Source organism: Diuraphis noxia, unplaced genomic scaffold (genome assembly GCF_037042655.1).
Source record: "Diuraphis noxia isolate RWA-SAM2 unplaced genomic scaffold, SU_Dnox_SAM2 contig0004, whole genome shotgun sequence".
Taxonomy (NCBI): Eukaryota; Metazoa; Arthropoda; class Insecta; order Hemiptera; family Aphididae; genus Diuraphis; species Diuraphis noxia.
In genome coordinates, this window is record NW_028301714.1 from 4,511,313 (window position 1) to 4,583,401 (window position 72,089).

Genomic DNA, 72,089 nt, shown 5'->3' on the forward strand with positions numbered 1-72,089 from the left:
ACAACTAATAATAATTATAATAATAATAATAATAATAATAATAATAATGCATGTTATAATTGTGAAAGAATGGTCATTTGGCAAGAGATTGTAGATTACCAAATACCAAGGCAAAACAACGATAGACAGTTCGGTACCAATAATAGGCAACAAAATGCAAATAATAATACGCGTAGGTACAATTAATAATAATAATGGACAACTACATTGTAGCTATTACAATAAAGTGGGACATGAAATTGTAAACTGTTATACTAAATTACGTAACGAAAGGAATAATTCTAATGTTTCAAAAAACTCGATGGTGCCAACTCAGGGCGTCAGGTTGGTGCAGGAGATAATAGACGCAGAATCGCCATTAAACAATGTTTACATGTAACAACCGTAATATATAATAATCACGTAACAATAGAATCACCTAATTTTAGTACAAAAACAATTAAGTTATTATTAGACACAGGTAGCGATTTAAATATTGTTAAAATAAATAAATTAAAAGGCAAAACGGTAATAGACGAAAATCAGAAAATATATTTAAAAGGGATAGATTTTCACAACAAAAAATAATTCAAGAACAAATAGAACAAATGGAACGGGATGATATTATAGAAAAATCTATGAGTCCTTTTAATGCACCACTATTATTAGTAAAGAAAAAATCTGATGCTCCAGGAAAAGAAAAATTTAGAATAGTTATAGATTTTAGAGCACTCAATGATGTAACTATAAATTAATTTCACCCTTTACCAAATATTACGGAAATATTAGATCAATGAGGACAGTGCCAACTCTTTTCCATAGTAGATTTAAAGAGTGGGTACCACCAAATTTCGTTATCTAAAGATTCTAGGGAACTTACAGCTTTTTCGACAAGTCAAGGACCTATTAACCTAACCTAACCTAACCTAACCTATAAACGTATGAGTATGGGACTTGCGTCCGCACCAAGTACATTGGCTAAGGCTATGGATAATGTGATGGCAGGTTCAATAGGTATAAAATGTCTCGATATTTAGATGATATAATTATATATGGAAAAAATTTGAATGATCACAATAAAAAATTAATCGATGTATTCGAACGATTACGTATTCATAATTTAAAAATAGAACCAGATAAATGCGAATTTCTTAAAAATGAATGTTTATTTTTAGGTCGTATAATTTCAGAACATGGAATTAAACCAGATCCAAATAAAATTACTTCAGTTATGAATTTTCCGACACCGAAAAATGTTAAACAAATTAAAAGTTTTTTAGGACTTAGCGGTTACTACCGAAAATTTATAAATAATTATAGTTCTATAGCTAATCCAATGACAAATCTTTTATAGAAGGACGTAAAATTTAATTGGGATGATAAATGCCAACAAGCTTTTGATAAATTAAAAACAATACTTTGTTCAGAACCAATTTTGCAATACCCAGATTTTACAATAGAATTCATACTTACAACCGATGCTAGTGGTAAAGCACTAGGGGCAATTTTATCACAAGGCAAAATAGGGAGTGACTTACCAATTTCTTATGCATCACGAACATTAAACAAATCGGAATTAAATTATTCAACGACAGAGCTAGAATGGTTAGCAATAATATTCGGAGTAAAACAATTTAGACCTTATCTATATGGCAGAAAATTTATAATATTTACTGATCATAGACCATTATCATGGTTATTTAATTTAAAAGATCCATTGTCCAAATTAGGGATATGGCGTATTGAACTTGAACAATATAATTATGAAATTAGATATAAACCGGGAGTACAAAATTCGAACGTAGACGCATTAAGCAGAATGTATAATATTAACGAAATTAAAGAAGAAAGTTACGCAACATTTTTAGAAAAATTCGAAACAATAATTATAACAAATAAAAACGTAAAAGAAGTACACGGTGAATTATTAGAATCACCAAGCGAGTATCATATAGTATCAGAGATAGAAAAATATTATAATTTTATATCAGGAATTATTTACGAACTAAAGAAAAAATTTGGGAAGGATAAAATATTAAAAGCAAATAAAGACTTAGGCGATGTCGTAAAGTTTAAATATGAAGATAGGTATATAATATTTTTAATAACAAAAACTAAAGAAAAACAATTAACAACATATGAGAATATGCATTTAGCATTGTTAAATTTAAAATATTTTTGTGAGAAACATAATTTAAGTAAACTAGCTATGAACCAACTAGGACGGAAAGATGGATTAGAATGGGCTAAAATGAGATCGATGATTCGATATGAATTTCATAATACAAATATAGAAATAATAATTTGTTCTAAATTAGAATATACTAGAGAAGAAAAATTAATAATTTTTAAACAATTTCATGATTCTAAATTAGGGGGGCACGGTGGAATACACAGAACATTAAAAAGATAAAAAGACAATTTAATTGGCCAAATTTAAAGGAAGAAGTAAAAGAATATATAAAAAAATGTCCTTCGTGTCAAACGAACAAAAATACAAATAAACACCATAGGAGTCCGATGGTCATTACTACGACAAGTACTAAACCATTTGAAAAAATATTTTTAGATATTGTAGGACCTTTATTAACCACTGAAACAGGAAATACGTATATTTTAACAATGATGGACGATTTATCGAAATATTCGTTAGCAATACCTCTTGAAAATCATACAGAAAATAATGTAGCGAGAGCTTTCGTAGAAGGATTTGTTTGTGTCCACGGTCTTCCAGAGACAATTTTGACAGATCAGGGTACAGATTTTCTTAGTAAAATTTTCGCGGAAGTACCTATGCAAATTATTAAAAATAAATAAAATAAATTCGAGTCCTTACCATCCACAAACAAACGGTAGTTTAGAACGATCACATAGAACACTATCCGAATATCTAAGACATTACGTAGATAAAGATCTAAAAAACTGGGATAAATTATTACCATACGCATTGTTTGTATATAACACAACGGAACACACGGCGACAAATTATCAGCCATATGCGTTAGTATACGGGAGAGAAATCGATATACCAGTTAAATTAAAGTGTAATCCGGAACCTAGATATAATTATGACGACTATATTTACGATTTAAAATACAAAATGCAATTGTCACATCAAGTTGCTAGGGAAAGATTAATTAATAGGAAAATAAAATCGAAAAAACAATACGATAAAAAAGAGCATAACGAAAATTATAACGTAAAAGATTTAATATTGCTTAAAGATAATGCACAAAAAAATAAATTAAGTCCTTTATGGAAGGGACCGTATGAAGTTTTAGACGTGTTAGACACGGATAATATAATTATTTCACGAAACAGAAAACAAGTGACGGTACACAAAAATGATGTAAATAAATATTACGATAATAATGAGCAAATATAAATATATAAATTTAAGATAAATTGAATTAAGTAAAATTGACATAAAAAAAAAAATTATTTTTATTGTAGGAATAGGAACAAAAGATTCGAGATAGAATTGGAAAAACGAATTATACTTGGGGAACACGATACCAGTACTGTGGGAAAAAATCAAATACCTAAATGTTTATTAGAACACATAAAAAGGGCAAATTTTATGCTAAACGAAGTTTTCTCGGAAGAAGAATTAGAAATAATTATACGAAACATAACGAGATTTATGTATGACATGACACAAAATCACGGACATATAAACAGATATCGTTGCAGGGATTTGATAAGTTACATAGGTCATGTACCAAAACCAGAGGATTTGTTGTATTATTTAGATAAAGTTAACTTGTAAAAAAAAAAAAAAAACTAAAAAAAAAAGATAGAAAAACACTAATTTAGAAATAAGAATAATTATAAGATATAAATAAGTATAATAAGTTAAATTGATAATATTATAGATTAATGATCATATGGGCAGTCAAAGGACAACAAACAGCGATTGGAGACTATGTAGTGGGAACAACAATTTCGTATAGTTATGAGGACAATGTAAAGATTAAAAATGTATCGGGTGAATTTGACGACGAATTCGAATTATCTTTAGCAAAACCATGTAACATAGCTTTAGTACGAATCAAATATATAATGATAAGAGATCCACCACTATTTGACATTGAATTAGTAGAAGTACCATTAACATATTATTTACAAAAAGAATGTACAATGTACATAAAAAGTGTAGATGGAACGGAATACGAACCTATAAAAATATCAGTAACATACAATTTCCTAAAATTTAAATTAATAAACAATTATACAGATTATATAATATCTAAACAAAAACAAACATATACAACGTTAAAACCAGAAAATTATATACTAAAAAATCAAAATGTAACCATAACTACAAATAAAGAGGAAATAAATATAACAAAATTAAGTAGCAATAGTACCAACATTGATAAAATATTAACTACAAATAACATATCTAAAATAACAACTATGATGTATAATTCAAGTTTAACGATACCACAAGTAACGGAACAAACTACGTTTAAGAATGATTTAACAACAAATACGGAATTATATGAACTAGATTATACAGAATCCACCAATAATAATAACGAAAATATCACAGAACAGAAATATATAATACAATTAAAAAATTTTAAAAAAGATGTAAAAAATACAGATAATACCAGAATGGAAAATAATAAAATATTTAGTTACATAATGTAGAAAGAGAAGTATAAAGAAGAATTCTACGTTGTGTAATTAACTCAAGAGTCACCTTCCAAACATCATCCTTGAATACTGATACCTGTAGGCGACGTGATCACTACACATCTATAAATACGTAAATATTTGGGTGCCCACTATAAAAACAACTATTGAGTTTAGAATGAAAACTCTAGCAGCTGTTTGTAGTTCTATTCAAAGTAGTTGAAAATTGTGTCCATATACATTGTGGAAAACTTGCTTCTGGGAAAATGTAACTATCAAATACATAGTCCATAAACTCTTCAATTCTTTCGTCAGCTGTTGGACGAATGGCCATCAATTCATCAGTAAAGCAATCAAAAACTTCTATTGGGCTTAAAAAGGGTAGGCCAAAAAATAATTTCAAAAAATTACCGGTCTCATTTTCCGAACTAGTGTCTGTGTAAATTGCCGAGAGACCTAGATTCTGAATTTTCTGCCACCAATTTTGGGCTAGATAAAATCTGCACCCTCGTATTTGTGATACTGGACACATGCTCTCTACTGCTATATGAATCGCAATCTCAAAATCTATAAATACTTGAACAGGTGCGAGTTTCATACCGTGCTGCAAACTACAGTGATCAACCAAATATTTGCAAGCTAGCTCGTAAGTGGTCTTTTGTTTGTCGGGTAACAAAAAAAATACGAGTGGTATAATATATGTATACCTTATCTTTAAATCCATGAATGGTAAAAAATTGATTAAAGTAATTAGGGCAGACATTAAAAGTCCCATCCATATAAATGTCTGTAACGTCACATAAAACATTCAAATTACGTTCAGTAGAAAAACCTATAATAGAACTTTCGCTATTATTAACAAATATAAACTATTCATTGTAATTGGTTTTATAGTTCATAGATTCTAAAATTGCGTGTTTCCATGGCGCTTTTTGACAGTGAAGGGTGAATAGTAGAACGAGCTCGATGTATATTATGTCATATTAGAGATTAGTAATTATTTGTTAAAATACCTATACTCTGTGTTTCAACTCTCTGCAAAATTAATTTTGAAGGCTTCGCAAAAACATCTTCAACAGCTTTCCTTTTTAAGGAATAAATTGCTCAGCGCTTGCCACTTACTAATATTTTCCTCAATTTTGTCATGGCTATGATTTGTGTTGCTTACTATAATCTTATTATTAAAATCGATTTTTAAATAACACTGTAATGATATTCATAATATTACGAATATCATCATTTCAATTATGTTAATCATAAAAAACCTATTATTAATATCTAAACGCTGTATTTAATACAATATCCAAAAATATTCATAACATCAAAATATATAACTTACCATAACACATCTTTGTACCCCATTATAATAATCAAAATTATACTTATTAACAGTAGTAACATTTATACTTACTTTTAATCAAATGTCATTACTATATCTAATACACTAATATTACGACTTTTATAACAACATATCTGTACCCATGAACTTCAATATTATATAAAATTACTATCTATTTATACCTATACATATTACATATACATACCATAAGCCATATTACAAAATATGCGTTAGTAAAAACACGCATCTTTTACCTATGTACCTTGATAATAAACGAAAATGACATAACAAATCTGTCAACAAGTACTAAGGGTCAATACTATAAGTAGAGCTCTCTTTATATGATACAGAGAGTCTGCTAACATCATTCTAGCCTGTCATATACCTTTTACACCTACTTATTGAGTTAATCACTATACTCTCCATTCACGGATCATTGCTGCTTGGTTGACGGAAATTGTTACTGTTATAATTTCTTACAAATTAAAAACATTAAGTGTTATAAATTAATTTTATTCAATACCTCTTGATTTCAAAAAATATTTGTAACCTACCATCAATCAACCAACTTCGATACAGTTAAGGTAAGAAATTATATTAATACATCTGATATATAATAAAATATCAGGTTGTTATAAATAAATATATTCATGACATGCAGACTCAGGCATCCTAGTTAATTTAAATAATCTTTATAAATCTATACACTCACGATCCCAATCTATCATAATAATTATATGCTTTAATTTGGTAATAAAAGATAGGATAAAAGAAGTCGCTATTCCAAATCCCTTTAATTATTATTCATTTTAAATAGCTAACTATACCAACTTGGTTAATATATTATTATAAGGTAAGGTCTCATCAATAGCAACGCGCAAGCTAATTTTTGATTCATTACAACACTTACAGCTACTCTTGCTACAAGTCCAGCGTTGGGTATCGTTTGCTAGCATTTTATGGAAAGAAAACTTATACCCCCATCCATTGGTATTAATGGTTTAGACTTTTTGCTCAATAGAAATTCCATATTCATTCACAAATGTACACAATAAAAATACACAACGACACAATTTATGTTGAACTAATAATGGTTGCAACAATACTGAAACACGCCTAATACTAAGAGATTATGTTCAACTATAAAAACTGCTATCTAACCATCTAAAATCAATTATCATGACCAATAAAATATACGTTATAATATATAAACGTAGATAATAATAATGACGATAATCTTTAATATTGTGTTTGACCAACACACACGTGCGCATGCATGCGCGTGGTCTCGGTGGACAAGAGCAAGTTGTATGTGACGGTCGAACTCTTTTCGATTATTAACTCTTAACTTGTGCAATCTATTGATAATTAATATACAACAATAGGAAATCAACTTGTACATCCTTCTTAATGACCCGGGAATCAACTAATACATAAAATAGGTCTCGGGAATCAAATCACATACACCAGATATTAAACTCTGTTCGAGTATAGGTACTATATGAATGACTGCCTAAAACTCCAGATTGATCTAAATACATTCGTTGAATGATTTGGAAAATTAGGCTTGTCATCTCCACAAATGTAAAGTCATGAGATTTGCTAGAATTCGTTCTCAAATCATATTCTCATACCGAATAGGTGATACCGATCTTATGCGTGTAACTGATGACTACGCCATGGATCTTGGATTCAAGTTTAATAGTTAACTAGACCCTGGTCTATATGCGGGATATTAATTATATTTGCTGTAAAGCTCTAAAAACTCTCGGGTTTATTATTAGGGTGTCAAAAGATGTTCATCTGGGATTATCCATTAAGTCACTTAATTGTGATTTAGTTTGACCAATAGTTGAATATGGTACGACTGTTTGGGTCCACATATATGCCGGTTATTACAGTCAAATCTAAAGGGTACAGCGCAGGTTCCTGCGATTCGCCAGTCATTTGTTAAGTGTTCCGTGCATGCCTTATGATTATACTCCTGTTTCCAATTTACTTAACTTGTCATCCCTGGCTGATCGTAGGCATTCTGCGGACTAGGATTTCCTGAAGGGGCTTCTGTACAATAAAAGTGATGCTTCAGTCATTTTCTCCTTGATTAGCTTCAAGGTTCCTCAACGGATAACTAGGAAAACTGCCACTTTTTATTTTCCTAAGTCTATAACCAACTATATGGATAACGCCACGATTAGAAGCTTATTGTCTAGAACTCTAGTGCAAACACAGGTTTCTCAATTTTAATGTCGGTTTTTGAAAATGTATAGTAATAATACTATAATTTATGTGATCTTGCTTATGTTTTAAAATGTATCTATTAATTTATTAATTTATTAATTTATTTATTCTGTTTTCTTCACTGTTATTACATATTAAGGTTCCTAGTCATATTTAACAGTGTCTGTACAAATTCTATATTTACTGTAAAAGAGATCCTGCCCATATATTCAATAAAAATAAAATACAATGATTAGTTATTTTAAAAGAAGATGGTGTGTCTGCTTATATAACTAAGTATTTCATAAGTATAGATAATTAATACTTATTAATTTTTCTAAGGTTATTAATTAGTATTGCAATTTCAAGTTGTCTATTGTAAATAAAAAATTAATAGATATTACGTACCAAAGGTTCCTGTAAAAGATAATGGTTAATTAGTTTATAATTATGTACATAACATTTTTCATATTAAGACTATAATATATATAGTCTTTATTTGTATATAAATTTGTATCATTGTTAAAGTAAGAGGTCTAGGTGTTGTGAAAAATTTATGATGTACCTACCCATGTAATATTATTAATATTCCTACCATACAATCTTATATACAGGGTAATAAAAATATATTAACGTTTTCAAACCATCAAATTAAATAGCTTTAAATGATGTCGATCAAAATATTAATAAATTTAAAAATGTTGAATTTTAGAGTTGTGAGGTGCAGCCCAATTCCCTATATCATTTACGATTTTCGGGCTAGGATTATTAGAGGGATGAATGAATTGCAAACGGACAATTAACATAAACAAAATGTACCATTCCTTTATCAATCATGCCGATAGACCTGATTGTTATCTTAATATTTCTATGTGACACTGAGGAATGTAGCAGTATACTGACTTATTGGTGGGATAGTGGTGTGTTGTACGGGGACATCCGAGTTGTCGTTTCCCTGTGCGAGTAATTAGTGTTGTCGTTACGTTGCATTTATTTTATTAATGAAATTAAAAGGAATTAAAGTGTTAAGTCCGCGTTATTCAATTATTCGTTTAGCAACATCAGAAATGGGTTAATTCGAAAATATTCATTTATCATTTGTGCTTTACGGTCGCGCAATTAGTGATGTGATTTCGCACCCGCACGTGCTCAACGTCGTCGTGACTTCCGAAGATCGTCGACCACGCGAAATGAGTTGTGCCGTGTGTTAGCGTTACGTGTGCGTAGTACGTTGTCTCTGTCGTTACTTTTTAATTATTACGTGTTTGCGTTCAGTCTAGTTGGTGTCCGGAAGTTGAGATTAGTTAAAGCCGTGTTATCTACAACATCCTTGACATTCTAGTAACGCGTTATCAACGTGGTCCTTGACAAATGTGATGTGCTGCTGCCTATATGGTTAAAGATTGATAACGTTATTAAACACGACACGCTGATAAGTGATAACATCGTTTACGATAAGATGTCCAATAAAAATCAGGAAGCCGCGATTCAAGTGCCTGTTGCGCATACCTATAACGAGCTGTACGCGCTGGTACAGCAGTTGAACGAGCAGGTGAGTGCCCTGTCCGAATGTCAACGGGCGGTTGATGCATCGCTTCGTACGAGTAGCGTTGGAGAGTTCCGGATCGTCCCGGATCTCAACAAAGCAGTCAATGAATTCAGCGGACGTGAATCCGCGTACGAAGATTGGTACGACTTTGTAGAGACGTTGGTGCGACTGAAAAATTTTCCCTTCGGTTACAGACTGCAGTTCGTACGATCGTGCTTAGTAGGAGCAGTTCAGAATTGTTTCTTGAGCCGGGAATTCGCCAATTGGAGTGACTTCTCATCAAAATTCAAGTCCACGTTCATTAGAGGATTACGAACCCGTGGTTACGTATAGATGGAATTTGATGCAGAAACGTGTTCAACTAAAGGGCGAACAACTGGTAGACTTCTTTCATGAAAAGGTGAAACTTGTCGTGAGTTGCAATTGACATTCGATGAAATATAGGACAATGTATTACAAGGAGACTACTCGACAGACCTTGCGCTGTTTGCGCTAAGGATTGCACATGCGGGCGAGAATGAGTTGCTTAACGATCTGTTGGAGCAGGAGATACTGAATGCTTTACGTGGTGGAACCACCCGAAGGGTCAAAGCAATCGAGAAGAAAGGTGTGAAGACCAGCTACGAACCAAAAAGAAATGATAAGAATGCGACGACGTCAACAGACAAGCCAACATTGTACATTGCACCACATTGTCGGGAGCATAGAGGTGGTACGAATAGTGCGGAACTGCCGAGTGGTGAACATGCCGAATGCTGGTTCTGCCGGATGACTGGCATATTGCACGCGAATGCCTACAACGACGCGAAAAATTGACGTGTTACGGATGCAATGGAAAGGGGCATATGAAAAACGATTGTCCGACAAGTGGTGAGTCAGTGACAAATATAACAACAACAAAGACTACTGTGGATACGGCGCATCGCTACCTAAAAGATGGTGAAATACTAGAAGCGACAGTGAGCCTACTCGTAGATACTGGCTCTCGCTGCTCACTTGTTAAGCACAGTGTGGCTCAAAGAGTGGGCCTGACGATTTAGTACTGTGAACAACCATTGTACGGAAACGGAAGTGTGACTACGCCAACTACGTCGACTATTGAAGGCGTTGAGTCCGGTCCAATGACACTGTTGGTGGTACCCGATAGTGCGCAGCGCACTGAGGTTATAATACGTAGAGGCTGGTTGGACCTACCTTATGTAACGTATAACAAACATTTCGGGTTTGAAAATGTATAGTTATAAGACTATTATATTATGTGATCTCGCTTATGTCTTAAATAGTATCTATTAATATATTATTTAATTTATTCTGTATTCTTTTCTGTTATTACATATTAAGATCCCTAGTCATATTTAACAGTGCCTGTACAAATTATATATTTGCTGTAAAAAAGAACCTGCCCATAAATTCAATAAAAATAAAACACAATGATTAGTTATTTCAAACGAAGATGGTGTGTCTGCTTATATAACTAAGTAATTCATAAGTACAGGTAATTAATAATTATTAATTTTTCTAAGGTTATTAATTAGTAATGCATTTTCAAGTTGTCTATTGTAAATAAAAAAATAATAGATATTACGTACGGAAATAATCTGTAAAAGATAATTTTCTAATTAATTTGGTACATAACATTTTTCATATTAAGACTATAATATATATAGTCTTTATTTGTATATACATTTTTATCATTGTTAAAGTAAAAGGAGGTCTAGGTGTTGTGAACAATTTATGATGTACCTACCCATGTAATATTATTACTATTCCTACCGTACAATCTTATATACAGGGTAATAAAAATATATAAACGTTTTCAGACCATCCAGTTAAATAGCTTTAGTTGATGTCGATCAAAATATTAATAACTTAAAAAATGTTGAATTTTAGAGTTGGTGAGTTGCAGCCCAATTCCCTAAATCATTTACTGGGACATCCGAGGTGTCGTTGCCCTGTGTGAGTAATTAGTGTTGTCGTTACGTTGTATTTGTTTTATTAATGAAATTAAAAGGAATTAAAGTGTTAAGTCCGCGTTATTCAATTATTCGTTTAACATGATGATATGATAAAATTTCCAAAATAGTTATATGAATTCAATGACTAACTTGAGATTGATCAGGCATTTACCATAGTTGTGGTCTGTGTTACTCTCAACTATTATAATATTTGAAAAAGATCATTTTATAGAGTACTAAACATTTTTTAACACAGTAATGATCACCACATCATGTTTGATAGTTTTATGAAAACAGAATTTGTATAGCCTTCGTATACAATAGGTGTGTTCGATTTTTGTTTTTAACAAGCTCCGTGATGAACTATTATAAACCTGTATATTTTACTTTATACGCTAATGGAATACTAAAAAACGATTTTTTTTCAAATAAACCTGTTCGTGAAATGACAGTGTAGGTAAATTTAGAATAAAAAAAAAGTGCAAAAAATAATGTAATTAAAAATGGATTCTAACAAATCTTTCAGATCAATAATAAGGTAATACCTTTTTACGATACAAAAAAACTATTATCATTGAATTGATTATCACTCAGACTGCAACTCACCCAGAGCTAAAGGGTAATCGTGCTGAAATGCACAGGGTTGGTAAATTGAGCCCCAAATGACCCTAACTCGGTATATTGAGTCCGGGTGAAAAATTGGTAGTAGGTAAGTTGAGTCCCAGGGAAAAATGATCTATAAGAACCTTAAAATTTAAAAATATGCACTATAAAATTTTTATTTGTGATTTGTGGATATTCGTTGACTGCATGTATATGATTTTGAAAATAGCAACATGCATTTTTATTAATTATGTAATTATTTTTTATGCAATAGATAAATAAAAATGCATGTTGCTATTTTCAAAATCATATACATGCAGTCGATGAATGTCCACAAATTACAAATAAAAAATTTATAGTGCACATTTTCAAATTTTAAATGCATATAAATCGTTTTTCCCTGGGCTCAAATTACCTACTACCTTATTTTTTCCGAGACTCAACTTACCTACTACTTATTTTTCCCCGGGCCTCAATTTACCGCTCTCAAAATGTACCAAACTTATCTCGGACTCAATTTACCTAGCCCCGAAATGCATTGGTCTCCAATGCCGTAAACAACACGTAAACCTCAAATCACACACAGTAATTCGGTTGTGACCCAGAGTCTTATAGAAGCTATGTAAACTTATAACGTACTGACATCCTCATATCCTAGAATAAAGAAAAATATAAGGTAGTTAATTTTTGTTTTTTATAGAATTGGCAATTTAAAAATATTAATTATAAAACTATGTATTATATTGTTCAGAGTTCAGCTATAACATTATGTATTTATCTAAAAATTATAATGGCTTAAGGCCAAAATTATAAGACTAAATTATTAAAGGCTCACAGTTTTTTTTTTTTTTTTTATATGTACCATTACATTTATTGAAAATCGTAGTTACTTCAAAAAATGCACAGTAACTATCCAAAATATGTTTGATATAATATAAATTATAAACAACAAAATTGGAGTATTAAACACATATAAGATTCAAGTTGACTAACATTTGAAATGAAATTGTTTTTAATCGTATTAAAAAATAAATTTCATGATCTTATTGCAATCTGTATTGCAAAAGTAAATATGCTTATGCAGATATACTATAATATGTTGGCTACCCTTGGTAACCTTAGTGTTATAAAAAACTGTTTACAAAGAAGCCCGTGTTCTTTTTACTCTAATGTTGAAATGATGTGTTGGCCAATGTTGAGTGATCGGTCAAGTTGTATGTTGTTTTGTTAGTAGCGTTTAAAAGAACCATTTTAGTATGAGTGTATTCCGTTTTAATAAAATATATCAAAGTGAATTTTAATAAAAAAAAATAACTGATCACCTTTTGGTTCCAAGCACACACATTTTATTGAGAATAATTTGAGAATACAAATAAAATTATGAAACTACTAATTCAGTCAAACTACAAAGTTATTATTTACCCAAGTTCACTAAAAAAATATACATTTTAATGTTATTTTTATTATTATAAGTTGCAAAAATATGGTAAGTTATGGTTCATTATGCATTTTTTATAAATTATTGAAATTTAAAAATTTATTTTAATTTGTAGATTATTTTTATACCCAATTTAACAACTTTATTGTATTTTATTAAACTACATAATTCGATTCTTATTTAGATAAATTTACAGTAACTGGAATCAACAAGATATAATTGCATGTATTCGTGATTTACGAGAGCTACAGTTTTCAGTTGTCAGTAAAGGATAAAAATAAACCGATTAATCGCACTACTGTATAGTTACATCTTGTAGATTTCGAGTATAAAACGTCATTGAAAATTGTGATTTATGAGTACATTTTGATACAATGATTAGTAATTTTAAACGAAGATGGCGTGTCAGCTTATACAACTAAGTATTTTATAAGTACAGGTAATTAATAATTATTGATTTTTCTAAGGTTATTAATTAGTAATGCATTTTCAAGTTATCTGTTATACACAAAAAATAAATAAAAATTACGTACTCATTTCATCTGTGAACGATAATGGTTAATTAATTTATAATTATGTCAGTTGCGTAACCCGGGCCGTGGGCTGAGGGGGCTGTAGCCCCCCCCTCCCTGGAAATGTTAAGAGAATTTAAAAATCAGTTTTAATGGTCTATGATATTCACTCAAAAAGTCTTAAATTGTATTTTACTAATTTTAAATTGTCATCTTTATTTTGTTAGTTTTCTATAGTTTCGATCGTGCTAGTAGGTATTTAATGCATATGTTACGCCGAATTTATGAAATTGCCGATTTCATGAAATCTGCACAGCTGTTGCCGACAACGAGAAATCGGCAACTTTAAATGCATAATACTGCCAATTGCGTGAAATCGACAAGACCATTCTTAAAATAATGATAACACATAATTCAATATAAATTAATGTGTTATATTTATGATTGTACATAAAACACTGGAAATATAATAAAATCATATTGTAATAATAAATTATGTGTAAAAAAAGTCGAAAGTTATGAAATTATATTAATATGTTTAGTTATATATTTATACGTTTTGGCAACTACGGCCGGGGTGGCACGCTGAATTACACATCATGTTATTTTTCCTGCATGTACACTTTTTTGATGTGCGATTCGTATGGCAAGTACAACGTCGATATCCTTGTCCGGTCCCAACTGACTCTAATCGAACTAGTTACCGTAAAGAATATTCATTTTTTAAATTTTGAACGTCTGCAGTCGTTAGAGAACAGTACTTTGTAGCAGCCAAACTGTTCCGCTCCAGCCATGTGTTCAGAATCCCTTCTTTCGTGGCCATACGAAATTTTCCATCTTTTTCTTCTATTATAACTGAAAGAAGGTTGGCTGCATCTCCTCGCCTTCGATCCACCGATGGAATTGACAAAAGAACATTGTCACCAACTTTTAAGGGAGGGAGGATGCCTTAGCCTCTGGTTACCATTCTGTCCGCTTGAGATTTTAAATTTTGTGCAGCAATGTTATACCAATAATGAACACGCGTGAAATTTTGATTATTTATATAGGTATCACTATTTCATATTTGGAATGTGTTACCGAATTCATGCATTGAGCAGAAAAAAGTGTGTCTATTACATGAAATTAGCAATCGAAATTTGCCGATTTTGTGAATTTGGTTGCATAGTTGCCGATTTCAAGTTGTCGGCAACAGCGTTGCAGATTTTATGAAATCGGAAATTTTTCTGCCGATTTCATAAATTCGGCGCAACACATATATTATTATATAATATTGTGCATAGGTCGATTTCATGATAAAATCTATAAATAAATATTTGTAATTTTTTATTCATCACACTATATTCATGTTTATTAAATTTGAGTTTTATTTTATAAAAGTATTTTAGTATACTAAATTATGTCCAATTGAAAAGAAAATTGATTACTATTTTTATTGTTTTTTTTACAGGTAAAATAATTTATTGTATATTACTAAACCACCACTCTGTGAAAAATTGATCAGCCCCCGCCCCCTACCCGAAAAAAGAATCCATTTAAAATATAAAGGTATGCACATGAGGAGTATGATTGCCATTTTAGTCCATAATCATAATATAAATAAAAAAAAATTGGGTGACCTATAATGAAAACCTGCTGGATGATATGTTTTAAAAACCAAATATGAACCTAGAAACGACTAGTGGCGTCATACAATTATGTCAGAAAAAAAAAATGAAAGAAATAACACCAACAATAACAGAATTTGAGACTGTACCAATACCTCAAACAATAGCAACTCAACCAAAACCAAACTATGATGATTTAATGAAAACAAAATATTCAAGATTTTCTCGTAAATAATTTAGTTTTTAAAAATAAGATAATTTTCTGTTTTTAATATATCATACTATATCATATTATAAAGATATGTAAAAAATAAGTTTTAAGTTTCGAAATAATAATAAAAAATAAAATATGTAGGTAAAATTTATTTTTTATTATTAACTAAGCATCGGCAACTGGGGCCATTTTTAATCATGACGTATTATTTAATAAATTAAGAATAACATATATTATATTATTATGTATCTTGAGAGTAAATCCGTGTAGCAATAAACTTATTATTATTTGGTAAAGTGTTTTTAAATAAATATTATTTCAAATTGATTATTGTGTAGGTACTTGAAGTTAGAACTTATGTTTAAATCAGTGGCGCACAGTAGATTTTTCACAAGGGTGTCGAAAATATATATCTCGCGGTACCCGCCTACTCCACAAGTAAAATCTGAGTTTATATTCTTTATACATTTAATATTAAATTAAACAAATATTTATCAAAATAACATCCGAATTCACCCAGAACCAGTCACACTCACCCAGTCACCCCCCAGTGTGTGCCATTGGTTTAAATTGTTATTACATGACATATATTGACGTTTTAATCATCTAAACAAGCTGTATTTCAAATAAATAAGAACCAAGAAACAATTACAATCACTAGCAGTGTATTCTATTTAATTTAGGATTTTCCATCTGTTTATTGCAGGAGAGATGTAAAAACTGGACAATAAACATATAATATTCTATATACTCACTTAATTTTTCTGCAAAAATATATATATTATACAACAGTTATTAATAATACGATTATATTTTATTTAATGTGTAGTAGTGTTTTATAATATTATGATGAACTTCTTTCATTTTTTTCTATTGCTGATGAACATGTAAGCATTTTGATGGTGTCGCGGTAAAAATGTCGCGGTAAAAATATCGCAGCAAAAATGTCGCGTTAAAAATGTCGCCAAAACATCGCAGGTAGTAGTATATCACCGTAGTCGCCGATGGTCGGTCGTAGGTATGATTAGATTAGATTAAAGTACCATAGGTACAGTTCAGTATACATATTAGTGTGTAATCTGAAACCCTAACAGAAACTCTATAATACAATATAATATATATATTCTATACATTATGGCATTTCAGTATATAATAAACCAAAAAAATGGAAAATTACTCAACTTCAATTCTTTTTTTGTACAAAAAAGAAAGAGAAAACGAAAATAAAATTTTTTGGAAGTGCGTTGAGTACAAATAAATGTCGCGGTCGATTACATTCATCTGGGCAAAGTGTAATTCATACTAAATTGAAGCTAAAGAAGCAATGGCAAGTGTGCGAGTGGGCTGCACAAGAAGCCGGGTGACGCGTATGCGTGTGTGTGTGTGTGTGCGCACTGACGGCGGCCAAACACGTCACGCGTCGGTCGTGTGATTATTTACATCGAACATCTCGATGACCCCGTATGAGTGGTAGAGTGGACTGTATAAGGTTAAGGTGGTTCGAAATATAAATTAACTAATTATTAAAATAATAAAGGATGATGAGTATTAGATGACCAATGACAACAACAATGTGCATAAATAATAATGACAGAACAATATATTTTATGACGTTCTGCAAATAAATAACTTAATACTAGGGTTAGTATAAGTGCGCGATCACAAATCAATCGGCGAAGGAACAAAAAAATAATACACAAAACAAATGTCGAAACAACGTCGTAGGACGAATAATAATATTGATACAGATGATATCAATGTTTACAAAATATGATAATCGTGTGTAGTGTGTGTACGACCTGATATGAAGACTGATAGCCGCTGATGATACCTGGTCGCACTGGTAGTGATGGTGTAGTTGTCCCGGGACGGCGATGAACGTCGATGAACGTCGATTGGTAATAATTGACCGGGCATACGATAGTACGATACTCACACCAGTGTCGTTCGAGACGAAACGACGAGTCGACAACACCGCCGACGGATGGTGGCGCTCGAAAGGAGCTGGATTAGAAATCCGAAACTGGATGAGACGTTGTGGTGTCCAGGAACGACGACGATCGGCGAGTGGCGATCGGTCGGAACAACCGACGTGTCTACGACACCATCAACTTAGTAAATTGCTCGGAATGAGTAGACGGTAGTCCTGGCTTGGACGTAATATGGATATCACCACGTGTTCGCGCTGCGTATAGAAGGGCGGGCGAAGGCACGGAATGAAACGACAATATAAAATGACAACGACCGGCGATATCGCACTGCGTATAACAACGGACGGGCGAGAAAATAACACACGGACCAATGTGGTTGATCACGGATCGGAGCCGTGACGACACGGCAGAATAAGACGGGCAATGTATTGAACCGTCGATTGGCACAGGCGGCCAGAACGCAAGTCGCGGATAGACACTCGCGAAAGCTTTTAATGAACGCGAAGGCTCGGGTGCACGAAGCAAAATATATAAAATAATGGCGGATAACGGCAACGGAGCACCGGTTCGCGACAATGTGCATAGTTCCGGTAGACGGATGGCAAACGACAAAGTTTTGTGGCGGCGGCGGCCGATCGCTGGAGCCTCGATTGCGGTGAGACCATCCCCTCTCCGAGGATACAAAGGTCGACTCTACAGCGCGTCGGCGATAGACTCCAGGATGGCAAACGTTGCGACGCGAGACGTGACAGCCACGTCGCGCAAATTTTTAAAATAATGAATTTGGTATCCAACAGCAAGACTTAAAAATATTGCAAAAACTCAATTTAGTACCCATTTTGTATTAGGAACACTGACATCAAAGATATATAGTTAATAAACATAATATAAAATTTTCAAATAATTATTTTTAGTTTATTATTTTAGACCACTTCCAACATAGCTGGACAATTTTCGAGTACAACAGGATTAAAACGAACAATTCACCGAGTTAGAAAAATAGAAAGATCAGCTCCTCCTGATCTAAAATCAGTAACCGAACTCAAAATACCAGATAATTACACAAAAACTTCAACCGGTGAGCTTTTTTTTAAATATGATAGCATTGATTACGAAAATAACTAAGACCGGTTTTTACTACCGAAAACAATTTACAATTGATGGAACAATGTGAACATTGGTTATGCGATGGTACATTTTCTTGCGTACCTAGTATTTTCCACCAACTCTATACTATTCATGGAAAAAATTATTCAAAAATTGTACCAGCTGTTTATATACTTCTTCCTAATAAAAAAGAAGATACTTACAAACATATGTTTTTAGCATTAAAATTTTTAAAACCACAGCTTAATCCAAAATCAATGATGTTCGATTTTGAAAAAGCTGCTATGAACGCTTCAAAATATGTTTTTTCGTCAATTAGCATTAAAGGGTGTTTTTTCCATTTAACCCAATCTATTTGGCGGCATGTACCTACAATCAAATGGGCTACAAGTTCGGTATACAAACGATTCAAATTTTGCACTCAAATTAAGAAAACTAGCAGCCTTAGTTATGTAGGTACCTGAAAATAATGTAATTTCAGCATTTGAATCATTGTTGGATTCCGAGTTTTATAGAGAAAATAAAGAGAGTCTATCAGGTTTAATCAACTATTTTGAAGACACGTGGATTGGGAGACCCTGCCGGAGAGCGAAAAGAGCCCCTTTATTTTCTATAAATGTATGGAATTGTTAATGCATTATTAAAGTATGATATTCCACGAACTAACGATTCGGTTGAGAGTTAGCATAATTGTTTTAGTTCAATGTTAAGTTCTCGTCATCATTCTATTTGGATTTTTATCGTTTCACCAAAAAAAGAAGAAAGCTTAAACCGTCTAAAAGTTGAACAGTATATTGCTGGCATTAAACCTCCGAAAAAGAAAAAATACAAAGATTCTACAATTCGACTTAAAGCCATATGACGTGATGATTATGAAAATCGACCAATGACTACCTGCGTGGAATTTCGTATAACTTCCAATATCAATTAACATAAAAATACGGTTTATTATTTTATTTATTACAATATTTTTTATTATTATTATTTTTTAATTTTATTTATTAAGTATGACTGTATAGTGTATACTCTGTACATTATAAAATTATTCGATGTATAGATATATTCAGGGCCGTCCCAACGATTTGCGGGGCCCGGGGCAGAGTAAAATTGCGGCGCCTAAAATGTCATTATCGCACGTCAGTTGCATATCGCATATGGTAGCTATATACTCCCCAAATTTGAAACTCAAATGTGCGCAAATAATCTTAACAAATATAGTACTTTGCACCTACAACAACATGAATAAGTAGGTAAATTAACTAATAACGCACCATGTCATAATCAAATTTAATATAATAAATAAAAATTATCAAAAAAATATTGACAAAATAAGACAAGAAATTAAAATATAGCAATGGGTACAATATAAAAATATATTAAAAAATAACTTTTCTACTCTTTATATCCGCGAATTGATCAATAATATCATATTTTAATTGGTCAGCAATTTCTTTTTCGATGGAGATTATAGCTAAGTTGGTGACTTTTTCTTGTGACAACGTGCTTCGGAGATAGTTTTTTATTGATTTCAGCTTTGAAAAAGATCGTTCTGCTGAAGCAGTAGTTACGGGCATAGTTAACAATATTCTTAATACTATGGACACATTGCAGTAAATGTCATCAGCGCTGTAACTAAATATTTTTTCCAGAACTTTTAGTGGTGACGTGTCTTCTTCAATAATCTCACAAAGAATGACCAATTCATCGAACATTTCTCGACCATTTATATCTTTTGTGTCGCCAACTTCTAACAGATTTTGAATATCCATACAATTTTTCATTAAATCATCTTTATTCATTTTAGAAATACTGCCAATATTATACAGGAAACCAAAATAATCATTAAATTTGTCCAATTATTGAAACCTTTCATTTATTGAAACTATCCCTTGGTCCAAAATTGGAAAAAAATATTCGTTTTTAAAAGAATTAACACTGCTATCAGAAACAGATGTACTCATACTTGGACTTTCATAATCAAACATTTTTTTCTTTATATATTTCTTTTTTTTTTTAACTCCGGTATTATTTCCAATTGTTGACATATTTTAATAGCTTCCTTTTTTGCATTTGTATAACCATTTTCTCTATATCCTGTTAAGAATACCTTTAGGCCAACATAGTTCTTTAAAGCGAAGTCAATAGATTTGTGTTCACGTTGTAAGGTTTTACTTACTTTATTGATAGCGTTTAATAAATCAAACCATATAACCGTGCTTAAAATAAATTCAAAAGTCATTTCGTATTCAAGAAGTGATTTAGCCTCGCTTTGAATTGCTGTACTCTTGTATTTCTACTACCCTTTCTAATTTTGTTTCCAATTAAATGTATTAATTCTGTCTGGATTCGAGGCTCCAAATAGTGTTGATGAATTTCTTTGTTTTTGATTTTTCTTAAATGTTCAGCCATTGGATTATCAAATGATGCAAGCATTTCAATTAACTTAAGAAATTTACCATTCTGATCACTATAAATCGTACAATGTTTTCCCCTAAACGAATCATTTTGACTAGCAAGATACAATATGCATGCAATGGTTCTTTTTAGTACAGTTCTCCATCTATCTTTTTCAGTAAGTATTTGGTTTTGAAGATCATGATCCAATGTATGACTATTTTCTAAATTTAAAGACAAATCCATCCATTGTTGCATTGTTTTTAGATGATCTTTTTTAAATTCATGAGTTTTTATTGTATCGCCTAAATGCTTCCAGTCATTAATTCCATCAATAAAACCAAACAAATTAATTGTGTTTGCAAATAAACGACATGAAAAACAGTATACTCTATCTTTTTTTATTGAGTATACTAACCAAGATCGGTTAATTGGTTCTCCATTACTCATTAACTTATTATAATAATTCTCACTAAAACATCTATTTTCTTCATTCTTTGGAAATTTAAATTTTCTGATCTGAACTGGTCCCTTTTTTATAATTTTTAATTTCATGGTTTTTGAAATAAGGTTTGGCCAGTTACCTGGGTCTTCAATGTCTTCAGAGTAGCAGCATACAGTGTTCTAAAAATAAATTATAATTTAATAAAGATTAAAGTTAAAATATTAAATTAGGTATACTTAATAATTTCAAATATCTTACACTTGCTGGTAATAGGTTATGCACACTACATTCATTTTGCCCATCACTATTTTCTTGAATATCATCAATTTTTGGTATATGTACACTATCATCTTGACATTCCTGTACTCCTTTACTCTCCTAAAAATGCATTTGGTTGAACCATAAAATATAAAAAGTATAGTTAAATTACAGAAAATAATAATATTAATCTGATATTTTCAAAAAAAGAGTGTAATTCAGAATTCTATGTTCTTAATACAATTATTTCAAAACACTAGGAAAATGCAATAAATAAACACTGATATTATAACATCAACTAATATATTATTACATTAGGTATACTCAATCATTTAAAAGAACTTACACTTGTAGGTAATAGGTCATGCCCATTATATTCATTTTGTCTATCACTATTTTCTTGAATATCATTATTTTTTGGCATATGAACACTAGTCAGCTAATATTGTTAGGTAGTAAAAAATTACAACAATTAAATGTATAAAATATAAATATAATAGGTAGTGTTATTATAAATTAAGTAGGTACTACTTACATGTAATTGTGTCGTAACATCGGAATCAATTTTCGGTTTGTTCAAAAACTTTACAAACGAACCACGAATGGAGTTTATATTTTCTTCAATTTGTATTTTTTTTTTTAATTTTTCACTACCAGATAAATATTTTCGGAACTTGTCTCGTGGCCTTGACATTTTTGATTTTATATTTAATATTATTATATTATTTACCAGTTCAAAAGTTCAACAGTATATAATAAAAGCTTATTTTAGTTAATATTACTTATTATTAACGTCGTACGTGGTATGTAGTAACCAGTAGACTACCTAATGCTATTATTATTTATTTCTATTACTAACTCCGGTATCGAGTATCGACTGAAAATGATAATTATCAGTAATTGTCGATAGTAAAGTTAGCGACTGTGTGACTGGGATTCCACAGGCTGACGAGCCGGCCGGAGCGACGAGGCGACGTCGTTAATTTTTCAGGGAACTACACCACCGCCAAAAATAGAATGCAAGTGAATAACATATTAATATTGTATACAAATACCATACCAGCGTATACGGGTCTAATGTATTAAATAATATTATTATAAAATATAAATACTATAAATAACATTTTATTGTTCCATTCAACAATTTTACAAGAAAAAAAAAATGATGTGTAGATTTTTTTTTTGCTCATCAACTTGATCATTTTTTGTATCTATGAAAGCGGAGCCTGTCAGTTGTGGTGAGAGCGCGGGGCCCCGCTCGCCCTGCCCTAGGGACGGCCCTGGATATATTTATTTCTTGACACAATTTTATCGGCTGAAATACCAGATATCTTATCATAATATCATTGTACCAACTAATTTTAAAATACTAATATAAAATATAAATGCGATAATGAACACTGCGACGAGCAGTAATACTATAGTTCGTTGTGCGTGTTTGTAATCTGTGTTCGTTTTATGTATAATATGTGTAGTACTGCTCTGTAGTCTATAAAATCAATAATTTATTGGATTTTTTAATAATTCAATAATATTTTAAGTTTTTTACTATATATTTATGTACATATTTTGGCAACATAAATACATAATATAAATCCGAGCCTTATAATTTAATATATTGGTATTATATTTTTCATATTTTTGACATCGTGATATTTTTGTATTCGCGATATTTTTTTATTCGCGACATTTTTGTGTTCACGACATTTTAACCGAGACATTTTTACAGCAACATAATTACCGCAACATTATGACGTGTATCCCATTTTGATGTGTGTATATTAATAATAGATATAGACGCCATATAGAACAAGGGTGTCGGGCCTTTTAAGAGCCAAAGTCAAGTGCCAATATTCTTCAATCTAGGTTTTGAAATATATTTACATGCCCAAAATTTAATAGCGTTAAGGGTTCAGTACCATGATTCTATCTATGTCTAACATATGCGCGTCATAGGATTTTAGCCACCTTCTTTGCCAAACGTACGGATAATGAAGCGATAAAAATTCTAAAAACAGATTTGAATTTTTCGTCAAGTGTACTTGAAATCGACTTTCCCAGAATTTTGATTTTTTGAATTTAACTTTAAAAATGACAATTTTTTAATTACTTTTTTTTGACAAAACGTTCTTAGGAATTTAGTAGACAGCATTGAAAATATGAAAAAGTCAATCACAAGTAGTCTTGGCGACAAATTCAAATCTGTTTTTAGAATTCTTGTTGCTATATAGTATATTAGATCAATTGGTACGTTTGGCCAAGAAAAATGTCTAAGATCCTATGTTGCGCAGACATTAAACAAAGACAAACAATAATAACGGTATCGAATCCCCTTTACATACGTTAGATGTAGGTACAATATAAATAATCGTGAGTTGCTTCCGATTATTTTTATTATGTAATTTGAAAAAAATATACTTTTAGATACAAATGAGCGTCTACGATTTTATTGTGACGATTGGACATTAAATATTTAACAAATAATAATAGGTAATAATAAAAGTGCAATGATTTTGATTGTTTTGAAGTAAATACTCAATACAATAAAACTCAATAATTACGTACGTTTTAAAGAAAAAACATCTAAAAAAAAAAAAAACATGTGTTGATAAGTTTTTAGATTCTGAACGAAGTGATAAATGTATTGATTTTACAATGATGTGTGTGTTTTTTTTTTTTTTTTTTTGTGTCTGTGTACAGAATAACTAGTCGAAATAATGCTTCAATTTCAAACTTTGGGGGTGGAATCCGATGGAAAAGTGAATATCTTTGGTGCATTATGGAGGTAAAAAGTAAACATTTTCCAACAGTTTTCAAAGAAATTGAGAAAAACAAAAAAAAAGTGACCATGTATCTTGTATCTATTGTATCTTGATACAATAAATGCACGTATCATGATACTTTTTTTTGAGTATCTTGCCCAACCCTGATTATTTAAACATTTTCCAACAGTTTTCAAAAAAATTGAGAAAAACAAAAAAAAAAGTGACAGAAAAACGGGAATATTTACACAAAACCAGTTTTCGACCAAATCGATTTTTTTATATGGTTGTAATTCAAAAACTAATCAATGTAAATACTTGAAATTTTCACCAAATGTTTATTTTAGTGTTATCTATACACAGTTTAATTTTCAAACATTTTCGACTTTTTTTGAGTTATTTATAGACGACTGAAATTTTTGATTTTTTGAGAATTTTTTTTTGAAGTGTCAGTAAAAAAATGTTGGACGACCAAAAACACTTGAAAATTTAATACACGGTTCTTTATGAGTTGTTCTTATTGTAGCTAAAAAAAATTAAAAATCGTAAGTCACAATTTTTTTTAATAAGCGTTTACAGTTCAAAATTTTACGAAATCTGTCGAAAACGCGAAAATTTGCAAGTAATTTTGAAGTTGAAAAATCATAAAATTTTTTGCGTTTATAACTAAGGATTCAAAATACAACACTAAGTTTTCTATAAGTTTTCCTTTAAGTAGTTATAGAGAAAACTCGAAGCATCATTATAGGAAAAAATTTAAGTGCGTTTGAATTTTAAATTTTTAAGAAATTTTTACGAAAATTGTATCAAATATAGAAAATTTGTATATAAACATTCAGTGAAAATGTCAAGTATCTACGGTCATTTGTTTTAGAGTTACACCAAAATAAGAAAATCGCTAAATGTGAAAATCCAATGTTGTAAACATTTTTCTACGGAATTCAAATAAAAGTAGTAAGGTAAAAAGTAAAATAAACAAGCTAGATCATATTTCATATTATTATTAAAATATAATATTATATAGGAATAGGTATTGTACCCATAACCGTGCGTAGGTATTCTTGGCAGGGGAGGCAATACTTTAGCTAAGAAGGTCCAGACTCCAATCCCCCCACCCGATTTTCACCAATTGGTAGATATAATATAATATTTTGGTGTAGAGGAAAATCTCGCAGGGGAGGCAACCGCCTCCCCTGCCTCCCCCGTGCGCACGCTTATGATTGTACCTAATCATATAACATTCCCTAACTGTTTACTCATTTGTAAAGGCATTACTTATATTTAAACAATTTAATTTTTGTTTTTAATTAATATCATATTGCTATAGGAATATCAGTACCTAATAATTGATTCATATTCTGCAGCTGCATTATTCAAAATATTATTGACATTTTACAGTATTAAAATTGTTATACGAGGGTGGTTCAAATATGATCGAGACAAACGCTGTAGATGGCGCGCATGTATGTTTCGACGGTCGTGGCTTGATTATGTGATAGCTGGGTCTCTTACGAACAGTATGGCATTGTTTTAGTCGGAGCACGTGTTTTACGCGTGTGCTACGACCATGAGTGAACGTCAAGTGCCGTCTGCCGTTGCGCAACGTATTATCATTCGTTTTTTAGTGGGAGAAGACGTTAAAAACACGGATATTTTTGTCCGTTTACAAAAGCAGTTCGGTAGTGAGTGCCTGAGTAGGGCTGCCGTGTTTAAATGGGCCAAAGCATTCAAGGATGGCCGCAAAACCGTCGAGAATGAGCCACATGATCGTCGACCGCGAACCAGCGTCACACCAGACAACATTCGCCGCGTAGAACAACTCATTTTGGAGGACCGTAGGATGAATGTTCGAGACATTTCGGCTGAAGTCGGCATCAGTATTGGTAGTGTAGAGTCTTGACGCGGTCCCACGAACACCTTCAATATCGCAAAATAGCGGCGCGATGGGTTCCTAAACTGTTGAACTTTGAGCAAAAATTCACGCGGTTGGTACGTATCATTAATGCTGTATACTACTCTAACCTTCTGAAAACACACGTGAAACCCGCTTATTGGTCGAAACGGAGGAGCATTCCAGCACGAAGTGCGATTCTCCTCCAGGATAACGCACGCCCTCATACCGCGCGTCTCACGCTCGATACAATATCGAAATTGGGGTGGAAGGTACTGGAACACCCCCCCTACAGTCCGGATTTATCGCCCTGCGACTACCATATGTTTGGACCACTAAAAGAGGCCCTCGGAGATCAAAAGTTAAACACCGACGACGAGGTAGAGGGGTTCGTGCGCACATGGCTGTCCGAGTTGCCCAAGGAATTTTTCGATACCGGCATCAAAAAACTTCCTGAAAGGTGGACAAAATGTATAAATATTGAGGGGAATTACCTAGAAAAAATGTGATTTTTTGTAAATATTTTCGATAATAAATAAACGTGTTACAGCATTTGTCTCGATCATATTTGAACCACCCTCGTACTTGAAAAGAATATTTGAAAAAAGTCTGATCAAGTAATATTACCTATGATATGTACATGTATAAAAATAGAGTTGCATCTACACTTTCATGTCATAGTATTGCATCACAATTTCACGCATTATAATAATGTAAAAAATAATGCTATACCTTCAGACGTCTATAAAAGAATATGTAAAAAAATAAAAGCTACTTAAAAGCAATGATCTGCTAGAATTTCTCCCATATTATAATCACCGGCTATAATATTTTACAAAGTGAAAGATTAGAGAAATAATAGAAACTTAAAAAAAAAATAAAAATATTTAAGAGGACCAGAGGAAGTTATCCTCGCCGGTGCAACACGATTGCGGACTTTTTACCTTTTTACCTGAAAAAAACATAACACGATTGCGGACTTTTTACCTTTTTATATTTGAGAAAAAAACAACACGATTGCGCACCTTAAGTATTTTTTTTTTGAGCAAACACAAATATTTAAATAAATTTACCAACATTAATAATAACTTAATACGTATACCTATAGTAAAAAAAAACTCTTATAATATATCACAGTAATTACGCGTCATTATCCATCGGATGTGAATACTCGTACATTGGAAAAGCACAGCCACTAATTGTGTATACGTATACTATACTATAGGTGAGTTTCTTAAGCTATAACCATTTATTTCAAATTATTTAAATATTTATGTTTGCTCAAAGGTAAAATATTTATAAGGTGCGCAATCGTGTTGTTTTTTCTCAAATATTAAAAGGTAAAAAGTCCGCAATCGTGTTATGTTTTTTTCAGGTAAAAAGGTAAAAAGTCCGCAATCGTGTTACGGCCATCCTCGCATGTGTTGTCTCCATCTTACAAGTGCATAACATATCAAATTTTACGTACAGCAGACCACGTTTAGCTCCGTGGATTGAAAATTTAGAGTGAATTTACCTCTTATAAAAATTAAAAGTAACATTATTATCGAGGCCTTCTCATAGGATTTTTATTATATTTTAATTTTAAAGTGAGTTATGTGTATTTTAAGGTATACAAACGATTTACAATTTTAAAATACTATATAACTCGCTTTAAAATTAAAATTAAATTAAAATCCTACGAGAAGCCCTCGATAATAATGTGTGAGAGTATAGAACATTTTTGGGGCTCTATAAGCCACCCACAGACCTGAGGAGAACATTCAATCTGTGACCTACAAGCCGCACGGCATGTTGGCTCTAAGGCCAAGTCGGTAGAACTCATATAGGCTTTAGTACACGCATCATAGAATGAACTTTGAAGATTTAAAATAAAAATTATATTATTAATATGAGAGAGAATAATATTAGGATACGCTACTATATGACAGATGCACAGAATATTATAATTATTTAGTGGCACATGATAGATATGGGGAAAAAGAAATAATGATATTTAAGAATAGAATATTATGCTTGTCGCTAAAACATATTGTTTTAGTTAATAAAAATATTTCTTTCCTCGTTCGAAAACGCAAATCTTGAGGCGTTTTTGAACAAAAATATAATAATAATGTATGTCTCAGCTCACGGGAAACAGCGCATTACATTGATCGTACCTGCCCTCACAGGGTCACCGGAGATGTTTGTGCGATGCATCTTTTATTGTAAAAAGAATAATAATACTTGCCAGAGTGGCGTGGGGCTTGCGACAGTTTGTAAAGAGGGAAATAACAGGAGACCTGCGTCTTGTGATGCCTATAAATCGTGCTTATACGGGAGACGAAAAAAATAGTATGATACCAATCAAAAACTGCTGACGACTACGATGTTAGTTGAATGTTGATTGCGGTTCATGGATTGATGAATTGATGGGTATTGCCGGATTGGCCACCAACACACACGTGGTTGGCATGGCCCATCTCCATCAAGCCTGGACCGTGGAAATTGTTGTTCGGCGATTTTCCTGCGCACCCGACAGCCCAGCGAAGTCATCTTCGCCCATCATGGTTGACTTGTACGACAGCCGTGAAATTGAAACAATGAAATGTCGGATGTCTGACGTGTCAGCTTCGGACAGTGTGCACAAGGTTTGGTGCTGGAGCTCCGAAGGTACGTGATGTTGCCGACGTCTGGCGTTATCAGAGATTTTGAGAAAAAATGAATTTGTATTTCCGGTGAGCTTGTGTCATGGGTCTCGTCGGTGAATTTGTTGAGGCGGGGATCAGCAGTGCTGATGAGTTTAGTATTTTTTTATACAATAATATTTAATATGGCTTGGAAATGACCTGCTAATACACAGCGGGGTTCGCGAACTCGCGACCGTTACACCGACGGTGACAATAGGCAGCAGCCTCGGCGACCGGTCGCCAGACACTACATTCGAGTAGGGCGGAGGTTAGGGGACAGATTTTGCGTAACGTTTGTAACAACTCGCACGATGGAGTGTACATTGATTAGGTTGATATGGGTCGCCAACCGAACAAAACAAATACAAACAAATTATATACTATACTAATATGAAATTGGACTGTGTACCAATTCAAGCACGGCTCGGATACTCGGTTACCACTATATGTAATCTCCAAAAAAACTTCGGAGAAGTAAAAAAGTCTTCTGTGCTTTACTTAAATGGATTGGAGTACTTGAATTTTGAGGTAAATAAAGAATTGAAATCAATATTAAAATTCTGTGCTTGGTAGGAGCAAGAGAGAGTATAAAGAAAGTTCCTGTTAAAATTGTGGTAAATAAAGAAGTGAAATCAAACCTCTTGACGCTGTGCTAAGACTTAATTGAAAATTGCATGTCATCGAATTTTCTTCAATAGTCAATTAAGTCTTAGCACAACATCTTGAGGTTTGATTTCACTTCTTTATTTACCACAATTTTAACAGGAACTTTCTTTATATTCTCTCTTGCACCTACTAAGCACAGAATTTTAATATTGATTTTAATTCTTTATTTACCTCAAAATTCAAGTACTCCAATCCATTTAAGTAAAGCACAGAAGACTTTTTTTACTTCTCCGAAGTTTTTTTTGGAGATTTCACTTATTTTTCTGAAGCAAGAGAAATTAAATCTATAATCATATATTATTTCTCCTCTAAAATTAATATGTGGGCATTTTTTGAATTGTTCGGCCATGGTATTTTCTCCACATTTTCATTGTGAACATGAAACCAATCGTTCATATTGTTCATATTTTCGTCTCGTACCATTATACTATATTCTCCCGATGTTATCGTGTTATTAAAAAACTCTGAACTCTATATAAACGGTTGTGAAGTTTTACCTTTTATTGCGTACGATAATTTATACCAATATATTATACTATAATATACTCTCACGGCTCGAGCGTCGTGAATTAAACTTAAACCTCCCAACAACACACTTGCTCAGAGCCGAAATGGCCGACCGTCGATACGTTTATCACTGTTATTGTATGTAATTATCGAACGGACAGACAAATGACAATATGTTTATAATATTATTACGTACGATAATTTACGCATTACCAGCAGCACGGCGGCTAGCGAGCAATAAATACGGTCAACCGTCTGTACGTTATTGTCGTTATTGTAATAATACGCACAAGGCACAACCTGCAGTACCGGCGCACGGCGGCCAGCGGGCAAATGAAACTATGTCAGTATGAAACTATATAGTTGTAATTTATTGTAATAGGACTATAAATAGGAGTAGGAAGCGCGTATGCTACACTGCCGCGCCGCCGCGTCACCAACGTCACGCACTCGCACATACGCACATTGTCACAACTCAACGCGGTATTGCGAAAGCGAAAAACTTGGAAATTCAAGTAATTCGACCGTTCTCCATTCCGCTGCATGTAAAAATCAAAAAATCGTCCGTTTTCCTGTATATATATCTCTCTGTTCACTCTGTGCGACGACACCGGGCCGCCGTAAAGCACAGAACGCTCTCTAGCGAGATCTATCGAAAAATCAATAATAAATATATAAGTAGAATAAGTGATATATGTATAAATACGATAATATTGTATATATCGACGGACACCAAGGTGTCAAGATCTGGATAATTAATAATAATAGTCAATCACCGGCCAAGGTGTGGGTGTATGTAAACAACATTAATAAAATTACAATACCATTTTTGTAGGTGTTATTGAGCGCCGCCCCGAAAGCGCACTAGATGATTTTATTATTCTGTTACTCTGAAATGTTGTTCGTTGGGCCGAAGAAAATATAATAATATAATAAATGGCCGTGGCCGGGCGGGTTACACACTAGACTGCGTTATATAATGATTACAAAACTTTGATAATAATATGTTTGGCCGGCGTACTTTACATTACTATATGCCGCTAACACGATTAAAGATATACAGATTGGGAATCGGCCCATGTTTACAATTGCATTTCTTGAAGCCCAAAGCTTCTGAGCAAATCAGCTGTTCCAACTAACCACTAGCGATACTATCGCAATTATTTTGTACTATACTACTATATTATCATTGATATTATCCCACGCTTTTCATAACGAATTATAAATTATGAATAATTGTTGTTATATAATATTATATATATTTTATAAATATAATATAATAATATATATTGTGTACTTGTGTTTAAGATACCTATTACTATTACCTACACTATATAATCCGATAATCGTAAAGGAAAACAAAAGTAAAAAAAAGTTATCGAAATTAGTAAAAAGTTGAGTCACAGAATCAAATTGTTTTTTGTTTATATATTATATTATCATATTATATTGTTTAATAAAATAAAATGAAATTTGGTTTCATATGGTTTTATGAATTTTATTTTTTTCATTATTTAATATTTATAAGTTATAACCACGATTAAAGATATAGTATATCTTTAATCGTGTTTGTATTTTGTAACAAATTAGTAATAATTTTTGACACTGGGAAGTGACCGAGCGCTAGTGATTAGTTGGAACAGCTGATTTATTTAGAAGGTTTGTGCTTCATTTTATCTTAGCTCGATTCCCAACCTGTATATCTTTAATCGTGGCCGCTAATGAGGGGTTAATTAGAGCAGTGTCAACCGGTAAAATCCGAACCACGGGTACTAGGCATACGTGACAGTGTGTGTGTGTGTAGATTTTGGTGTTGCCTTTGATCGGTGGTAGAGGGGACCGCGGGACGGAGAGCGCTATCGCATGACTATTATAATAATACTGATTAATGATTAGAATTTCGGTCGTTAGTCGTTACACGTTGTTGTTTACTTTATATTTTAGACGCGCACTAACTAATAGCTTACTAATAATAGTCATGCCGATTGTTGTACCGAACAGGTACGCTAATCATAGATAAAATATACTGAAAGGTATGTTTGGGGGAATATATGATAATATTAAATAATGCTTAAAATTCAGTAACTTTACAAATGTTACCTTTAATATAAGAGGTCAATTCACACTAAATTTTCAACTCATGGAGCTAAACGTGATCTGCTGAGCGTAAAATTTGCGGTGTTAGTAACTATGTTTAGCACTTTTAAGACGAAGACAACACATTCGGGTATAACATCCTCTTAAGCAACAAATTAGATTTTCACATTAACCCTAGTTACGACACTGGACAGAACACATTACACAGGAACATTAATCAAAAGAGTACATACATATAATATTATTTACATAATATGGTAGTAGGTTGTTTGGATCACAAAGTTGAGACTAATAGCTAATAGGCAATAGCAGTCAAATCTGTACTTTTTAAATAGCATATTGTTAAAATTTAAAAGTGTAATAAACTGACTTATATGTGTAGACAAACTATAATTCAGTAATCATAAATCAAAACAGTAATATAATAAACTGAATTCTATAATTGTTAACTAATTCATTAATCTTAATTTACAAAAAAATTAATGAAAACACCTACTATATACATCCTCTAAAAAATAAATAAAACCAATCAATTACAATAATAATCATAAAATGTATGTATATTATTAATATTATTTTCAACAAGAATAGTTTGTTAGTTTTCATTAATGAATATTTCACTATTGAAGTGTTAAATTTGTAATTTAAATAAAATTATGTTATTATTGATTGTAAAAAATTCAAATTTTTAATTATTCATGGCTATAATAATTTTCAAAGTGGCTTTTCTTAATATTAAATGTCTATTTAAATTAATAATAATCCTTTTTTTTTCGTTAGTATCGAGGACCGGAGGAGGAACCGTGGTGTCAGTACTACTCCTCCGGCCACCATCGTTTATTAATAATAATTAATAACCATAAATTAATAGACTTTAAATAATTTATGATTGCTTTTTGATTAGAGAAATAAAAATATTGAAATTTCATTAATTATTCAATTTGAAATACTAACCTGACAAAATATCGTAATCTTGTAACGTATCTGAAAATTGATTATTCTTTATAATTCATTATTTATACTATTATTATTACCCATTAGGTACACAACATTATTACTATTTTCCAATGTAATTTTTTAACGTAACTGTCTCCTAATTTTATCTAAAATTTTAGGCTTTAAACTATAGTAACCTAGTACCAAAAACCAAAATGCATATCAATGCGCTATAGTGACAGGTGAATTCATACAATGAAATGTAAAATATTAGTTACTTATATAAATTTAATGATATAAATATAAAATTATGGTTCGAAAAATGATTTATAACGCAAACGGTAATTCAGAAAATATAATATAAATAAGTATTATTATATAATGACATTATTGGTATTAAAATAATTTATTTAACTATTAGTAAAACAGTAGATCGAATTGAAATTTGCCGTTAATATTTCTTTCGACGTACTTTAAAATTTTCAAGTGCCCACTGTTACGGATCTCCAAAGAGGTCCGTGCACAAATAAAACAACGAACACTGCCGAACTAAATATTACTTTCTATATTTAATTTGAAAAGAAAAATTTACAATCAAGTTTAAAAAGTTAGTATAATATTCTGTGAAATGGTCTGATAAAAATAAGACTCTGTGAAAAATACGATGTTCTGCCTACTAGGTACTCTAGAATCCAACTGACACGGCATGCTATACTAGCAGTACCTATGGCCAGGGCTTGCCTGCAATTCTTCCAGCCAGTCGCCGTCGTAGGTAGAATATTAATATACAATATAATAAATCTTTAAACAAGTACCTATCTAATTTTTTCCAAATATAAACTTAATACATCTATAAAAAAAAATACTGTGTTGGACGTTGGTATATTTTTTAGTTGAAGTCTGAGTGACTTATGAAAAAAAGGTTCATAAAATCATTGATTCAAAAAAATGTCCTATATACTTAAAAAAAAATCTATGGAATAATAATAAAACGTACTTGTCAGTTAATTACAATTAACTTACTTTCAAACACAGTATAAGTTGTTATAAGACCTATTAAATTTAAAAATTATATAAAATTATGCTTTAGTAATATAAACAATATCTAATACATCAACATTTAATTTTTGTTTTAAATATGCGGAATATCAAATATTTTAAGTCAGGTACTATTTATAAATTAATTATAAATTTAAAGTATTACTTTGACAGCGTTCTAAAATTAAAACATCACATTTTTATTAGTCCATCTTATCTATTTAGGTACTAGAAATTAGAAATGTAGAATTAATTTATATTTTGATTTACAAATCATTTATGACAAAACATTTTACTGCAAATACGATCATACTAAATCAATAAATTATGCCATACCTTGTAATTCTACTGATGACAATACTGAAGTAACTGGCATAACCCAAATTGCAACACATAAAATTGTAAATGTTATTAAAATATATTTGAAACAAGTCATTTTGATTCAAAATAAGAGGATAACTGAGTTAACGTGAATGTTGAATAATAAATGAAACAAAATAAGATTTCTCTATTAATTTTATAAGTGATAAGATAAATGTTGTTCAATATAAGTTGTTTATTTAGGCCCATCTGTGGCATATTGTGATATTTGAAAATTATTATTTACCCAGGTGATAGGTATATGTAAAAGAATTATTCAATTGATGTTTTTTTTTTTTTTTTGTGAGTTGAAAAGTCCATTTTAATAAAAAATTTTTTACATGAAAAACTTTAAGGTTTGTTAAATTATAATTTCAACATTTATATACTGAACGAAAAACCTAGATGAAATTAATAATACTGAGTTGAATTAATAATGAAGCTATTAAAATACGGTCAATAAAGACTAATAGTATAAATTTTATTTTATTAAGCTTGCAGACAATAAATAAAATTATTTAATTAAAAAATGATTCATCAATTTAATAAATGTATTGTATACATTTGAGAAGAAATCTTACCAAAACAGTTTATTAAATTTACCATATTGTATTTATTCATTCAATAGTTAAAAACTATTAAATTAAATACACATTTTTTCTAAAATAAAAATATATTAATTGAATGAAACAATTTGATTTAATTTAATTATGATTTGTATTTATTAAAATAAAAATATTTAAATTTAATTAAATTATAATATTTATTTATTAAAATAAAAATACTTAAATTAAATTAAATTATAATATTTATTTATTAAAATAAAAATATTTAAATTAAATTAAATTATAATATTTATTTATTAAAATAAAAATATTTAAATTAAATTAAATTATAATTTTTATTTATTTAAATAAAAATAATTAATCATTATTTTAAATACCAATAGGCAATAATAATTCAAATCTAACCTAACCAATAATAATGTATTTTTGGTTATTAACCATTTTAGATTCTGAACGATGTGATGAATGTATTGATGATGTGTGTTTTTTTTTTTTTTTGTGTCTGTGTACAGCATAACTAGTCGATATAATGCTTCGATTTCAAACTTTGGGGGTGGTTTCTGATGTAAAAGTGAATAACCTTGGTGCATTATAGGGTTCAAAAGTAAACATTTTCCAACAGTTTTCAAAAAAATTGAGAAAAAAAAAAAAAAAGTGACAGAAAAACGGGAATTTTTACACAAAACCAGTTTTCGACCAAATCGATTTTTTTATATGGTTGTAATTCAAAAACTAATCACTGTAAATACTTGAAATGTTCACCAAATGTATATGTTACTGTTATATATATACAGTTTAATTTTCAAAAAAATGTTGACTTTTTTGAGTTATTTATAGACCACTGAAATTTTCGATTTTTATGAGAATTTTTTTTGACGTGTCGGTAAAAAAAATTTTGGATGACCAAAAACACTTGAAAATTTAATACACGGTTCTTTATGAGTTGTTCTTATTGTAGCTAAAAAAAATTAAAAATCTTTGGTCACAATTATTTTTTATAAGCGTTTATAGTTCAAATTTTTACGATATCTGTCGAAAACGCGAAAATTTGCAAGTAATTTTGAAGTTGAAAAATCATAAAATTTTTTGTGTTCATAACTAAGGATTAAAAATACGACATTAAGTTTTCCATAAGTTATGATTTTTTTTATATTTTCTTTTTGGGTTGAAAATAAACAGCAATCAAAGAATGAACTAGAATGAATTACTTATTTTAACGACAATAAGAAATCAATAAATTGTTTAAAGAATTATCAATCCATAAAAAAACTATTTATAAAATATAATACAAGTCTATGTTCATCTGCTCCCGTTGAGCGTTTATTTTCATTCGCTAGTTTTGTGCACTCACCCAGTAGATCTAATGTATCAGACAAAACGTTTGAAAAATTAGTTTTTCTTAAAGGTAATCAATATTTTATTCATAAAAACAACATTTAATTTGAAAACTAACCTCAATTTTTATATTCATTTTTGACCAGAAGTCCATAACCAGTTATAATAAAGATGTAATTTTTATGCAATTTATTAATTTTGGTGTATTCATATTATATACTGATGTATCAGGTACTGTATTAGTTTTTGTTATAAACTTATAAATTTATAATGTGAACCAATTGACTTATTGTATTATTTAATATAATTATGACTATATAAGTATTATTTACGTATTGACATTATAGTGAATTATGCATAGACGTTTTAAGTTTAATAGTAAATAAAATTCGATTAGAAAAATAAAAGTATCATGTATCTATTGTATCTTGATACACTAATTGCACGTATCATGATACTTTTTTTTGAGTGTCTTGCCCAACCTCGATTATTTAAACATTTTCCAACAGTTTTCAAAAAAATTGAGAAAAAAAAAAAGTGACAGAAAAACGGGAATTTTTACACAAAACCAGTTTTCGACCAAATCGATTTTTTTATATGGTTGTAATTCAAAAACTAATCACTGTAAATACTTGAAATTTTCACCAAATGTATATGTTACTGTTATATATATATACAGTTTAATTTTCAAAAAAATTTTGACTTTTTTTTAGTTATTTATAGACAACTGAAATTTTCAATTTTTCTGAAAATTTTTGTTTGAAGTGTCGGTCAGTTCGTGTCCAGACACCGTAGTGGTCACACGCATATTTCGCGATACGTTTTAATAGCTCTCGATAGCAGTGAGTAAATAAGCAAATACGACGTGGAATTCACCATACGGTAAAGTACCTATTTTATCTAAGCACAAAGTCCACCATTATAATTACGGTATTGCGATCGATTTTTCGGATAAAATAATTTTTATTTTATGATTTGCCATCATTTGCAAAACACACACACGAGACAAAAGAACAAACTGATCGTGACCGTCTTAATAACAGCGTAGGTACTGTAGCGTCCCAGCATACAGGAGGACAAACGACTGGTGTTGAGGTAGATGGATTGAGTGTAATAAGTATAACAACTTAATTTGTGATGAATTATTAGATATTTATTTGATTACTATGTAAATAAAACACTTTTTACTGCACAAATTGATTTGGTTGCAAAATATTCTAAGTCCGAATAATTAAATTGGACGGGTGTCTGGCGTGAAGGTGCTTGCTCTGACTCTGGTGGCTCACGTCTGAATTGGGTCTAATCGGGGCTCTCCTATATAGTCCAGATAGTCCTACTCCCTGCGTTTCCTCTCCTATCGATAAGATACGTATGTGTCCATGGCCGAGTCGTGCAAAAGCGTACGCGTGTATTATTCTAATATCGCAGCTTCCCACGCCCATGCTACCGGTCGGCCACATCCTGGTTATTCGCGATACGTAATCTCCATAACCCGAAGACATTAATCATATATCTCTAGAAACGCCTGTCAAGACTACGATTTCATATTTAATATTTCGTATATATATAATTCCAACTATGGTAATATTTTGGAAAGGCTAGGAGTTTGGCCTTCGATATAGCTATTGAGGTCCTACACAATAGAATTGGTTGGCGAACTCATACGCCCCAGGGTCACTTATATATATCTACGTGTATATGCGTGTTTAGATGTCTCAGCGGGACGTCAGTACATAGCAGTACATACAATGAAAGTTAATCACAATTTAATGAATATTTATACAAAACAATTTTGTGTATTGATATAATATTTTATTATAATAGATAGACACAGTCTCTCTTTGTGGGATTTACGTACTAATTAAAAATAAATAGATTCATTTTTTTTTTTTAAACTGACCGAAGTTAATATTTTTTCCATTTTAACGTCTAACTTGTTGAGTTAAATTTATAATTTTCTAATTGTTAACTATTAACTTATCAATCACGTGCCCTGTTAACTCAATTTAATTATTTTCATAACTTGCCCTGCACCTTTGAATTTCCCGAGGGACGAATATCCCTACAATAATGAATGAATTAAAATCGATATTTTTTATTCAAATACTTAATTTTCTCAAAATTTGAATTCGAAATATCTATAAAAACAAAACAAAAAACACTGGGTTTATTTATTTTTTACTTTTTTGGTTACAGTATGAACTACTATTATGATTACCTCGATTCAAATTTTCAATTCTTTGCATTTTTGTTCTTATTTTTTTTTTTTATTAAAATCGTTTGACGGAATAATTCTCGATGTATAGCTTAAAGCTTTGTATGTAACATTAAAATTATGTAAATAATATAGCACACATTTCTAATGGTTTGGTGAAGTCGGCGCCAAGAACGTAGTGAACACCAGATGCGTTTAGCCTAGTAAAAAAGGTGTTAAAAAAAGATGAGTCAGCAATGTGTCCTACATATATTACATTATTATACTTGTTTTTAAAAATCGTTAGTCACAGTTTTTTTTTATAAGAACCAAGAAACAATTACAATCACTAGCAGTGTATACTATTTAATTTTTGATTTTTCATCGGTTCATTGCAGGAGAGATGTAAAAACTGGACAATAAACATATAATATTCTATATACTCACTAAGATCATCTGCAAAAATACCTATATATAATATACGACAGTTATTAATAATACGATTATATTTAATTTAATGCCTACAATATTAAACGTTTAATAGTGTTTTGTAATATTATGATGAACTTCTTTCATTTTTAGATTATGGACGGAGTGATGAATGTATTGATTTTACAATGATGTGTGTTTTTTTTTTGTGTGTGTGTGTGTCTGTATGCAGTATAAATAGTCGAAATAATGCTTCAATTTCAAACTTTGGGGGTGGTTTCTGATGTAAAAGTGAATAACCTTGGTGCATTATAGGGTTCAAAAGTAAACATTTTCCAACAGTTTTCAAAAAAATTGAGAAAAAAAAAAAAAAGTGACAGAAAAACGGGAATTTTTACACAAAACCAGTTTTCGACCAAATCGATTTTTTTATATGGTTGTAATTCAAAAACTAATCACTGTAAATACTTGAAATGTTCACCAAATGTATATGTTACTGTTATATATATACAGTTTAATTTTCAAAAAAATGTTGACTTTTTTGAGTTATTTATAGACCACTGAAATTTTCGATTTTTATGAGAATTTTTTTTGACGTGTCGGTAAAAAAAATTTTGGATGACCAAAAAACTTGAAAATTTTAATACAAGGTTCCTAATGAGTTGTTCTTATAGTAGCTAAAAAAAATTAAAAATCTTTGGTCACAATTATTTTTTATAAGCATTTATAGTTCAAATTTTTACGATATCTGTCGAAAACGCGAAAATTTGCAAGTAATTTTGAAGTTGAAAAATCATAAAATTTTTTGTGTTCATAACTAAGGATTAAAAATACGACATTAAGTTTTCCATAAGTTATGATTTTTTTTATATTTTCTTTTTGGGTTGAAAATAAACAGCAATCAAAGAATGAACTAGAATGAATTACTTATTTTAACGACAATAAGAAATCAATAAATTGTTTAAAGAATTATCAATCCATAAAAAAACTATTTATAAAATATAATACAAGTCTATGTTCATCTGCTCCCGTTGAGCGTTTATTTTCATTCGCTAGTTTTGTGCACTCACCCAGTAGGTCTAATGTATCAGACAAAACGTTTGAAAAATTAGTTTTTCTTAAAGGTAATCAATATTTTATTCATAAAAACAACATTTAATTTGAAAACTAACCTCAATTTTTATATTCATTTTTGACCAGAAGTCCATAACCAGTTATAATAAAGATGTAATTTTTATGCAATTTATTAATTTTGGTGTATTCATATTATATACTGATGTATCAGGTACTGTATTAGTTTTTGTTATAAACTTATAAATTTATAATGTGTACCAATTGACTTATTGTATTATTTAATATAATTATGACTATATAAGTATTATTTACGTATTGACATTATAGTGAATTATTCATAGACGTTTTAAGTTTAATAGTAAATAAAATTCGATTAGAAAAATAAAAGTATCATGTATCTATTGTATCTTGATACACTAATTGCACGTATCATGATACTTTTTTTTGAGTGTCTTGCCCAACCTCGATTATTTAAACATTTTCCAACAGTTTTCAAAAAAATTGAGAAAAAAAAAAAGTGACAGAAAAACGGGAATTTTTACACAAAAACAGTTTTCGACCAAATCGATTTTTTTATATGGTTGTAATTCAAAAACTAATCACTGTAAATACTTGAAATTTTCACCAAATGTATATGTTACTGTTATATATATACAGTTTAATTTTCAAAAAAATTTTGACTTTTTTATAGTTATTTATAGACAACTGAAATTTTCAATTTTTCTGAAAATTTTTGTTTGAAGTGTCGGTCAGTTCGTGTCCAGACACCGTAGTGGTCACACGCATATTTCGCGATACGTTTTAATAGCTCTCGATAGCAGTGAGTAAATAAGCAATTACGACGTGGAATTCACCATACGGTAAAGTACCAATTTTATCTAAGCACAAAGTCCACCATTATAATTACCGTATCGCGATCGATTTTTCGGATAAAATAATTTTTATTTTATGATTTGCCATCATTTGCAAAACACACACACGGGACAAAAGAACAAACTGATCGTGACCGTCTTAATAACAGCGTAGGTACTGTAGCGTCCCAGCATACAGGAGGACAAACGACTGGTGTTGAGGTAGATGGATTGAGTGTAATAAGTATAACAACTTAATTTGTGATGAATTATTAGATATTTATTTGATTACTATGTAAATAAAACACTTTTTACTGCACAAATTGATTTGGTTGCAAAATATTCTAAGTCCGAATAATTAAATTGGACTGGTGTCTGGCGTGAAGGTGCTTGCTCTGACTCTGGTGGCTCACGTCTGAATTGGGTCTAATCGGGGCTCTCCTATATAGTCCAGATAGTCCTACTCCCTGCGTTTCCTCTCCTATCGATAAGATACGTATGTGTCCATGGCCGAGTCGTGCAAAAGCGTACGCGTGTATTATTCTAATATCGCAGCTTCCCACGCCCATGCGACCGGTCGGCCACATCCTGGTTATTCGCGATACGTAATCTCCATAACCCGACGACATTAATCATATATCTCTAGAAACGCCTGTCAAGACTACGATTTCATATTTAATATTTCGTATATATATAATTCCAACTATGGTAATATTTTGGAAAGGCTAGGAGTTTGGCCTTCGATATAGCTATTGAGGTCCTACACAATAGAATTGGTTGGCGAACTCATACGCCCCAGGGTCACTTATATATATCTACGTGTATATGCGTGTTTAGATGTCTCAGCGGGACGTCAGTACATAGCAGTACATACAATGAAAGTTAATCACAATTTAATGAATATTTATACAAAACAATTTTGTGTATTGATATAATATTTTATTATAATAGATAGACACAGTCTCTCTTTGTGGGATTTACGTACTAATTAAAAATAAATAGATTCATTTTTTTTTTTTTAAACTGACCGAAGTTAATATTTTTTCCATTTTAACGTCTAACTTGTTGAGTTAAATTTATAATTTTCTAATTGTTAACTATTAACTTATCAATCACGTGCCCTGTTAACTCAATTTAATTATTTTCATAACTTGCCCTGCACCTTTGAATTTCCCGAGGGACGAATATCCCTACAATAATGAATGAATTAAAATCGATATTTTTTATTCAAATACTTAATTTTCTCAAAATTTGAATTCGAAATATCTATAAAAACAAAACAAAAAACACTGGGTTTATTTATTTTTTACTTTTTTGGTTACAGTATGAACTACTATTATGATTACCTCGATTCAAATTTTCAATTCTTTGCATTTTTGTTCTTATTTTTTTTTTTTATTAAAATCGTTTGACGGAATAATTCTCGATGTATAGCTTAAAGCTTTGTATGTAACATTAAAATTATGTAAATAATATAGCACACATTTCTAATGGTTTGGTGAAGTCGGCGCCAAGAACGTAGTGAACACCAGATGCGTTTAGCCTAGTAAAAAAGATGTTAAAAAAAGATGAGTCAGCAATGTGTCCTACATATATTACATTATTATACTTGTTTTTAAAAATCGTTAGTCACAGTTTTTTTTATAAGAACCAAGAAACAATTACAATCACTAGCAGTGTATTCTATTTAATTTTTGATTTTTCATCGGTTCATTGCAGGAGAGATGTAAAAACTGGACAATAAACATATAATATTCTATATACTCACTAAGATCATCTGCAAAAATACCTATATATAATATACGACAGTTATTAATAATACGATTATATTTAATTTAATGCCTACAATATTAAACGCTTAATAGTGTTTTGTAATATTATGATGAACTTCTTTCATTTTTAGATTATGGACGGAGTGATGAATGTATTGATTTTACAATGATGTGTGTTTTTTTTTTGTGTGTGTGTGTGTCTGTATGCAGTATAAATAGTCGAAATAATGCTTCAATTTCAAACTTTGGGGGTGGTTTCTGATGTAAAAGTGAATAACCTTGGTGCATTATAGGGTTCAAAAGTAAACATTTTCCAACAGTTTTCAAAAAAATTGAGAAAAAAAAAAAAAAGTGACAGAAAAACGGGAATTTTTACACAAAACCAGTTTTCGACCAAATCGATTTTTTTATATGGTTGTAATTCAAAAACTAATCACTGTAAATACTTGAAATGTTCACCAAATGTATATGTTACTGTTATATATATACAGTTTAATTTTCAAAAAAATGTTGACTTTTTTGAGTTATTTATAGACCACTGAAATTTTCGATTTTTATGAGAATTTTTTTTGACGTGTCGGTAAAAAAAATTTTGGATGACCAAAAAACTTGAAAATTTTAATACAAGGTTCCTAATGAGTTGTTCTTATAGTAGCTAAAAAAAATTAAAAATCTTTGGTCACAATTATTTTTTATAAGCATTTATAGTTCAAATTTTTACGATATCTGTCGAAAACGCGAAAATTTGCAAGTAATTTTGAAGTTGAAAAATCATAAAATTTTTTGTGTTCATAACTAAGGATTAAAAATACGACATTAAGTTTTCCATAAGTTATGATTTTTTTTATATTTTCTTTTTGGGTTGAAAATAAACAGCAATCAAAGAATGAACTAGAATGAATTACTTATTTTAACGACAATAAGAAATCAATAAATTGTTTAAAGAATTATCAATCCATAAAAAAACTATTTATAAAATATAATACAAGTCTATGTTCATCTGCTCCCGTTGAGCGTTTATTTTCATTCGCTAGTTTTGTGCACTCACCCAGTAGGTCTAATGTATCAGACAAAACGTTTGAAAAATTAGTTTTTCTTAAAGGTAATCAATATTTTATTCATAAAAACAACATTTAATTTGAAAACTAACCTCAATTTTTATATTCATTTTTGACCAGAAGTCCATAACCAGTTATAATAAAGATGTAATTTTTATGCAATTTATTAATTTTGGTGTATTCATATTATATACTGATGTATCAGGTACTGTATTAGTTTTTGTTATAAACTTATAAATTTATAATGTGTACCAATTGACTTATTGTATTATTTAATATAATTATGACTATATAAGTATTATTTACGTATTGACATTATAGTGAATTATTCATAGACGTTTTAAGTTTAATAGTAAATAAAATTCGATTAGAAAAATAAAAGTATCATGTATCTATTGTATCTTGATACACTAATTGCACGTATCATGATACTTTTTTTTGAGTGTCTTGCCCAACCTCGATTATTTAAACATTTTCCAACAGTTTTCAAAAAAATTGAGAAAAAAAAAAGTGACAGAAAAACGGGAATTTTTACACAAAACCAGTTTTCGACCAAATCGATTTTTTTATATGGTTGTAATTCAAAAACTAATCACTGTAAATACTTGAAATTTTCACCAAATGTATATGTTACTGTTATATATATACAGTTTAATTTTCAAAAAAATTTTGACTTTTTTATAGTTATTTATAGACAACTGAAATTTTCAATTTTTCTGAAAATTTTTGTTTGAAGTGTCGGTCAGTTCGTGTCCAGACACCGTAGTGGTCACACGCATATTTCGCGATACGTTTTAATAGCTCTCGATAGCAGTGAGTAAATAAGCAATTACGACGTGGAATTCACCATACGGTAAAGTACCAATTTTATCTAAGCACAAAGTCCACCATTATAATTACCGTATCGCGATCGATTTTTCGGATAAAATAATTTTTATTTTATGATTTGCCATCATTTGCAAAACACACACACGGGACAAAAGAACAAACTGATCGTGACCGTCTTAATAACAGCGTAGGTACTGTAGCGTCCCAGCATACAGGAGGACAAACGACTGGTGTTGAGGTAGATGGATTGAGTGTAATAAGTATAACAACTTAATTTGTGATGAATTATTAGATATTTATTTGATTACTATGTAAATAAAACACTTTTTACTGCACAAATTGATTTGGTTGCAAAATATTCTAAGTCCGAATAATTAAATTGGACTGGTGTCTGGCGTGAAGGTGCTTGCTCTGACTCTGGTGGCTCACGTCTGAATTGGGTCTAATCGGGGCTCTCCTATATAGTCCAGATAGTCCTACTCCCTGCGTTTCCTCTCCTATCGATAAGATACGTATGTGTCCATGGCCGAGTCGTGCAAAAGCGTACGCGTGTATTATTCTAATATCGCAGCTTCCCACGCCCATGCGACCGGTCGGCCACATCCTGGTTATTCGCGATACGTAATCTCCATAACCCGACGACATTAATCATATATCTCTAGAAACGCCTGTCAAGACTACGATTTCATATTTAATATTTCGTATATATATAATTCCAACTATGGTAATATTTTGGAAAGGCTAGGAGTTTGGCCTTCGATATAGCTATTGAGGTCCTACACAATAGAATTGGTTGGCGAACTCATACGCCCCAGGGTCACTTATATATATCTACGTGTATATGCGTGTTTAGATGTCTCAGCGGGACGTCAGTACATAGCAGTACATACAATGAAAGTTAATCACAATTTAATGAATATTTATACAAAACAATTTTGTGTATTGATATAATATTTTATTATAATAGATAGACACAGTCTCTCTTTGTGGGATTTACGTACTAATTAAAAATAAATAGATTCATTTTTTTTTTTTAAACTGACCGAAGTTAATATTTTTTCCATTTTAACGTCTAACTTGTTGAGTTAAATTTATAATTTTCTAATTGTTAACTATTAACTTATCAATCACGTGCCCTGTTAACTCAATTTAATTATTTTCATAACTTGCCCTGCACCTTTGAATTTCCCGAGGGACGAATATCCCTACAATAATGAATGAATTAAAATCGATATTTTTTATAATTTGAATTCGAAATATCTATAAAAACAAAACAAAAAACACTGGGTTTATTTATTTTTTACTTTTTTGGTTACAGTATGAACTACTATTATGATTACCTCGATTCAAATTTTCAATTCTTTGCATTTTTGTTCTTATTTTTTTTTTTTATTAAAATCGTTTGACGGAATAATTCTCGATGTATAGCTTAAAGCTTTGTATGTAACATTAAAATTATGTAAATAATATAGCACACATTTCTAATGGTTTGGTGAAGTCGGCGCCAAGAACGTAGTGAACACCAGATGCGTTTAGCCTAGTAAAAAAGGTGTTAAAAAAAGATGAGTCAGCAATGTGTCCTACATATATTACATTATTATACTTGTTTTTAAAAATCGTTAGTCACAGTTTTTTTTTATAAGAACCAAGAAACAATTACAATCACTAGCAGTGTATTCTATTTAATTTTTGATTTTTCATCGGTTCATTGCAGGAGAGATGTAAAAACTGGACAATAAACATATAATATTCTATATACTCACTAAGATCATCTGCAAAAATACCTATATATAATATACGACAGTTATTAATAATACGATTATATTTAATTTAATGCCTACAATATTAAACGTTTAATAGTGTTTTGTAATATTATGATGAACTTCTTTCATTTTTAGATTATGGACGGAGTGATGAATGTATTGATTTTACAATGATGTGTGTTTTTTTTTTTGTGTGTGTGTGTGTCTGTATGCAGTATAAATAGTCGAAATAATGCTTCAATTTCAAACTTTGGGGGTGGTTTCTGATGTAAAAGTGAATAACCTTGGTGCATTATAGGGTTCAAAAGTAAACATTTTCCAACAGTTTTCAAAAAAATTGAGAAAAAAAAAAAAAAAAGTGACAGAAAAACGGGAATTTTTACACAAAACCAGTTTTCGACCAAATCGATTTTTTTATATGGTTGTAATTCAAAAACTAATCACTGTAAATACTTGAAATGTTCACCAAATGTGTATGTTACTGTTATATATATACAGTTTAATTTTCAAAAAAATGTTGACTTTTTTGAGTTATTTATAGACCACTGAAATTTTCGATTTTTATGAGAATTTTTTTTGACGTGTCGGTAAAAAAAATTTTGGATGACCAAAAAACTTGAAAATTTTAATACAAGGTTCCTAATGAGTTGTTCTTATTGTAGCTAAAAAAAATTAAAAATCTTTGGTCACAATTATTTTTTATAAGCGTTTATAGTTCAAATTTTTACGATATCTGTCGAAAACGCGAAAATTTGCAAGTAATTTTGAAGTTGAAAAATCATAAAATTTTTTGTGTTCATAACTAAGGATTAAAAATACGACATTAAGTTTTCCATAAGTTATGATTTTTTTTATATTTTCTTTTTGGGTTGAAAATAAACAGCAATCAAAGAATGAACTAGAATGAATTACTTATTTTAACGACAATAAGAAATCAATAAATTGTTTAAAGAATTATCAATCCATAAAAAAACTATTTATAAAATATAATACAAGTCTATGTTCATCTGCTCCCGTTGAGCGTTTATTTTCATTCGCTAGTTTTGTGCACTCACCCAGTAGATCTAATGTATCAGACAAAACGTTTGAAAAATTAGTTTTTCTTAAAGGTAATCAATATTTTATTCATAAAAACAACATTTAATTTGAAAACTAACCTCAATTTTTATATTCATTTTTGACCAGAAGTCCATAACCAGTTATAATAAAGATGTAATTTTTATGCAATTTATTAATTTTGGTGTATTCATATTATATACTGATGTATCAGGTACTGTATTAGTTTTTGTTATAAACTTATAAATTTATAATGTGTACCAATTGACTTATTGTATTATTTAATATAATTATGACTATATAAGTATTATTTATGTATTGACATTATAGTGACTGATTGATCTGCCTTTTGAAATGAAGTGGCTCCAATTTCCAGTACGGTTGTCATTTGCAATGACCATCAACCAATCTCAGGGTCAGACGTTTGACAGGGTTGGTTTATATCTGCCATCTCCCGTGTTCACTCACGGGCAGTTGTATGTTGCGTTTTCGAGAGCAAGTAATGCTCAATCTGTCAGAGTCGGCATGTATGCTGACGGCAACGGTCGTTATGTCACAAAGAATGTTGTGTATAGAGAGGTATTACTCAACAGGTAGTAGTCTTGGTGAATTGTCAACAAAGTAAATATGTCGACCTTCCAATAATTTTTTTTTTATATATTATATTCACAGTAGCTTTTTTCAATTGAATGATATATTTTCTTTGAGACTTACTAACCCGAGACTACAGAAATATTTACAACATTTTTATGTTGTACCGTCATGGATCCATTTGATCCACCGGGCGTTATTTGCAATTGAAGTTCCCTAGTCCTTAGGGATCCGTATATTTGGGAACTTCATGGACTGTTGAGTAATCGACTGTCCACTGCGGAGAGAAAGTTCAATAACCTCCACGTGGTTCTCTCTGGATGCGAATCCGCAACAAAGCGGATTCGTAACTAATGTCGAACATGTCTTTTAAAATTTGAATATACTCATTAAAAATTGTGCATATTTTTACTACTACATTTTTGTTCCATCTTATCTCTGTAATTGTTACTGCCTATTGATTTGTTTGTTAAATAAAAATTAAATGCATGATAAATTTATAAGCAACTTAATGTTTTTGTATAAAATACATATATAAATATATAATGTGTATTATATTTATTGTAATTAAACTATTCAATTGTTTGTATGTAAAAAATATCATGTACATAATTGTAATTTGACCATTGTATTTTTATACCATTACATGTTGTGGCCAATTGGTTGTTATTTTAAACATGTGTAAATTAAATACAGTATAATGTCTAAATGTCAATTTATATTGTTCATATAAAATACATATTATCTTTACATTGTGCTACTATTTTAATATTGTGTTATTACTTATACCAGATGATCTATATAAAATATTGTTTAACCATCGTTGCTGTTTTTGATTCAATATAAATTATTATATTATTGTATTTTTTATTGTTTTGCAATTTGTTTTATTATTTTTAAACGTATAAATATTTAATTAATACTCAACACTTACAGAGTAAAATATAGCTACATTCATACGGTAAATATATTTTATTTTTTATTAATCCAAAACATAAATTACAATGTATTAGCATGTATTTTCACCTATAATTAATATTGTTAATCATACGCAATACATTTGGTCAGGTCATGTTAATAATATGTAGTATTATTGATCTTTGAATAAATACAAATATATATGTTTACGGAATATATTTTTCTGTATTAACTTTTTTCTTTTTAATTTAAATTTTTAGATTAATAATAATGTAGAACTTCAAACAAAAAGAATCATGGTAAAAAAATTACATGCGATTGACCATATTATTTCGGTTATTTATTTACTTATATCGTTGATGACTGATAACTAGACAATTATAAACACCAAACTATTGACTCTACACTTTTAAATCACTGTATAAATGAAGGCAGTACATATATAGCCAAATAAGGCAAGAGTGGATTGCCCAGTCGGCTATCGACTTACACTGGTGATGACTGATAGCTAGACAATCGGCCTACACATTTTTACATCCGAGAGAAGCACAGGGAAAACACTGGAGGATTATTTCCAACCAACTCACAACGGCCAACGCGGCCCGTAGTCCTTATCACGTAGTTCCTAATTTTTTTTCCAAATATCGAGTTTTTTTTCACTTTTTCGACTTCTTTTGCCCCCTTCGTGCGCCCAACGCTCGACGAGAGCCGCGCGCGCCCCCTTTTCTTGTCCGTTCCGTTCTCCCCGGTCCCCGATCGATCGATTCGACGGCAAACGGTGCGCCTCGAGTCGTTTCGTCACCTATTATTTCTTCCTTTTTAAACGCCGTCCGTGTACTGATCGCTCGGCGGACGTCTTTTCGAAGCCGCTGGTATCCGGTTCGTACCCCAATTCGGTCCGCGGCCCGCGCGGTTGCGCTTATAGACCGAGGTCCCCGTAACAGAAATTTATGCATATTATATATAATATATATTAATTAAATCGACGAGAGCCGCGTTGTACGTACGCGCCTAATAGGTTTTATTATATCGAGTACGCGATTCGTACGGAGTATATCGGTTAAACGATGTTTAATTCGCTTTTCGTTACCGCGAAAAACGGCTTAACAGTAGTTGTTTTCGTATCATTCGGCAACTCGAATAGTAGATTGGTCCCGTTAGGCGTGAGACGTAGTAAACCGTAGGAGCGTAGATCGAAACCGTGAACTCCGGTATAGCGGCGGCAATGATGACTGTGCGGTCGGCTCATTTTTTGCATTTTTATTTTTATTTAGGTACGTAATTTTGCCTCACTCGGTATAGGTGCGTGTAAGTTTATAATATCACCATGTCGGTAACGGTGACATATACACGTATGTGTATAGAATTATGACGTATTACCACGGTAGCATAAGGTAACTGTAATAATTTGTCCGTTTTGCAATAATTATTGTTCAGTAAATATTTAAGAGTATATGCGTATACTATATTTCACAGTATCTTACAATACAATGATTTAAGTTTAATTATTATTCAAGATTCATTTTTACTGCTTAACAATTATTCAAAATTGACAGTTCTTTATATTCAAATCAATTCTGTATTTCTAAGTTTTAGACTAACATCCGGCACGCATGCTGCTGTAAGAATGTTTTTGTCAAAATAATCTATCTAATTAACTTTGTATAAAACATAACTGTAGATCATACAGTCGATAGTTTATAGGTGCCAACACTTACTGTTGTAGAGTCAACAACACGTTTTGTTACTGCGAAACACACAGACATATTAATATACTTATTGTTTAAGCCTAATCAACATAAAAAAATTTATATAAAGATTATAAATATATTCTTCTGTCTTGTAACTTGTTCTATTAATAATACTTCATTATAGCGCGCGCGCGGCGCCACATTCTATGACGGGTGGATGGACTTTGTCGCTTATCTATTACACTTACGCTAAAAGTGTTAAAGCTAAAAGTCCTTTCTTGTCAATAATTTTACGATCTTCAATTTATGTACAAGCTATTTTTATCATAGAATTAATAAATTTAGAGATATTGTAAGAAAACCATAAAAAAGTGAAAAATTTCACCTAAAATCCAAGATGGCGGACGGTTGCGGACCTCGGAGGGATGGCGCATTTTTTTTTGGTCAATCAGGGCCCTAAGACGAAACTTTTTGCAAAGTTTCAAAACTTTAGTATTTTTTGCAAGGCAAAACCCCCCTATTGACTGGACTATATTGCTCGAAACAAAATACAATTGAATATTTTGACCGTATTTAGGTATGTTGTTTAGGTAGAATTGTGTCTGTGACACACACACACACAATTTTTAAATTCTATAGTATTTACACTTATACTTTATACTTTTATAGAATGCAACATGTTGTTACTAACACATAAGCATATTCAACAATTTTCAACCTTACTAACAAATATTATAATTTCATAATTCATCTTCTTATGTCAGTTTTGTTCTACTGCTGTTATTGATTTGGTCCCCGGTGATTGTATTGTACATACAAACACATACACACACACCTACAATAAGTAGTGTTATAATTTTAATTTTACTCATAACTCACTGCCATATCAACTTAACATAGTTACTTATATGTTTTCTTCACGGTTTAAGATAGAAGGATTGAGCGACGATTCATACAATACCACGGTACATTACGGCGGAAAAGTTTCTTATCAAATAAATGTTTTTACTCACTGGATACTAGCGCTTCCAGTGCCAACATGGCCTATCACTAAATGTTGGCACGAAAAACAATAATCCCAGACGGCATTTTACTATTTACTATTTAGCCATACCACAAAATAGAAAATAATATATAGAATTTTATTCTGTATGACTGTTAATATACTACAGTATATAGCAATAGTCATACACATAAACAGCGATAAAGGATGCAGCTGCTGGTAATTGGTATTAGATTGGAAAGCTATTAAATGCTAATATAAAATTGACATTTGTTAAAAAAAATTACATTGTAAAGTTCTTCTACGTTTTCAATCATAAAGTATTATGAAGTCAGTGGCGTATTTTTTTTTTTTTTTTTTTTGGGGGGGGGGGTGTCCTCCATGTCTTGACACCCCCCGACATTTAAAAAAATGTCCTAATATATTGGACATTAGTGTTGTCCCCGGTGTTGTCACTTATTTTATAGTATACTATTTTTATCAAATGTAAAACTTCTTGTAATTCCTAACATATTAATTTGTTAAAAAATGAATTCAATGTCTTTTTACATTAGTAAATAGAACTAAAAATTTTGTTTGTGAGGTTCAATAAATGTTGACACTTCCCGAGAAATCACCCAAAATACGCCACTGATGAAGTAGGTCCTATATAAAAATAATTAATTATTATAATATAGTATTAATTATTATGATTTAATGAATTTATAGAATATCAAGAATATCGTGGTAATTTAGTAGATCCGAGATCGTGCCACGGGGCAGTGAGTTTTTCATATTTTTGATAAGAAACTCTACTGCCGAAATATCAGACTTCGTAGCTTAACCATTCTATCTTAAACCGAGGTTTTCTTACACAATTGTGTATCTAGGTACTTTAACTACAAACAGTTAAAATTACCTGTTGAGTTCTGCTAAATGGCTTTATACTGAATTCTTTATTTGTAAGATGTGTACCTACTATGGATTTCATCATTCCACGTCATGCTATACTCTTAACAATGCTCCCTATACTTTAGAACTAACTGTACATCGTATATGCTTAAGTTAACTTAATATTATAAATCACCATGATTTGCTATTAACATATTAATATCATATTTCATAACAATAGATTATATGTAATTAATTTCACAATGTTCACAATATTTACGTGATTGGTATCTTTTGTTGTCTTAAACACCATTCATAAGATATAGAATTGAAAAAATAATGTTTAATGTATAATGTACATATAACTTGCAATCGAATATCTTTTAATGTTGTTATATAACGTTTATTGCTATAGGTATACACCGTGAAGATTGCTGATTTAATATGTAAGATAAAGTAAGTTATCAGTGGTAAAAAAAGTAGTTCTTCTATTTTGTTCTACTGCTCAAAATAAAATACAATTGAATAATTTGACCGTATTAATATTATTTTGGTAAAACTATGTTGAACTATTTTTCTATTGCATAGTTCATACACACACTCAATAAAAGGAAGAGTTACAGTTATTGTACCTTTAACAAATGAACAAAACACTTATACATTTTCACAATAATTTATAATGGACTTTCTTTCATACAATTACATAGTACTCACATGATACAAATATTCACCTCAGATGGCTCAGACTTACCATATAATTTATAGTATCTACACTTACTTTTATAAATATGAATGTACAAACTAATCAACTCATCTTCTTATATCTGTATTTTAACCTAACCGTACTTCAATTGTATTGCACATAGACGCAATTAGAGTAAAAAAATTAGGAGGCCTTCAGCCCCTCACATATATTTTTCAATCACTGCCTTTTAGAAGTTATTTTCCACTCTCTATATACCACCATAATATTATGATGTCATGTTACTTTTGACGTTAAAATAATAGTAATGCAATAATAATAATAATGTACCATGTACAAATAATATTTAAAAACAACTGTTTCTGTTTGCTTTTAAAATGTTAAAAAGTCACTTTTGGTTCGACTTTGTGTGATCTGTATAAACGTTGACGGTGTCGATGGCGTTTCCATGCGTGGGTATTTATCATGTACCTGCACTATACACTCTTTATGATGTAGGTATTGTTTAGGTATGTGTGTAATTCACTTAATGTCATTGGCACGTCGGACATTTTTACGTTCATCCTTACCAACACAAGTAGTCCGTCGGTTTCATTTCATTGTTATTGGTAATTTTTAACATTTATCCTTTAATTTGTATTGTTTTAGTGCACTCGACAAAAATGACAGTGTGGCTGATTAATTATGATATTGAGATATTGTATATGATATTATATTTTACGTTTCATGTGGGGCACACTAAAGGTCGACTTTTGATTACCGACTCTCTAATACGAATTGATAGACGCTTGAACACGGTTTTCAAATATTGCCGCCTTCGATGGATTACCACCACAAAAACCTTTTATTATAAATCCACATATCGCGACGTCAATCGTATTACCTACTCATATCGTCTACCATTATGGTAGTGCAACATTACAGGCGCTATGTACAAAATTCTAACCATATAGTCTCCGAAATCGGTATTCACTTGACGTGACTGACTTGCTAGACATTTAAATACGGCATTCGACTTTACGCTTTTCGTTTCGACATTCATAACAGCACAAGACTGGACCGTATCGACTGTTAAACTGGAATTTCAAATTTGCCGCTTTCGAAACGATACCTCCACGCCTTATCAGAAATCGTTATCACCTGCTACGACTTTTGAGTATTGACCGGCGAGTACAGTAAAGATTTTAATAATTCCAACGACTCTACGTCCACCATCGGTACCCACTTTTCACCGACCAAGGGGGTCTAGGGGTATATTACTATGGCATGTGTACAGGATTTTATAGTATCTACACTTCTACTACTGTTATTTAATGTTAATTAGGTAAACCCGTACTTCAATTGTATTGCACATACAAACACACCCCATAGGCGCAATTAGAGTAAAAAAATTGGTAGGGCTTTACCCTCTATAAAAAATGTGCTTATTGCAAGGCAAGTAAAACATTGTATATACATGCCGGATAGGTTTTATTACATACACAATTCATACAAAGTTAATCGATTTAGCAATATACAGAAAAAAACAGCTTAAGAGTAGTATTGTTTTCATATGTTTTACAACTCAAATAGTAGGTAGGTCCCGTTAAGCGTTAAGTGTAGTAATTCCGTCGAGTTGGTAGCGGCGATCCTTGTAGCCCGCCAGGCCCATGTTTTTTTTCAATATTTTTCAAATTTCTTATGATTTTTTTTTATTATTAAATATATTATCATTGGAAACGATTAAAAAAAATGTTGATAAAACCATCCGTATCGTACTTACATCTTTTAATGTCTTCTAACAATATATTATGTGGACGACATTACCGTACATTATATGATGTCATGTTACTTTTGACGTTAAAGTAATACTAATGCAATAATAATAATAATAATGTACCATGTACAAATAATATTTAAAAATAACTGTTTCTGTTTGCTTTCAAAATGTTAAAATTTCACTTTTTAGGCACATCGACATGGTTCGACTTTGTGTGATCTGTATTAAACTATACACTCTTGATATAGGTATTGTTTAGGTATGTGTATAATTCACTTTATGTCATTGACACGTTGGACATTTTTACGTCTGTCGGTCTCATTTCATTTTTATTGGTACTTTTTAACGTTTATCCTTTAATTTGTATTGTGACAGTGTGGCTGATTAATTGACTAATTATGGTATTGAGATATTGTATATGATACGGCATTAAACCTTACAGTTTTGAACGTTTCATGTGGGGCCCACTAAGAGGTCGACTTTTGATTACCGACTCCCTAACGAATTGATGGATGCTCGAACACGGTTTTCAAATATTGCCGCCTTCGATAGACCTACTCATATCGTCTACCATTATGGTAGTGCGACGTATGTACATAATTCTAACGATATACTCTCCGATATCCGATATCCGGATATTACCGACGATTCATCCAAAACTACGGCAAAATCGCAAAACCGCTAACAACATTACTCAAGAAGGATGTTCCGTTTCGGTGGAGTGATTTGTGCCAACAATCTTTCGAATCGTTAAAAAACTGTTTAATTCAATCTCCGATACTTCAGTACCCAGATTTCACAAAACCTTTTAACCTTACGTGTGACGCCAGCAACTATGCTATAGCCTGCGTTCATTCCCAAGGACCAATAGGTAAGGACTTACCGATAGCATACGCTTCGAGAACTCTAAACAAAGCAGAAATTAATTATAACACAACTGAAAAAGAACTTTTCAGTTTAGTATGGGGTATAAAAGTATTTCGACCATATCTTTTTGGACAAAAATTGAATGTCATAACGGATCATCGCGCACTAGTATGGCTCTTCAATCTAAAAGATCCTGGTTCCAGGCTTACTCGTTGGCGACTCAAACTGGAAGAATATCAATATACGTTTCAATACAAGCCGGGAGTAAGTAATACTAATGCCGATGCTCTTAGTCGAATTCACAGTATTGTCACTAGATTACAACAAAACACTGACACCACTGACTCTATTCAAGACATCGAAAATCAAGTAATACCTTCGGAAATCTCTGAGTCATTCTCAGAAACTCGATCACAACTTCTAGAGCATTCAGAATCTTCACAGACAAAGGAAACAGATGAGTACAATAGTTTCTTAACAGCTGACTCAGGTATAAAAAATCTATGCCGAATGCTCTCAAAATTCAAGGGAATATTTTTGACGAAAAATCGAATGCATCTCTAGTAGTAGGTGTATCGGCCGATTTTAAGATGACACAAGGATTAGCGTTAGCTGTGCGAAGAAAATTTGGGAACATCACCCAGCTACGTAATTTAAACAAATCCGTCCCGGAAATTGCCTCATTAGACACAGAAACTATATCAGTGTTTTATATAATCACAAGAGAACACTATTGGCAAAAGCCTTCCTACCAAAACGTTTTTCAAAGTCTCATAAATCTCAAGAAAGTATGCACGAAACGACAAATTACACATCTGGCAATGCCGCGTTTAGAGTGCGGTCCGCAAGGATTAAAATGGGAAACCATTCGTTCCATGCTATGTTATATATTCCGGAACTCTTCTATTACTATAAAAGTTATGGTGAAAGAGCAGCCGACACAAGAAGAACAGCTACAAATACTGAAAGAATTCCATGAAAATCCTATGGATGGACACCAAGGCATTACCCGTACTTATCGACGGATATCTCAACAATATCAATGGAAAGGTATGAGACGGATGATCAAAGACTACGTCCTATCATGTACAATTTGTCAATTTAGCAAGACAACTAACCGAACAATCAAAGAGACGATGGTGGTTACGACCACTGAATCTCGTCCTTTTGAAAAAATATTCATGGACATTGTTGGTCCATTACCTAAGTCGGCCAGCGGAAACGCATTTATCTTGACATTACAGGACGACTTATCGAAATTCGTATGGGCAGTCCCCATGTACAATAACGAAGCCAATACTGTGGCACATCACTTCGTTACTAAATTCGTATGTCTGCATGGACTTCCACAGACTCTCGTCACAGATTGCGGAACTGAATTTCTTAGTAAAGTCTTTAAAGAAGTATGTAATCAGCTGAAGATCAAGCAGACATCTACAAGCCCTTATCACCCACAGAGCAATGAATCATTGGAAAGGAGTCACAGAACTTTAGGCGAGTACCTGCGTAGTTTTGCAAATAAAGATCCTCAGAATTGGGACGCACATGTTCCATTTGCTATGTTCTGCCACAACTCAACAGTGCACTCTGCTACGAATTTCCAACCATACGAACTAGTCTATGAAAACAAACTCACAGTTCCAAACTCATTCACTCGGACTCCGGAACCCCAGTATAACTATAATGATTATTGTCATGAATTAAAGAAAAATATGCAAGAAGCTCATCAATTGGCTAAGACACAACTACAAACTAACAAGATTGAATCAAAGAATCGTTACGACCAAACGCTAAAATCTCTAAACTTAAACCCTGGTGACAAAGTAATGATGCAAGAAAAACAAAGCAAAGGGAAACTAGCACCGAAATGGCTAGGACCCTATATTGTTATAGAATCTCACCCAGACTCCCCAAATCTAACAATACTAAAAAAGAATAAACCAGTCACTCTGCATAGAAACCTATTTAAAAAGTTTCATGAAAGGAATTAAACTATGTTTCAGAATTAATATGATCATTCTATAACCTATACAATCTTCAATCAAGAATCTCGAAAGGAGTGATTTCAACAGACCATTCACACCAATGTTTAATGTAACATCCTTCGAAAAAAATCAAGGACTGTACTATGAGTCACATGGAGATATTAGATTATCACATCTCAACTGGAATTTGGTAACTTACCTCGATCTCGATACATTTATTTCGAAATACGCCATGATAATGAAATACTATGAAGCGACAACGGATATTTGTAAGAAAATGACAGAAAATTTTGGAAGCGTGGAAATCTCTTGCACTTGTGAACTATTCATACAACAGTTTTCTCGAGCAACATTATCCTACTTGAATGAAATTGACGCAAATCATCGTAGTTTGATGTTAGCCATTGGTTATAAACAGACAGAAGAAACTAGGATTTGCCGATGATTGGGAACTGCCTTTAGGCGTGTGGCCAACGTTCTACATGGCATGTGCTCAAAAATCCACATTGAACTCATAATAAGCAAAATAATAGAGTTAAATAGAACCAAAGCTAACAGTCTAAACTTGACTCCAGAGAAGATAAGAATAGCACAAACAGAAACAAACCACACTACACAGCAAATTGAAAAGCAACAACAAAAGTTGGAGGAAAACCTTCATTTCTTACAACAAACAAATAGTAGTATTGAAAACATTAATAAAATAGAATTTAAAAACAAAATATTAGAACAAGCTTTGATATTTGAAGTAATATTGAACAAACATGCATATGAAACCCAGAACCTCGTAGCTGTTTTAAATGCAGCAGTAGACGGAAAATTACACACTAGTATGTTCACACCACAAAAGCTATACCGAGAATTGTTAGAAATAAAAATGGAAATACCTATCGGAAATGCTCTTCCATTGGAAGTTAACGCTGAAACTCTAATCGAATTTTACAGAATATCAGAAATCACAATAATTCACAAAAATAATTATTTAATATATGTCATGGAAATTCCTTTAGTTTCCAGCGATGAGTATACTATGTATCACCCGATACCATTACCGATACAATACAATGAGAATACAATAATACTAATTGACCCAGAATTAGACTATATAGGATTTAGCCGAGACAATGAACATTTCCTAACGTTAAAATTAGAACAATGGGAAAAATGTATACAAGCAACACCCTATAAGATCTGTAAGTACATTCAACAAATCTACCACAGTGCAGCATCCGAATTATGTGCTATCTCACTAATCACAAATCACCAACCAAGCTCAAATAATTGCAAGGTTAAGTTTTTATCCCTACATTCACCAGTTTGGTATAAATTATCCCAAACTAACTCTTGGATATATTATAGTCAAACTAAGATAAGAACCATAAATTGCCAAAATTCACCACAAACATCTAAAATTGAGATTTCAGGGGTAGGAAAGCTGAATTTATATCCCTTATGTAAAATCCATATAGGTAATTCTATACTTTTCACAACTAATCGACCAATTAAGAATACCCAGTATGATATTATACCAGATAATAATAAAAATAACTTAATTAAACTTTTGGAAGAATTTGTTAAGAATGTTATACCCCAGAACGTTAAGAGCAACATCCTTATTAAAGATCTTAACCATTTAGCAAACATAGCATCTGATATTAATAAGCTTCCACACGTTTCCTCAGAACCTCTATTAACATTAAGAATTGAATTTTATGTAATAATAATTTATGTATTTTCTATATTTTGCGCAATAACAATTAGTATAATAATTTATAAACTAAGAATTAATCGTATTAGAACATACAACCCTGAGATACCAGATAGTAAATCAAGTATTAGTCAGGTTGATATTGAAGTATAAAATTAATTGTATTTAGTAATTTTATTAAATTTGTACAATTTGTAATATTTTTTTTCTCTCTCTTACTGTAATGACACTGACCTCCTCAGAAAATTTCGGATCCTCACAGACACTCAGGATTGGGTGAAACTTGGTGATCATAGGACCCCCGTGTTTCATTTAGTCTGGAGGGTTTTATAAACCCTGAATAATATTATAATATAATATTATTTTACATGATATTTTTTAAGACCATCAGGAATAGTGTGATATACGACGGTGAGACCGTGGAATCCGCTGACACAGGATTTTGATTGTGGAGCGTCGTCGTCCAACACACTTTACGGGAGGCCAGGCGGTAGTCATTAGTCTTTATATTACGATACATTGTCATTAGCCATAGTAAATAATAAAATATAATTTTTATTAAATTATTTTGCGTGCGTTATTTTATTTGTTGTGTAAAATCATGACAAAGTTAAAAAGTTAAATTAACTTAACTTTAACTTATTAACGCGTTAATGCCCAGCCTTGCATATATATATGAAGGTAAAAAGAAAGAAAATTAAATCTTAAATACACCGTCGTGCCACAAATATATTATATATTAAAATATAAAATATCTAAGACCACGACAACCCGGTATAATACAAAACAATGTAAAACCTAAACTAAATCAAATTATTAACGGTGGGCGCCCAAATAACCAAATAATAATATAATATAAAATAGAATTAAACAATCAATACGCATCAGATGCGTGATCATACCAATAATATAATGATCAATTTGATCAATAGTCAATACATAAACGTCATAAACACAATAATAATAATAAAAATGATAATAATTTCACAATTGATGATGCCTGAAATGACGATGATAATAAATAATATGATATCACCCGGATTCGATGCTGCCAACTGAATTCACCGTGTGATTGCAATGCGCAGAACAAACGACGGCAGCCTCCACCGATGGGGGGAATTCCCGCGTGAGCAATTTGATGTGTACCACAGCCGAAACACGACACCGAACTGGTACGGAAATGGTACAGTGATCAATAGATCGATCGGGCAAAGGACACGACCACTCACGAATGATAGCCGAACGTAACGTACTCCAAATTATTCGTGACCACGATTATACAATTGGAGCAAGAGAGCCGAAGTCGTAGACAATATTGTACGAAGAAACTGCGAACAATTACGCACACGCGTAGCAAGACGGCGATAGGATGACAATAATAGGCCAATCACGAAATCGACCTGCACGTTTACGCGTAACAGCCTGATCGGCGGGTGCTAGCGAACAACTCTCCGTCGTGGGTCCAACGCTGGACCTACGACAAATCGTAACAACAGACTAGAGGGGAGGAAAGGCGACGATTATCGCGTACAAAGGTCGGTTGTTCTGTACCGTAATATCGATACGACCCAATACGCGATAAACATAATATATCTTGAACAGGTTCTTTAAAATGCTTCCAATTAAGACAAATATTGCCCTCCTCTTTAATATTTTTTAATCTATAATTGGTGGTTTTCGACCATATTGTTTAATTTCCGACTATGTTAGTGAAATATAAATACCGGCATCTACACTGCTATAATTATACAAATGAAACAAATCATAATTCTAAATTAAAAGTTACTAATAGTATTAAATTTATTTTATATATTCTATATTACCTTTATGGCTTAATCTTTATAGAACCGTATTCAATTGACAATGTTTTTAAAAGTACAATACACCTGTAAAATGTTAAAATTAATTTTATTGCAAAATTACATTGAGTGTATTGAATAAGTTATATTCATATAGTATACAGTATTTGAAACTAGTTGCATATTTATATATTTTTTTTTCTATTAATTATATTTACTGGCATTACTACTGCTATAACAATTCATATCCAGTGTATGAGTTATGGCACACATTATATTATATTATTTATTTATTTTATATTTATTTAAAATACTGTTCATACAAAGTATATAGGTATATTAACAAAAAGATTTAGATAATTAACATAAATCTATGTTATTAGTACGTATACCCACAAATATATTTACCAATACACCAATGCGTATACTTAACTAATAACTATGAGTAAAGCGTCCAAACAGACGATTAGATTTTGCTGGCCGGTCGCCGTGTTCCTCCAAATACAGTAGGACTGCCAGAGCTGGCGGCGTACTGAGTGAACTTATCGATTCCGGCGAAAACCATTAACCGTTCATATATACCACAATCCAACTCTACATATTTTAAACAATCAGACTGTAAATCAGGTCGTCTGTTTAGTAACATTTATATACTTGACGTACAACAATGAAATACAGGGAGATTCTTTTAAGTGGGTACACTCTTATTAATAATAATCTCGAAAAGTATTTACTTTTTTCAAAATATTTTTTACATGGTTTCAAGTTGTTAAAAAACCAACGTTTTTATTAAAAATAATATTTTTTTAAATATTTTTTATCCTTATCATTTTTTAAGTTTTTTACTTTTTGAATGACAACCTAGTTTTAATTTCATATTCCAAAGCAGAATATTTTTCTAAGTATTTTGATTCATAAAAATCGAATTTAGCACGAGTAGTTTATGAGTTATATGTATTTAAAGTTTAGACAAGCGGAGTAGTGAACAAACATTTTGCGGGGTAATCCCGTACCACTCCACTATGCCAATCTAAACTTTAAATACTTATAACTCAAAAACTACTAACCCTAAATTCGATTTTTATGAATCAAAATACTTAGAAAAATATTCTGCTTTGGAATATGAAATTAAAACTCTATGTTGTCATTCAAAAAAGTAAAAAACTTAAAAAATGATAAGGATAAAAAATATTTAAAAATATAATTTTTTAATAAAAACGTTGGTTTTTAACAAATTGAAACCATGTAAAAAATGTTTTGAAAAAAAGTAAATACTTTTCGAGATAATTAGTGTACCCATTTAAAAGAATCACCCTATATATCCAGGGCCGGATTGGTATATATCAGTCCATCGAGATTTTCACTTCTAAGTGGACCATTTATATATTCACTGGCCCAAAATTTGGGTCTCTATTAATTTTTATTGGTTTATTACGTCTAAAATCGTTACGAACTTATTTACTTATCCTAACATGTAGTTATTTTCACCCACACTCTGACTCTACCTGCTCTAACTTTAAGCGGCCCACCGAGATTTTCTCGCGGTAGCTCGACTAACCAATCCAGCCCTGTATAAACTTATTAGATAAGTTTTTGCTTGACAATCTATTGTTTGATTAAATGTAAATACGATATATCGTAATTAGGAAAAATTGTAGTTTTATTAGGTGTATTAAGTTGTGAATTATTCATAGGTAAAAAAGTTTTATATTGAGATCTTTCAATATATTGATCGTATTTTTTAAAAATATTATACATTATTATTTATAATAGCAAATATATATATTTTTTTTATATATAAATGGATAAATTAATGGTAAAAAAATATATTGAAGATGATAGTAAAGAAAAATCTTTATTTGAAATACCTTCACGAGTTTTAGTGGTAGGAGCATCTGGCTGTGGTAAAACAACTTTGTTGTATAATATGATTATAATTATTGGATTCCATATAAAAATCTATATATTTTTACAAAAAATATTGATCAGCCAGTTTATAAAAAATTAAAAAAAATATTTGAAGGAATATCTTCTATAAACATTCATTTTTCTGATGGTGATATAATATCTGTTGATGATTGTGAACCTAATAGTGTAGTGGTTATTGATGATTTTCTTTTAGAAGATCAAAAGTTGATAATGGAATATTTTATAAGATCGAGATCAAAGAATATTAGTGTTATTTATTTAACACAAAGCTATACTTCAGTAGATATAAAAACAATAAGAAATAATTTAACTGTTATAATTGTTTTTAATCAGTCAAATTATTATATTGAAAAAATATGATCCGATTTTATTAGCAAAATTATACCATTAGACAAATTTAAACACATTTTTAGAACTTATTGTAAAACATATGATAAAAAAAATAAAATAAAAACATATGGTTTCATAACAATAGACATAATAAAAAATTTTATCTATGACAATAAAGGTAATGATATTTTAAGTATTGATGAACGATGAAAATTATTTTTTATGTAATAAATGGATATCAAACAAATTCAAAATGAATTAAAAAATAAAATTAAAAAAAATATAACATTTGAAGACCAAAACAATTCCAAGGTCGGAAATAAGTTAGAAAACGAAACAGAAAAAATGAAACAATTAATTCATCTTAGACAAAATTTACAAAAAACTTTTAAAAAAATCAGATTTAGAACAATCCGAAAAAAATTTAAATTTTATAAAAAAAGATGAAGATGAAGATGAAGGTGACAACAATAACGCGTCCCCTATTCAGGGACATGTTGAATATACACCAAAAAATATCCAAAAAATAATTAATCTTAAAAAAAATTTACAAAATAACTATAGAAAAACAGTTTTAAACGATAAATATACATCAGAAGAAAAAGTAAAACATTATGAACCAATATTAAAAGCCTTATCAAATGTTGAATCATCTGTTAATGATGTTAAAGAGGTTGCTATTAAAACCGATAATGATATTCAAAAGATGATAATACCTACTCCTTATAAACCTCGTAATCCAGAATTATTACGACTAACAGAAGATCAAGATAATATGAAAACACCTAAAAGTTCTCCACGAATAACAACAAATAAATCTCCTATGCCTAAAAATATAATAATATTAGGTGAAAATGCGCAAAAATATTTACCAACTTTACCAAATGAAGCTAAAGGTGTTAATCCATTTGGAATATATCATATAAGTAAAACTGATGAATTCATGATCGGAAAATACCCTATAATATTTGACTTTGATGATATAATTTTAAATGGAAAAAAACATATACTAACCCCAGGTATGTGGAGATTATTAACTCATACAGATGTTACAAAATCAGAATTTTATACAAAAGAAGATTTTGAAAATTATGAAAAAATATTAATTGAAACAGGTTCAATATACCAAAATAATGATATTAACACAGGAAAACCTAAATCAAGTGGAAGTGCTAAATATAATGAAATGATTAAACCTATTTGGGAAAAAATTAAACTAACATCAACAAAAACTAAAGAAAGTAAACCAAAAACATCAAAAAAAGATAAATCACCAACACTGAAAGAATCACAAAGTTTACCCAAAGGAGAAGGTTTAATAAAATATACAAATAATCCTATTGAATTTATTTATATTGATAATATAATAAAAATAATTGACAGACTATATTTTATATTAGCAGAAGAAATAGCGGGAAATTATGGTTTTCATAATGAAAAACTTGGTATTGTTCATTTGTTTAAACGAAACATGGAAACACTGATTGATACTCCCAAAAAAGGTGTTGAATATTTACTACAATCTTTGTTAAATTTACCAAAAGAAACAACAAATAAGTTAAAATATAATATTAAACAATTAATTGACAGACTACATGTTATATCATCTGCAGAAAGATCGGGAAAAAACACTTATCATGATGAAAAACTTGAAATTCTTAATTTTTGTATTAAAAAAATAGAAAAGATAATTGATATTCCCGTTAAAGGTGTAGAATACTTAATGTCGTATATTTCGCATTTACCAAAGGATATTATAAAAGGTTCAGGGTTTTTTAATGATTTTTTAAATTGTTCAAAATTACCTCCGATACATTGGCCTGGATATAATTATCTAGGACCATTTACAAATTTAGATGAAAATATTCCCCGATTAACAAGTTAGACGAATATGCAAGAGAACATGATTATTTTTATAAAGATCATAAAGATACTAAAACAAGACATATCGCTGATAAAAATTTACAACAAAAAGCAATGGAAAGATTTTATGCTTCTGATAGTTCTTTGAATGAAAAAATTGCTTCTTTGACAACTGCAAATGTAATGAAAACAAAAAAATATTTAGGAATGAATTTAATATTTGAATAAAATTTAATATTTTGTATAATAAAATGCATTTTAAATTAAGTGAAAACCATAAAAAAAAGTTGGCTGAAGCTCATAAAAAAAATTCTAATGCAACAATTCATATTGCTAGTGATAAAATATATAAAGGAGAAAATAAATATTATTTAGATCAAAATCAAATAGATAAATTAAAAAATGCCAAGAAAAAAAATTCTGGAGTAAGGTTGGAGATTACACACAGAAGCAAATTAAAGGTGGATTTTTACCATTAATTTTACCTTTTCTAGAAGCTGCAGCAGTAACTACTCCAGCTTTAATTGCATTGTATGATAGTTATAAAGATAGTAAACATAAGAAAAAAATAGAAGAGGAAATAATTCGACAAAATAAAGAAATGGAAAAAAATAAAGGTTCTGGATAGAAGACAAATAAAAAAAAAAATCGAAAAAATGATTAATTTCGATATATCAACATTTAGAAAAAACATTAAAAATTATCCAGGTTGTTATACAACTTTTTGGAGTAAAGTTAAAAATATAAATATCGAACCGTTAAGTAATTTTGATATAATAAAATTTGGAAATAATATAAAAAAATTTAGAGGTTGTTTCATGATAAATGAATTACCTGAAAAACCTTGGTTAAATGAATGTGGGATATTTAATTTAAATAATTCTACTCAAAATGGTTCTCATTGGGTTGCATGGAAAAAAATAAAAAATTATAAAATATATTTTGATTCATTTTCGAGTACTCCTCCTCCTGAAATTTTAAATTATTTAGGTGATGATAATCTGTGGTATAACAATGACAAGTTTCAAAACTATGATGATCCTCCTATATGTGGACATTTATGTTTAGAATTTATTGACAATTATAAAAAATTTATTTAAATATAATATATTAAGATATTTTTAATAGAAATATTTCTATTAAAAAATGATGATTATTTAGTTATATTCTAAGCAATTTGTGGTCGGAATCTGTACCTCCCATGCCAAGACAACAAATTTTAATATTTCCTAAATCTTGAAAAACACAAATATCATGAAGATATTTGAATAAAAAAGTACCTGTTGTAATTATCATATCATTGGCTATCTTACAAATTTCGAGCCAAGTTGGTGATTCTAGTATTTTAGAAGCATAAGGCTTTCCATTTCCAGAAATATTGTGTCCATTATCGACGATTATAATATTTCCTTTAATAGGAATTGCATTTAGATTATATTTCATGATTTTAATATTTTTATTATTAGTAATATAGTATTCATATTTACAAAACTTAACAAATATTTTATTATTTAATATTGATTTTTCTATTTCATTTTGCATTTCATTTTCTTGTAATTTATTAAAATCTTTGATAGTTGTATCCATTGTTTTATTATACATTTCAATTCTTTTAACTAAGGTATTCAATTTATTTTTAATAATTATTATATTTCAATTTTAATTATTAATATCATAAGTTTTGTAAAAAAAATAAAAAATATTTTAATAATTATTGCAATTCAATTTTTAATTATTAATATCATAAGTTTTGTAAAAAAAATAAAAAATATTTTAATAATTATTGCATTTCAATTTTAATTATTAATATCATAAGTTTTGCGAAAAATATTTTAATAATTATTACATTTCAATTGTCTGATCTTTTTGCACATTTTTTACTTTTTAGTTCATTCCTATTTTTTGACGCTCACCTTATTCGGGTGAGCGTTATGGGCATTTATGATATTTTTATGTAATTGAATGATAGTTTTATTTTGCATTTGTATTTCAATTTATTTTTTTCGATTTCATTTCGTTATTTAATTTCTGATGTTATTCTGAACTTATATCAATTATTTAATTTATGATATTTTATTGAAGGAATATTAGTTATGATATTTCTGATGTTATTAACATATCACTAAATTTTTTTGGGGAATATTGCATTTAAATTTTCAATTATTAATATCATAAATTCTATGAAAAATATTTTAATAATTATTGCATTTCAATTGTCTGATCTTTTTACACATTGTTTTCTTTGTGATCTTTTATTGATAGATTTAAGGACTGTGCCAGGAATGGTACATCTATACTACTATTAGTAATTGCCTTTATTGACTATATTTTAATTGCTTTATTATTAATTCAACTCAGTATTATTAATTTCATATAGGTTTTTCGTTCAGTGTATTAATGTTGAAATTATAATTTAGCAAACCTTAAACTTTTTCATGTAAAAAAATGTATATTGCATATTTTGTTGTAATTACGTTTAGAAAATGGACCTTTCAACTCACAAAAAAAAAAAACATCAATTGAAAAATTCTCATATACCTATCACCTGGGTAAATAATCATTTTCAAATCACACATGCCGCAGATGGCCATAAATAAACAACATATTATTTTAAACAACATTTATCTTATCGCTTATAAAAGTAATAGAGAAATCTTATTTTATTTCATTTATTATTCAACATTCACATTAACTCAGTTATCCTCTTATTTTGAATCAAAATGACTTGTTTCAAATATATTTTAATAACATTTACAACTTTATGTGTTGCAATTTGGATTATGCCTGCAGTTACTAACGATTTGACACCAGCAAAATTACAAGGTATGGCATAATTTATTGATTTAGTATGATCGTATTTGCAGTAAAATGTTTTGTCATAAATGATTTGTATATCAAAATATAAATTAATTCTACATTTCTAATTTTTAGTACCTAAATAGATAAGATGGACTAATAAAAATGTGATGTTTTATTTTTAGAACACTGTAAAAGTAATACTTTAAATTTATAATTAATTTATAAATAGTACCTGACTCAAAATATTTGATATTCCGCAAATTTAAAACAAAAATTAAATGTTGATGTATTAGATATTGTTTATATTACTAAAGCATAATTTTATATAATTTTAAAATTTAATAGGTCTTCTAATAACCTTTACTGCGTTTAAAAGTAAGTTAATTGTAATTAACTGACAAGTACCTACGTTTTATTATTATTCCATACATTTTATTTTTAAGTATATTGGACATTTGAATCAATGATTTTATGAACCTTTTTTTATAAGTCGCTCAGACTTCAACTAAAAAATATACCAACGTCCAACACAGTATTTTTTTTATAGATGTATTAAGTTTATATTTGGACAAAATTAGATAGGTACTTGTTTAAAGATATATATATAATATTGTATATTAATATTCTAACTACGACGGCGACTGGCTGGAAGAATTGCAGGCAAGCCCTGGCCATAGGTACTGCTAGTATAGCATGCCGTGTCAGTTGGATTCTAGAGTAGTAGGCAGAACATTGTATTTTTCACAGAGTCTTATTTGTATCAGACCATTTCACAGAATATTATATTAACTTTTTAAACTTGATTGTAAGTTTTTCTTTTCAAATTAAATATAGAAAGTAATATTTAGTTCGGCAGTGTTCGTTATTTTATTTGTGCGCGGACCTCCTTGGAGATCCGTAACAGTGGGCACTTGAACATTTTAAAGTACGTCGAAAGAAATATGTTGGCTCGCTTTCAGCAATCTACAATATTAATAGATAAATGCCTTAACGGCCTAATAATGGATAGGCAACAAAAGGTGCCGCTATCCGTGTAGGAACTATATTATTGACAACACTTGTGCGTTGATAACATTTTAATCTTTATTGTTACATAATATGAATTATTAACAAACAGTATAGCATACAAATAATTATTAACAACAGCATAATATTTTCATATAAACTCTAATATTAGATAGTATAAGTATAGTAATAATAAATAGGCTCGTCGGCCTATAATAAATACACAAAACTCACTAGTGATAGGTCAAGTAGCGGATTTTATCCCACGCGACCGTGCCGGGGACGTAATCAATAAATATAAAGTAATACAACCCGCACACGTGCGACTACTAGAACCTATCACAACGCAGACAACGTAGAACCAAACTAAAACAAGAAGCCTGCAGTTACATAAAATGTGACAACGGAAAAATCGAGCAGATGCCAACAACACACACAAATGAGCAATACAACCTGTAAAGATGAAATAATTTAATGCGAGAAACTGTCATGTGAACGATACTCACTAGAGATACAATGAAGAAAAAACGTGGTTCTCAGCAGGAACAAGACAATACGATGACCATTTCGCATTTACGAGAACATGAGAGAATTGACAGTGCAAAGTTAGAAAAAAAACAGAACGAGTATAACGACAAAAAACGGCGATTTTTACGAAGGAGATTCAAACATGAAGAATGCCAGTGTCACCAACACTATAAAAAGAAAAAGAACGACATTAGGTGACAAAACCACTGAATACTAGAATTTATCACACATACACTGGGTGGTCAGCACAAGACACCTGTCACCATCGTCGACCGCGCTGCAGCGATGTATGATACGAACAAATATAATAATATAATCAACCAACTTACAATAAAAATATAGAATTGCCATTTCGGCGCTAACAAAATATTAACGGCATATTTAAATTCGATCTACTGTTTTACTAATAGTTAAATAAATTATTTTAATACCAATAATGTCATTATATAATAATACTTATTTATATATTTTCTGAATTACCGTCTGCGTTATGAATCATTTTTTGAACAATAATTTTATATTTATATCATTAAATTTATATAAGTAACTAATATTTTACATTTCATTGTATGAATTCACCTGTCACTATAGCGCATTGATATGCATTTTGGTTTTTGGTACTAGGTTACTAGTTTAAAGCCTAAAATTGGATTATGAGAAAGTTACGTTAAAAAATTACATTGGAAATTAATAATAATGTTGTGTACCTAATGGGTAATGTACTAAGTAGTATAATATAATATAAATAAAGAATAATCAATTTTCAGATATATCAAAAGATTACAATATTTTGTCAAGTTAGTATTTCAAATTGAATAATTAATGAAATTTCAATATTTTTATTTCTCTAATCAAAAAGCAATCATAAATTATTTAAAGTCTATTAATTTATGGTTATTAATTATTATTAATAAACGATGGTGGCCGGAGGAGTAGTACTGACACCACGGTTCCTCCTCCGGTCCTCGATACTAACGAAAAAAAAAGGATTATTATTAATTTAAATAGACATTTAATATTAAGAAAAGCCACTTTGAAAATTATTATAGCCATGAATAATTAAAAATTTGAATTTTTTACAATCAATAATAACATAATTTTATTTAAATTACAAATTTAACACTTCAATAGTGAAATATTCATTAATGAAAACTAACAAACTATTCTTGTTGAAAATAATATTAATAATATACATACATTTTATGATTATTATTGTAATTAATTGGTTTTATTTATTTTTTAGAGGATGTATATAGTAGGTGTTTTCATTAATTTTTTTGTAAATTAAGATTAATGAATTAGTTAACAATTATAGAATTCAGTTTATTATATTACTGTTTTGATTTATGATTACTGAATTATAGTTTGTCTACACATATAAGTCAGGTTATTACACTTTTAAATTTTAACAATATGCTATTTAAAAAGTACAGATTTGACTGCTATTGCCTATTAGCTATTAGTCTCTACTTTGTGATCCAAACAACCTACTACTATATTATGTAAATAATATTATATGTATGTACTCTTTTGATTATATTCCTGTGTAATGTGTTCAGTCCAGTGTCGTAACTAGGGTTAAAGTGAAAATCTAATTTGTTGATTAAGAGGACGTTATACCCGAATGTGTTGTCTCCGTCTTAAAAGTGCTAAACATAGTTACTAACATCGCAAATTTTACGCTCAGCAGATCACGTTTA

At 30.4% G+C, this 72,089-nt stretch overlaps 1 protein-coding gene, 2 long non-coding RNA genes and 2 pseudogenes across 3 annotated transcripts; 4 read left to right on the forward strand and 1 right to left on the reverse strand.

Moving 5' to 3' along the window:
- Window positions 1–19,145: 19,145 nt before the first annotated feature.
- On the forward strand, window positions 19,146–20,028 carry LOC149055531 (uncharacterized; annotated as a pseudogene).
- A 13,675-nt stretch (window positions 20,029–33,703) lies between these two features.
- Window positions 33,704–35,250, reverse strand: LOC149055532 (uncharacterized). Its single transcript, XR_016191698.1, has 4 exons — window positions 35,092–35,250; window positions 34,922–34,933; window positions 34,741–34,770; window positions 33,704–33,765 (listed from the first exon to the last, which is right to left on the reverse strand). It is a non-coding gene; the product is annotated as an uncharacterized LOC149055532 (long non-coding RNA).
- Window positions 35,251–47,878: 12,628 nt separating this feature from the next.
- LOC149055533 (uncharacterized) lies at window positions 47,879–49,159 on the forward strand. The gene is made up of 4 exons (XM_089226872.1): window positions 47,879–48,094; window positions 48,171–48,255; window positions 48,372–48,634; window positions 48,714–49,159. Exons 3-4 carry the CDS (start codon window positions 48,396–48,398, stop codon window positions 48,850–48,852), a joined length of 378 nt encoding a protein of 125 aa, XP_089082998.1. The 5' UTR covers window positions 47,879–48,094; window positions 48,171–48,255; window positions 48,372–48,395; the 3' UTR covers window positions 48,853–49,159.
- A 9,261-nt stretch (window positions 49,160–58,420) lies between these two features.
- LOC149055534 (uncharacterized) lies at window positions 58,421–60,289 on the forward strand (annotated as a pseudogene).
- An 8,432-nt stretch (window positions 60,290–68,721) lies between these two features.
- On the forward strand, window positions 68,722–71,579 carry LOC149055535 (uncharacterized). The gene is made up of 4 exons (XR_016191710.1): window positions 68,722–68,880; window positions 69,039–69,050; window positions 69,202–69,231; window positions 71,157–71,579. It is a non-coding gene; the product is annotated as an uncharacterized LOC149055535 (long non-coding RNA).
- The last annotated feature ends 510 nt before the right edge of the window (window positions 71,580–72,089 follow it).

What these genes read in the sequence shown, in the direction of transcription:
- LOC149055533 (XM_089226872.1), top strand. Translation starts at nt 48,396, where the DNA reads ATGAAGTGGCTCCAATTTCCAGTACGGTTGTCATTTGCAATGACCATC. An exon ending in AGAGAGGTATTACTCAACAG is followed by an intron (nt 48,635 to 48,713) that starts GTAGTAGTCTTG and finishes TTATATTCACAG; the next exon opens with TAGCTTTTTTCAATTGAATG.